This window comes from Salarias fasciatus, chromosome 2 (genome assembly GCF_902148845.1).
Source record: "Salarias fasciatus chromosome 2, fSalaFa1.1, whole genome shotgun sequence".
NCBI classification, from domain to species: domain Eukaryota; kingdom Metazoa; phylum Chordata; class Actinopteri; order Blenniiformes; family Blenniidae; genus Salarias; species Salarias fasciatus.
The window spans coordinates 17,332,814-17,399,206 of record NC_043746.1 but is presented as its reverse complement, the minus strand read 5'-3'; the positions used below and the strand labels follow the sequence as shown (position 1 = coordinate 17,399,206).

The 66,393-nt window shown below is 43.2% G+C and overlaps 4 protein-coding genes across 9 annotated transcripts; 1 reads left to right on the top strand and 3 right to left on the bottom strand.

The window, feature by feature from the left end:
- Positions 1 to 6,075: 6,075 nt before the first annotated feature.
- On the bottom strand, positions 6,076 to 7,918 carry sox3 (SRY-box transcription factor 3). The gene has a single exon (XM_030112378.1). It carries the CDS (start codon positions 7,693 to 7,695, stop codon positions 6,799 to 6,801), a length of 897 nt encoding a protein of 298 aa, XP_029968238.1. The 5' UTR covers positions 7,696 to 7,918; the 3' UTR covers positions 6,076 to 6,798.
- An 18,438-nt stretch (positions 7,919 to 26,356) lies between these two features.
- LOC115399731 (P2Y purinoceptor 4) lies at positions 26,357 to 29,517 on the bottom strand. 2 transcript variants are annotated; one of them, XM_030107275.1, is made up of 2 exons: positions 29,347 to 29,517; positions 26,357 to 28,078 (listed from the first exon to the last, which is right to left on the bottom strand). In XM_030107275.1, exon 2 carries the CDS (start codon positions 28,049 to 28,051, stop codon positions 26,948 to 26,950), a length of 1,104 nt encoding a protein of 367 aa, XP_029963135.1. In that variant the 5' UTR covers positions 28,052 to 28,078; positions 29,347 to 29,517; the 3' UTR covers positions 26,357 to 26,947. The 2 variants fall into 2 exon arrangements, with proteins under 2 accessions (XP_029963135.1, XP_029963140.1); XM_030107280.1 differs by lacking the exon at positions 29,347 to 29,517 and adding an exon at positions 28,145 to 28,325.
- Positions 29,518 to 34,656: 5,139 nt separating this feature from the next.
- Positions 34,657 to 55,892, bottom strand: inppl1b (inositol polyphosphate phosphatase-like 1b). 5 transcript variants are annotated; one of them, XM_030112283.1, is made up of 28 exons: positions 55,703 to 55,892; positions 54,674 to 55,198; positions 53,454 to 53,517; positions 51,514 to 51,652; positions 51,202 to 51,322; positions 50,833 to 50,976; positions 50,481 to 50,568; positions 47,522 to 47,599; positions 47,219 to 47,356; positions 46,974 to 47,088; positions 46,326 to 46,426; positions 46,145 to 46,247; positions 45,864 to 46,060; positions 45,524 to 45,641; positions 45,291 to 45,387; positions 45,054 to 45,192; positions 44,824 to 44,923; positions 44,593 to 44,681; positions 43,278 to 43,359; positions 42,168 to 42,257; positions 41,963 to 42,076; positions 41,790 to 41,878; positions 41,607 to 41,694; positions 41,142 to 41,294; positions 40,636 to 40,717; positions 39,396 to 40,194; positions 39,193 to 39,308; positions 34,657 to 35,206 (listed from the first exon to the last, which is right to left on the bottom strand). In XM_030112283.1, the coding sequence occupies exons 2-28, from the start codon at positions 54,808 to 54,810 to the stop codon at positions 35,113 to 35,115; spliced, it is 3,675 nt and encodes a 1,224-aa protein (XP_029968143.1). In that variant the 5' UTR covers positions 54,811 to 55,198; positions 55,703 to 55,892; the 3' UTR covers positions 34,657 to 35,112. The 5 variants fall into 5 exon arrangements, with proteins under 5 accessions (XP_029968143.1, XP_029968160.1, XP_029968132.1 ...); XM_030112300.1 differs by lacking the exon at positions 55,703 to 55,892 and having other exon boundaries at positions 50,833 to 50,893; positions 50,966 to 50,976; positions 54,674 to 55,423; XM_030112272.1 differs by lacking the exon at positions 55,703 to 55,892 and having other exon boundaries at positions 54,674 to 55,423.
- A 5,119-nt stretch (positions 55,893 to 61,011) lies between these two features.
- Positions 61,012 to 65,903, top strand: LOC115399477 (arrestin-C). The gene is given in 16 exon segments (XM_075410454.1): positions 61,012 to 61,137; positions 61,527 to 61,553; positions 62,491 to 62,521; positions 62,679 to 62,739; positions 62,825 to 62,869; positions 62,970 to 63,213; positions 63,308 to 63,374; positions 63,462 to 63,538; positions 63,638 to 63,773; positions 63,882 to 63,966; positions 64,091 to 64,163; positions 64,386 to 64,523; positions 64,688 to 64,765; positions 64,890 to 64,913; positions 65,020 to 65,069; positions 65,774 to 65,903. Coding segments are annotated over 15 exon segments (1,212 nt in total). The 5' UTR covers positions 61,012 to 61,137; positions 61,527 to 61,545; the 3' UTR covers positions 65,869 to 65,903.
- Positions 65,904 to 66,393: the final 490 nt, after the last annotated feature.

Genomic DNA, 66,393 nt, shown 5'->3' with positions numbered 1-66,393 from the left:
TGCATACTGTAAGATCCTTAGAAAAAGACCTGCAAATCTAAAAGACTGTTAACTTAAACTTAAAATCTTCGCTCTCTGGACTTGTACATCAGAGAAGGTGAAGCATCGATACTGACTAACGTATGAAGCAAATACAGGTAAATACAGTCCTGAGGATGAGGTTGCTAAATTTAGACACACGCACTGACACGTCACAGCAGCATGGTGTGGCGTACGTGTGTGAAAGCTGTATCATTCAAAATGTGGGTTTGTGCCAGTTGAATATTGTGTTTTGATGCTTGTGCAGTGTCTTTGTTTGCACTGGCAGGTAAAACACAAACTCCTCTCCACACACCTGGAGGTGAGCCCAGCAGAAATGAACTAGTAATTTATATAACTTTTTTTTATAAAGCAACATTTTATTGGCTTTATCGGTCCCATCCATCCAGTCTCTGACACAATCACACACACACACAAACACACACACACACACACACACACGCACCATTAGGGGTAAGTTGGGGTTACTTTTGGCACAGGGAAGTTGTGAAGAAGAAAACTGGTTCTATCAGTTGCCCCAAAGGTTGTAAATGAGTGTTATTTGTTCTCAGTGCAATAAAAGTTATTGTGGATCATCAAAGTGGAACCAGGGACAGTACGGGTAATTGTTTCCTATCACCCACATTACTTTACTTTTTTTTGGTTTGTTTGTTTTTGCAAAAGAGGTTTGTGCAATTAGGGGAGCTGCATGAACTTGTGTAAATTCTCCATGGTTTCTGATCACAGTTATTAACTTCTTCAAATGTCACAATGAGTACAAACTTTGCCAAATGACATTATACTGTCAGAAAGAAGGACCTTGATATAAATCTTCCTGAAAATTATAAGACTGAATTCAGAGAAATATTTCACGCTGTACTCAAATTGTCATGAAAGGCATTTCTTTTACCTTGTTCTCACATCCATTCTCGAAGCGTTCCACTACAGGTGAGGCCCCACGAAGTCTTCATCATCCTTCCTCCATACATTCTGATATGAATGACAATACAACAAAAAACAGAGCCGAGAGGGGATCTTATGAGTGGGCAAGTTCGGGGGCCATGAAAAGGATTTCACAGCTCAATAAGTTTGGACAATTTGTTTACAATCCGCATTACAGCCGATCCCTTGGGAGTCGGCCTACGCATGAACATGGAAGTATTTTCTCTGAGAGTCGGTCCACACAGGAGAGTGATGCTGAAGTAAAGCGCAAGTAAAAACTACCGCAGGGGGTCAGTAAGGTGGGAGGGGGGGTGTGAAGAAGAAGGAAGCATGAGTGAGAGTTAGCACACACACAGGATGTACTCCCGCACACACGCACACACACACTAAACCCCCCGCAGACAAAGCCTCCACAGGCTCATCTGGGCAGTGCCGCTGGCCCTCGGGGACACACCTCCAAGAGAGATGGCCTGACTAACTCTCCATGGCAACTAATCAATAAGTGACAGAGTCAGTCAGGACTGACCCGGAGCTGAGTGTGCTCCACCTCCCCCCATGTTCCCAGGGTTACACTCCCATAAACCACACACACACACACACACACACACACACACACACACACATATATATAAATGGGGGTACACTAAAAGACACAGAGCCTTCAACCTGGCCCAAGCCCTGAGAAAAACCATCTCCTCTTCTATTTAGAGTGTATTGGATAGAACAACTTGTTTTTTGTGTTTTTTGGTTTTGTTTATGCTACGCTACGTGCATGTCTGTGGGAGGGGGGCGCACATGTGTACAGGTTGCTGAATGAACAGCTCCTGACAATAGCGATATGATCGGAGGGTTCTGACGGAGCAGAGTCACCACACCGCCTTTGTGTGTCTGTCAATCTGGGTTCCCTCTCACTGTCCTCCACAAACACTAATCAATATCTGTGGCCTAGATGAGCGGCCTAATCTTCCCCTTCGCCACCCCCTTAAGTCCTTTCCCCCCAACTCTGCATTGTCTTGCAGCAGTCTCGTCCTCACTTCACTGTCCCTAGGCATCGTGTATACATCTGCACATATACACTTGGCCCCATTTTTCCAAGGCTTCCAAGACAGGTCAGAAGTGGGGTCAGAACTCAAATTGGCAAATTAAAAAGCAACACTACATGCTCCAGTGTCCATAGACAAAGTGATGCGCCCTACAGAAAGCGACCATCTGCAGCAGGAAGATTTTTACACAACAGCGACTTGCCCGGCGTCTGAGCTTTCCAGAACGAACACTGGAGCCAACCGTTTGAATGTAATTGTCATTACAGGTTATTCAGGAAGAAACCTCTTAATCCAGTTTCTTCCTCGGCTGCGAGCTATGCGTGTGTGCGTGTGCGTGTGTGTGCATGCATGTGTGTGCATGCGTGTGTGTGGCTCTTCCAACTTCAATTACAAGCGAAAACAAGTTCAAGTAAAGCCCAGTAGCGCTTAAGCAGGACAAAATGTCAAAGGATCCTCGGCGGAAAAACCTCTTTAAACACACAACCCAGATGGAGGAGAAACAGATTCCTCCCGTTTCAGCTGCTCGTGTGATTTGTATTTGTTTTGTTTAGGACAAAAGAGGCAATAATCCTGTCTTATATTTGACAAGTCTCATATTCACACACACCTGCTGGGACAAAGTAAACACAACTTCAGAGTCAAACACCTTAATGGATGACCCTCGCATTAAAACCTAAGTCAGGATAAACCCTAAAGCAGGCATGTTGACATGATACGGTACAGAGACGTGCCCGTTCTGGACGTGATTGATGAGACGCAGTCACATCACAGGTGACTTCGGCACGCCAAGTTCAGTGTGTTCACAGGTCACACAACATGATGGTGCTTGGCAGTCTTCCATTCTCCCCCCCAAAACCACATGTTTTGACACAGATTGTCGGTTTTATTCCTCATGTGACATAAAAAAAAGTGGTTAAGAAATCAGGTTGTGTAACGCTTTTTGACAGAGATCTAGAAAATCACTGACATAACGTCGAGCGTAATTTTTGTTTTAAAAGTAATTTTACACCAACTTATGTACAGTCCCTACTCTGCAGCATCTTGGGCGCCTGAAAGTCTATAAGGCCCTAATTGATCTAATTTACTCTCCTCTGACATAAACACGAGTAACTCGCTGCTGGGCGGAGGCTGTTTCTCGAGTAGCGGCATACTTGTCTTTGAAGCGTTTCCCATTCAGCATTCCTTGCGGTGGTGTAAGGCACGCCGATCCAACCACAGCTATCATTAATGAGACATTTGCATCACGCAACAAGTCTGCCGGCGCTCACGCCGACTCAGGCGACGACCTGAGCGTTTGGGAACGTCCTCAAAGGATGAGAGGTATAAAAAAAACAAAAAATGGTCAAATGTGATTTTTCTAGTGTCTCTGGCGAGTGCTGTCAGCGCGTGAGTGAGTGAGAGTGTGGATGAATGGAGAGGGGCACGAAGGACGGCGCAGTGGAGAGGGATGGCTCTCAGTGGGTCAGCCCAAAAGCCCTGACCCCAGGAGGATTTGATGCCATTTTCCCACGCAGGGAGCCGACCTGAGAGCAGCTCGTTAACAACATCTGCCCCAGTTCAGGGAGATTAACCCCCCCATCCCCAACCCCCGCACCTCTACACACACACTCAGCCCTCTTCTGTCAGTCTCAATACCTCATACAGGTCCGACCGCTGCGGACGGGGCCTGCCCAAGCTGGACAGGCCACCCCACATTTTTCTAGAGGCTAATCAAAAGAGGCTCCTGGAGATCCCAACAAGTCAAGATCTATAGTCTCGATCTCTCACAGGTGCGATCCCGACCGGCACCCATCCGTTCATCCATTGCACCAGAACTATGCTGTTGGGTGATGTCTCATCTGCACTTCAGAGGCGGCTTCAGATTTGAGCGTGAGATTTTCAAACAGAGTCTAGCGTGTGTTCCGAAGGTGTGTTCCTGCCGCCAAACCAGTCGAGCAGGAGAGGCGGTGATGTCACGGACGTCAGCCCGTCAGACGGACTCGTGTAATGAGTTTTTCCACTGACGTAAAAGGAGACACTTAAAAGCGCACTCCTCTCGCTCTCTGCCACCTCGCTCATATAAGCTCTCCCGAGATGTGCAACTGGCAGGGCACGTTCTGACATAACATGAGGGGGGAAATCATGTGAAAAACGAGGGCCGACAAGGGCGGCCTTTGCGTGCGCCGCCCGCGCTGATAGGTGCGCACAGACGCACAGCGGCAGAATCCACTGGGAATCCGCTGAATCCATGTTCTACAGGGCTATAATTAGGTTAGTTTTTGGAGAGGGGGTTAAACAAACAGGGGCTGTGAGGTCATAGGCAGATGGAAGTGGGATATGCCTGCACTTGCTGAGTGGGCACAGAGCTCCACATGACAGGGGAGAGAGAGGCCCTCCGGGCACTCAGCAGGGAGAGAGCGAGGGGGGTGGGGGGGGGCGAAGGGGTGCCGGGGCTGCCGGGGAGCCCAACTCTGAGAGCCGAACTGTCAGAGCTCTTAAACAACACAAAGTTGAGACGCACATCTCTCCCGAAGCAGATTTTGAGTCACAAATCATTAAAGGGAACCTTTCGTATCTGCGCCATTTGTCAGGATCGCATCCAAAGCTGCGCTCCACTGCACGGTTTTGGAAAACTTCTCCCTCCACAGACCTGAATTAACATCAGCATCGGTTTTTCACCGACTTAAATTGTTTCCTAAAGTTAACCTGTAATGTGTTTAGTTTTTCAAGAGAGATGGGCAGGTGGAAGGACGCCCCGGGGTAAATGTCACAGTGTGACGAACGGCCGCTCAAACCCCTGACACCCAGGACCAGGAAGAGAGAAAAGCTGCTTAATTACAAAAAAATGAGTTGGGGAGTGTGATTAGGTGACGGGTGGCTGCTGGCACGCTAGAGTGACTTAAACCCTGTCAGTGAATGCAGGGAGGTCTGGATAATCTTTCCCTCCACAAAGGTGTGTGAGGCTAATCCAGGCTGCTGTGCTGAGCTGTGGATCAAGTCCTACAGGGAGTGTGGGAAGGCCAGCAGGACCGCCACTGCTCCGGCCCTCTTGGTGGCCGCAGCTCATTCATGCTAAGGTACGCTGCAGCAGCAGGCCGGCCGATTCTTCTAAACACCTTTGTATTAGCGTCAGTCACAGCAAGCGCCATCAGTAAAGGGGATGTTTATGGGTGTCCAGTAATTTGTCGCAAAATAAAAATTTGTGATGCTGATCAGTGGACTTTTTTTTTTCTTAAATGACAGAATAAAGTCTCAGATTGAAGGACTGTCTCAGCCACGAACCGCTTCAACATGCTTCAAGTGTACATGAGCACAACAGAGGCTTTTTATAAATATCAGGAATCTTCAGAGATGAGACAGACAAGGCGTCTTCTCTATTTTAAGCCTAATGTTAAGGGTTTTCAACAGAGAGAAAATTTACAGATGGATTTTAATGTAGAGTGCCTCTGGATTTAAGAAAACGACTATCCCAAATAATTAACTTGTTTCAATATTAGTCTAATTCACATTGCTTGAGATTTTAACTTTGGGAAAATAAGAATAAGTAAATTCGCATAATTATATTTTTAAACAGTTCAGTGTCATTGGTGTAATTTGACTTCAAGGAAGTACTGTGGGGAATAAAATCTATCATCTGAACTAGTTTACAAGAGAAAATGTCTTGAGAGAATATGGAGATTTCAGCAGCTGTTTCACCAAAGTGAAAGGTGTTATAGAGCACATCTTTATTTTAAAAAAAACAAAAGACAATTTGAGGAAATGTCCGATATGTTAAAGTCTATGAGAACCACACTGTTCATTTAAAGTTTACAAGATTTTAGTTTGTTCACCTCATACTTCTGGGATTTTCAATTTGATAAAGAGAATTTGGATTTTTTTTATGTAAAACACTTACTTTTTAGACTACATTCATAAAGTGTTTAGTTTGTATTAAATTTTCATTGAAGAAAATACTAATTTTCCTTTGTGTTCTTGCACTCTGAAACACTCACTTCAATTTGTTTGCCCCCAATTGTCAAGCGACTCTGAACGCATCAGCCCAAATCCAAACTTCCAAAGCACAGATTTGACACAAACAGACTGGAGTCACAAATCACGTTTCGTAGAAATTTATTCAGCATTTAAGAATAGAGGATGGTCTTAAAATATGTAGAAACGTCAGTTTAAATAAAACCTTTTTTCTTTCAAGATAATGAGTAAACGTGACACTGTCAAAAAAAAGCCATCACAGAACAGAACATTTTACAAAATAAACAAAAAACAAAATATGAACATTTTCACTTGACGAAACAGCGGGTTCACAAGCTAAATAAAAAGAAAAAAAAACTTACTATAAATAAAACTTGCGTTTGCGACCCGCACAGTCTTAAACATTTCTTTTAACCTATGGGGGGGGGGGAGGAGAAGAAAAAAAAAAAAGACTACAAAATTTTGGACACAGTCGAGACAACTGACATTCTACAAATTAGGTGTAAACATTTATGAACCAACTTCCCATCCAGCTTGTCTGAAATACACCGGCCCCTTGACGAGGCTTCTCATGTGCCTTTTCATAGAGAGAAAATATGGCATCGTTTAAAATATAGAAGTCCAATCCTTCTACATAGGTTGATTGCTTATACTTGTGATAAAAACGCCTCTTTGCAATGCAATTTACTCTGATGGGCTCAACGCTCAGCTTCCGTCCACTGAAAATGGATTTCAAATGGACAAAGATTTTTTTTTTTTTCTGAACGTCGTTTCTTAAGCAACCAAAAAAAAAAAAAAAAAAAAGTTCAAGTATCCGACGTACTTTTAAAAAGTTTGGAGTCTGTTCTCAGATGTGGGTGAGCGGTAGCGTGCCGTTGACGCCAGTCCCTGCGCTCTGATAGTGCGGATGGACGCTGTGTAACCGGCTGCTCTGCAGGGAGGAGTGCTCCGCGCTGTCCCCGCCGGGGGGCAGGTACATGCTGATCATATCCCGCAGGTCCCCCAAGCACGCCCGCTGGGAGTGGGACGTGATGGCCGGCGGAGGCGAGCTCGGCTCGGACTTGCACACGGACGCCATGGAGCTCAGGCCCATGGCGCTGGTGGTCTGCTGCGTGTACGCCGGGCTGTACGTGGACGCCGCGTTCATGTAGGTCTGCGCCGAGGACATCATCGGGTACTGCAGGCCCGCCATCTCGTACCGGTGCATCTGCTGGATCTGCGGGCTGTTCATGCTGTGGTGCTGGGGGTAGGCCAGCGGGTCCTGCATCAGGGAGTACGCGCTGTTCGTCCAGCCGTTCATGTGCGCGTAGCCGTCCATCCGCTGGCCCACCGACACCGGGTTGTTGACGGCGTTGGCTCCGGGCGCCAACAGTCCCCCGGGCAAAGAATACTTGTCTTTCTTGAGCAAGGTCTTGGTCTTCCTGCGGGGACGGTATTTATAATCCGGGTGCTCCTTCATGTGCATAGCCCGAAGACGCTTGGCCTCGTCGATGAACGGCCTCTTCTCGGCGTCGGTCAGAAGTTTCCAGTCAGCCCCGAGTCGCTTGCTGATTTCGGAGTTGTGCATCTTGGGGTTTTCTTGTGCCATCTTCCGCCGCTGCCCCCGGGACCACACCATGAAGGCGTTCATCGGCCGCTTGACGCGCTCTTGGTCGCTGACACTGTTGTTCTTCGCGCCCGGCGCCGAGCCCGAGTTGGACTGCGGGAGCGGGGTCTTGATCTCGGTTTCCATCATGTTATACATTCAGGCGGCTTTTAGTGGGCACTCTCAGGCGCGTAAAAAAAAAAGAAGGGAAAAGTTCATAAAACAACGCCAAAGCTCAAAGAGGTAGAAGAGCAAACTAAAGAGGAAAAAAAAATTAAAAATAAATAAAAAGTTTTGCCCTGAGAGGCAAAAGTGATTGTAGGTGCCCGGAGATTCCGCTCCACTCTGCTGGTCCGTCCTGCTCGGCTCTCAAACAGAAGTCTGCAAACTTGTTCCCCAAGCTCATGTGTTAATAGGCCTGCGGGCCGGATCATGTGACGCAGATTGACAGCGTGACAATGAGGCGCAGGCGACCAATCAGCGCGCAGCTCCCAGGTCGCCGCTGTGTTTTGGTCAGAGGAGGAGGGAGAGGGAAAGTTTTAAAATAGCAGCGGAGCTCCAAAAAACCGGAGCCAAAACATGACACGTTTATCAACAGTAATAATCTGGCAGTGGGCATAAGGAGGCACACGGTTTTATTTTTAACAAGTACCGCTTTTAACGCAGCAAAATGTTAAAATAAACGATTTAAAAAAAAGAAACTACTACAAGTTTCTTGAATTAAAATTATTTTAAAATGTCATGATGTGATGTAAAATACATAAAATTATACATATATAGGAACAGAAGAACTGGGGGAATTTGAGTTCTATTTTATCAACGACAGCACGAAGAAATAATTAGTGGAAACAAATACGCCAAATGTATTAAAACGGATGCAAACGCACCGTGTTGTTTGTGTTTTTTGTTACTGTCAAACTTTTTTGGGTTGCTTTTTTTATCAGATAATTCCAACATTTTGTTTTTGCCTAATTTAAAAGCTAAATCCTATTCTTTAATCCTGCACAAACGCAAACTTTTAACATCAGAACTTTTTTCCAACATAATGTCTTGTTGGTTTTTTTTACAGCGTTCTTTATCTGGAGTTTTGTAGGGTCTCTGAAAATATGAGAAAAAAGTCTACATCAGTGATCAGGATGATCAAAACTTTCAGATGCGTTTGGATAATGTTTCGAAGCTCAGTTTTTGAAGCCTTGGACTGTCATCATGCAGAAATCAAACATTTAAAAGAAACACATTTTAAAAAGCAAGCGAGGTCGGCCAATCGAGATACTTTATTCTGCTTGAATTTAATAATTTCCCCGTTTAATAATGTTCGCTTTTCTCAAAATAGGATCGTTTAACTGATTATTAATACACTGATGTGGAAATGTCTGCGGTTTGAAGCGCCCCACAAAGCAAAAAGTTTAATACATCAACGACCTCTTGTGGAGGAGACAGGTTATCTCTTTAGTCCACTGAGGAAAAAGTTTGAGCCTCATCGTGACAAATATCTCTTCATGTGATTGCTTCTTCACTCCCCCCACCCAAAAAAAAAGAAGAAGAAAGAAAAGAAAAGAAAATCTCGCCTGCTGTTTGTAAGTTGTTTTTGTCGTATTTGCATGTCTGCTTCCAAAACGACTCCGGTCATCGAAACCGATTGTTCCGCCGTGCAAATCTCACACCTGCTAATGACCCGCGGAGGGAAAACGGGGATTCCTGTTCACACCTCTGGATGTGCGGTATATATGCGCATGGCGCCCCGCGGCTTCCTGCGGCTCCTCTGCATGTTTCAGATGCGCGGCCGCGGCGCCAGCAGTCTGCAGGATCCTGCTCGGAAAAACCGGTTATTTCGGATTGAAGCACATTAGGACCGCTGTTTTCAGTGATCAGACGTGATTGCATTGATTGTTTAACTGATCACAAACCGATATTTTGTGATCATCACAAGCGGAACATTAAGCTTTCTCAAATATAATAATTTTCACATGAAAGCTTGAAGTTAACTTACTCGCCGAGCGTAAAACGTGCGACCTCTGTGATTTTCGCATGGATTGCAAATAAAATGTCAGTCCAATATTTACAGCTCCTTTCAATTTATGCACGTTTAAGTAAATCTGTTATGTTTAAGAGGAGCCTCCTGCAGGCGCGTTGGATAGTAAATCAGCTGAAAAAGAGACATCACTCCATGAATTTAATTTCCACCTCCAATGGGGCATGACAAACAGAGGCAGGAGCAATAAAACTAACGTCCAATTAGTAATCGTGTAATTCTCAGGGACCAGTTATTTGTTTATCTGGGCGAATCTCAATACTGATCCGCTTGTAATCTCCTTATGGAAATAGACCGGGGGGGGGGGGGGGGGGGGGGGGCAGGAGCAGGAGGAGGAGGGAGGGGAAGTAAAAAAAAAAAAAAACAGGAGTAACACAGAGTTTGATAATGAGGGCCTCTGTGCAGCTAATTTCCTAATTAAGGAACGGAGGACCACCAGCACAGTCTGCTCCGATTCAGCCTGCAGCGGCTCTCAGAGCGCACGGCCGGGAGGAAAGCCTCAAACCCTATATGCTTTAAATACAGTTCATTACTCAGGCGTCTCGCACGCACTCTTCAATCATAATTTCATCAAAATCACATTGATTTAATACTTTTCGTTACAATATAATACATTTAAGAGTAAATATTCAATATGGTTTATTTTAATTGTAAAAACATATATATGAAACGTTTCCGTTTGAGCTCATTAGAAGATAAAACGAGCACAAGCAAACGCTGGTTTATATTTGCTTAGAGGTTTAGAGGAATTAAAATCCATTCACACCCTAAACTACATTAATCCCACAACTGAAAAGCAGCCTTGTCCTCGTCCTTTCCAAACGCGCACTTAACTCTAATATTATAAGACGATGATGAACTTTTGTTGTCATTATGAGGACAAACGAAATTTCCAGACGCACGTGCACGAGGTTCATCTTCCGAACAGCCGACTGATCGCTTGTAATGTTCTGCTTTAAACTGTTATAGTTCACAACTACAAGTTTTTTTTAAACCATCAGTTTCGATAAAAGCCGCAGACATCAGATTTTTTTTTTAATAATCCAAAGTATCCTCTGAAACGCACAATAAACAATAACCGAACATTATTTCCACGTGTCCATTTTAAACCTCTGCGACCTTCAGAATCAGTAACTTTTTTTTGTTTCAGCCCAGTGACTGCGGACAAGGCCTTTGAGAAACAGTAATTAACAAAGAATGGGTTTTCAATTACAGCCACAATGGAGACTGTCTCATTAAGATTTGCATGATTTTTGGACCAGGAATGCAAATGAAGATGCAATTTACGCACGGTCTGCTGTCCCCATTGTGCGCCGTGAATAGTTGCGTCCTCCCCGGTTCAATACAGGTAAAATAATATTCATGGGTCATTTAAAGGCATAAAAGTGTTGCTATTATCACCTCTTTATGGCACAAAGCTGCCCTACGAGTCCTAATGGTAATTTAACTTATTTGACCATAAGAGATGTCGCTGGAAAATATGGGCCACTTGAAATTTGGTGAGAAATGTTCAGTCATGAATGTTTTTCTTCTGTGAGCTCATTACACTTTTTCCTCTGATTTTATTCTCTAAAAAAAAAAACAAGTTTTGGCAATATATTTACAGGAATTATATAATGTTTCTGCATTTTTTTTTCTTAATCCCACTTTGTTTTTTGTTCTTTTAATTGTAGCAACAGGTACTTTTTTTTATATTTCTTCCAATCTGGATTTGGGTTTTACAAGTTAGGAACACATCTGAATTCAATGTTTCTAATGAAATGATGATGATCCCTGCTCCAAACTTCTGTTGAGGAATTGGAAGCATGCTCTGAGAAGCAAACAACTAACAACTTAATGTAACTGAGAAAGATGGGAATATTTTATAATTCCGTGCTTTGCTTTTTTTATTATTTCCTTAAATTAGATACAAATATTTTACACACAAAAAAAAAAATCCTCCCACTTGATCCACATAAGGGATTGCCCAGATTCTTGAAATAAATAGGCAGAATATTTGGATGTGGTTTATATTGTGTTTGCTGGCTGCAGGCAGACAGGAGGAAGGAGAAGTATGTGCACCAGGACAGACAATAATTAGAGGCCAGGTATTAGTCTTGAGGAGATTTTTTTTTTCCTTTTTTCAGCACTGCTCTGTGTCATCACTTTTCTTGAATTGTTCCATTACAGAGCTGCTGCATGAGTACTTTTTTTTTCCTTTTTTAAGTTATCAAGAGAGGAACTGGAAATGCACGAAGCAGGAAAATGAGTAAACTCACCACATGTTCAGACGCAAGGCCGAGGATCATCCATGGATGTGGCCCCGCTGGAGGAAGTAAAAAAAAGCATCATTTAAAGAAGGGACTGCCAGTTAAACCTTGAAAAGAAGCAAAACACACACTCAGAGGACAGATGCATCGATTTTGAGGAGAGCTTTAGAGGAGTGTTGCAGGCACTAATGGAGACTCTGCATTCTTTCCTGCAGTGTCTCGGAGCATTTTGTGTTTTCATTGTTTGTGCCGGTCGGTGAATGAAGCCCAGGAGTGTTGTTCCTGCACTCAACAGCCACCTTGTGCGGCTCGGCGGTATGCGGCCGCCATGCATATTGACCTCTGCTTGTAAAACAACATGCGAAAAGCTGTTTGGCCTCCTTTAGCCGCCCGTGAAGACCGCTTCAAACTTGAGCCCCCTTTTTCTCCCCGACAGGCCAAGCATGTCCTTCCCCATTATGTTCCTGCGTGTGCAAGGCCAAGGCTGCTGACACACACCCGGTGTAATCTCTTTAACCTGCCACTGTCATGAGCAGACAAGGCGTGACCACCCAACACTCTGCTCCATCACACTTAGCCCGGGGAATAGTTTTTCACCTCATCACCTCACCCTCTTTGGCTTGTAGCCGCTTATCATTTGGGGATGCACGTTTGATCACATACACACACACACACACACACACCCGGGGGTTAATCACTGTTACAAGACCACTCAATATAATCACCCGCAGCAGTGTGCAGTTAAAAATTCATATACTCACTGACCCTTGGAGCTCCGGTAATTGACACAAGCAGTTTTGGCTGTGGTTATTGACTAATGAAGCTAAAAGCAAATGAAATTATATCACAGGGGAGGACATTGCTGGAGGCATTTTTAAATGAATATACAATGATTACTAGCTCCTCGATGTCATTTCTTAGACAAAGCCTCTTTACGTTTACTTAGCACATTAGGAGAAACATTCATATTAAGGCATTTGGTATATGATGCGTTAAATGAAAAATAAAATACTAAATTACTGTGAATTATAAGCTCCTATCCAATGAAAGCTAATTTCAATTCAGGTCAAATTAGGCAGAAAATTTCAATAAATATGGTTTTGCTTCTAAGCCACTGGATAAGGCTGTATTAAGTCATCTCGGGCGCAACATGACTTCTGTGTTTGCTCAGGAACAAAGTCGGCCGCCTCAACTTCTTCAGCTGCGGCTCAGCTCACACTCCACTCTCTAATCTCTGCAGCTTTCATTTATCCTAAACAGACACAAATTACATCTCATTTGCCATTTCTTAAAAATTACGCCATGCACTCTGAACAATATCAAATGTTGGGTGCAAGAAACAAAAGGGCAGACTTTAAATTAAGTCTCACAATGTGTGTGTGTTTCTTTTTTTTGTTGTTTCCATTTCCTTCACCATTAAAGTTCTGATGGTCTGCCGGTGAGCACATGCCTGCTGCTTAAAGCTGCTGCACGTGAATGGCATTATCAACACCTCATATATGATGATCATTTTAAGTACTGTTATTGCCTCAGTAGCTAATTACAGCACTCATTATTTTCCATGTATCTGTTGAATCATTGCCATGTTCAGTTTTTCCAAAAACAATGGAAACTTTCTCCGTTTTTTGTTTGGGAGAAAGTGCTGAATCGTCAGTTTTTGCTTTGCGCCATGCCCAAGCAAGCAGCCCTCTTTTGTTTTAGCCATAATTGAGATCCCACTAATCTAGCCTCTTTTAAAAAATGAAACAGTCTCTTTGTCAGGCCTTCATTAGCTTAAGATAATATTGTGAGGATGCACAATTAATTTGCAGTGTAACTTTAATTAATTAAATACAACCAATTTTGTAATGTGATTAATGCCACCAAGTTGTTATCTGTATTCTCCTCCAAAATGAATATGTAGCAGTGATACAGCAGCAAGCATTAATTGCAAAAAAAAAAAAAAAAAAAAAAAAAAAACTGGGGCTTTTAGGAGCCAAAAAAGTAGGTTAGGTAATTAAAAGAGGAAATTTATTAAAAAAACAAACAAGCATAAATTGATGTATAAATCATGAATACCATAAAGTGTAATCGGGATGTGATTTGGGACAAAATGACAAATCTTTGTTGCATGCCAAGCGCTTGATAAAGCAGATAGTGGTCATAAATTTAGTCCCAGTCAAGGTCTCATTAAAAGAGCCATAATTTAATTAAGAGTTAGCCATCGCCCTCTAAATATATTAATTACCTTGAGCATGACGAGATAAGTGCGGTGATTATTGCGTATTTCATTAGGGGATGTCTTCTGGGAGAAGAGCAAACTAAGGCGGGAAGCTGGCTGTGTTGACAAGATAATGGATGGGCTGGCCTGAGATGAATTTGGTCACCTTGCCTTTGGTTGAGCTCTGAGAGGTGAGACAGAGGACAGCAGCGCCGCTCCAGAAAAAGATCAGCTGCTTCAGCTTTGTTTGGGGAAACTCCTAAATTCAGAGGCCTTTTGCCGAACCTGCAATCACATTTATGTTAATTTCTTTTGTCACATTTAGTATTCCAAATCAATACTTTCCTAAAACTAATGCCCTGTTTTGAGTTGCTTGTGAAATGTGAAGCCCTCATCGCCTCACAGTCTGTGCTGATGCTGTTTTATTTAACCTGAGTCATAAGACAATGCTGTTCATAAATATCATAAACCGGACAAAATTATTACAAGAGAGTGACAATATATTTAAAAAGTCAACCAAACTGCATTATGGGGCTGAAGAGGTTTTGTATATAACATTTCGACACTAATATTAAATTTTCAGAGTGGCACTGGAGGTTGATTTTGAGAAATAAAGTTTAAATTCACCTCATGAGGAAGTGCATCCTATCTGTTGTGTCGGGTTTATTATCACTGTCTCATATCTATTTCATTTGCAGCTTTGAAAAAAATAACAAGAAAACCTATCTTTGAAAAAAGGTGAAGTGCTGAAAGTGAAAATAATTGCGATAACTCCTGAAGTTCTGTGACGTACTAAATGTCTTGTTTCTGAAAATCCGCTGTGATGGAATAACATACTTGACATTGCATTGTGCTCATTTCAATTTTTGTGTTTTCCCCTCACACAGCTAAGAGTTCCCCACCTATTTGCACGCACACATGCACATGAGCACACACACACACACACACACACACACACGCGTGAACCAGAAGTGTGCAGAGGGCTGCAGGGGAGACGGCTCATTGCCCCACAGACTGATATGTCAATGAAACATACAAGATGTTGCCGCTGCATTGGAGAGATTTCCAGCCCCACTCCTCTCCCGGCTGACAGCAGGACAAAGAGCCTAAGCTACTATTATCTGGAGGCAAGCTCTCATTCTTGCTTTCATCCTTCTCTTCACAAACACAGATGTATACAGGGCTCGGCATAAAGTCACTGATGCATCCAGTCTGCGTATCAGACAGGGCAAGGGCTTCAGAGTGGCAGAGTTTAGGCATTGTTACCATGTCAAAGTGATTGTAAAGTGCAATGTTTGTTTAGAAAAAAAAAAACTGTCCTTGGTTGTATTTTTACATTTGGAACTGCTTGAGTTACCATTTCTGGTATGTTCAGGTTTTTTTTTCTCATTTTAATTCCTATGTAGCTGATAAGAATGACAACTAGACCAACAGGTGATATGACGAGTCCTTGGGGGGAAAAAAAAAGTAATTTCTTTCAGTCTATGTTAGAAATAGCTTTAAAAATATACATAATTATGTCTATAAACCACAACATGACACTAAGCCCAATACACCATCTTCCTGAACACGCCCTCCCTCCTCTCTCCTCTCTCTACGACCAACCTCCTCCCACTCTGGCCAGAAAATTGAGGACACTCACCGGGCTTTCACTGGTCCCAAGGCTACTGCTGCTGCTGCTGCTGCTGCTGCTGCCGATGCTTCCCGTTCCCTCTGTTAGACACACCTTCAACAGCTGGCTGTCAGCAGGCCCAGGAGAAGGACCATGGGATGCAAGATAGCAGGGACGTCCACGTCTCAGCGCCTCAGCCCAGACTCTGACCACTCCACAGCCTTTCAGGCAGCAGCACCTCCACCCAAGGCGGCTCCCAGTGCAGAGCAGAAATAGAAAGCGTGAGAGAGCTGGCCAGTCGCTGGTACGGTAGTGCACGCTGCAGCTGAGCTCTCCCTGCTCTGGGACCCATCTCATTCAGCCAAGATTGCTTCATACAAAAGTTGACAATGCACCAGTGAAAGCCATTGTTGATATTCAACATTTTTTAAATAGCTGAGCAGAATAGACAACATGGCAGGCTGCAAAACTTGGCAAGGGAAACTGACCTGGAGCTTCCCATTTGAAAGGGTTGCCATGCTGGGTGAGAGGAGAGTGGGGTATTGTGTGTTTAAAAAAAAAAAAAAAAAAAAAAAAAAAAGGAGCTGGTGTGAAAACGCTCAAAAAACAAAACATCTCCCATCCCAGGAGAGAGCCAAGTACAATGCTTTCTGTGCAGCAGGAAGAGGACAATCACCCCGCAGAGCCGCAAGCATATAACCATCACCAGGGGAAAGCAGAACAATGGAATTAGTGCAATCAGATCCATTTTAAAATGGGAAGATGATGTTTCAGACTTCTAAACTAAATGAGGCAGTGCTCTGACAGGGAGAGACATTCTAAACAAATCTGACCATTCGTGAATCACAACTAACGCATTCAATATTTCCGCCAGTTTGAAACCAAGCATGCAGCCGTAACATCTTGGTGGCTATCATCCAGAGGAATGCCCTGCAGAGAGCCACCGGCTTCTCTTCTGCTGCGGCGCTGCGGACGGCGCTGCCTGGCGCCGCTAATGGTGTTCTGTTTCCGTCATTGTCAAGTTGACAGGCGTGCAGATTGATATGGATATTTAAGAAGCCTTTAACCTTCCATATGTCAAAGCTTCACAGAGCGGCTTGTGGCTGCGAAGCTATCAATGCATCTAATGTTGTGTGCACATGGATGTACAGGTGGGTGTGTGTGTGTGTGTGTGTGTCTGGTAGCCGTGAGGCCGGTCTCGGTGTTGTGTTTCGTGCATCCTCGTGTCCCGGGTCGCAGGACGGGTTGTTCAGATCCAGAGTGATTCATGTGGATTTTAAAACAGCCTCGAGGAAACAGGAGCGACACCTGAGACGCTTCAGGTCCAAAACCGAAATCCAGCCCCTCGCTGGACCTTTCTAAATGCTGTAAACTCAAAGTGAGACTGTAAACTGCTCACTGGGTATGTCTGGCTAACAGGCAAGAGAGGGAATTATCTTTAGAAGAGAAAAAGAGAGAAGTTTTTTTTAAAAGATAAATTGTAAATGTTGAGTCAATACTCAAAAAGTTTTTGTTTTTATTCGACAAATAAAATTAAACTCACACCAGCAGCCCACATCTGAATCATCTTCTGCTCAATCCCCTACTTTTTTTAATCATCTGGATGTTGTGTATTTTCCATATTTTATTTTAAAGAGTTCACCTTAAGGTGACTCTGTTATGATTAGCTCTGTATGAATAAAACTGAATTCCACAGCTGCATCTGTTGTTGCATTTTGTTTCTGTACACCACACAAATTCATTTCTTTCATTATTTTTTCATTACCTGCAACATGTGGTCAATCAGAGGTAAAAGCTTTGACCGAATTTAACCCCTTCTTTCTCCAGACTACGGACAAACGGCATCAGTTCAAGCTGCCCTTTACAAGAAACACCTTCAAATCAAGAAAACAGCGACAAAAAGAAAAACTTGAAACCAAACATGGATTGCTGCGATACTGTAGCGTCATTCACCGATGTTGGAGAGCAGGACTTCAGTAACAAAATCTGAGCCGGTTCACGTCTCACCTGGCCCTGGAATTCGAGAGGAAAGATTATGAGTCTCTTGCTCGACAGTTCGTCCCTCACTCAGAGACAGGCGTGCATTTTTCTAATCTGTGTGCATAAGTGTGTGAACGGCGAAACAGGACCTTTGGAAGCGGTAGACTTGGAGGTGGAAATGTATAATTATGCTGATCAGGAAGAAATCACAGCTTTGTGAAAGAAGGCAGAGCTCACCTAATCTTCTAGGAGAGAGAGAGAGAGAGAGAGAGAGCGAGGGAGAGAGAGAGAGGAAACCTGTGGCGTCTTTACTGGAAATCCACGTCAGTGCCACCCATCACACACTATTAGCTGCCATCAAAGCTCTAATTTTACTCTAGCATTACACCCCTCTCCCCGTGTCCCCCTCCCTCCCCTGCTGGTCTGGATGGTGCAGCCTGGTGGGAAAACGACATTCAATCCGCTGTCCGCCCCATTCAGGCCAAATTGGCAAATGACAGCTCTCCGCCTCTCAGATTGCGGGAAATGAAAGGTACCACTGCCCACCCCACCGCCCGAGCCTCCGAAAGCTGCTTGCTGTTCGGGGGGGTGGGTGGATGAAGAGGGGGGGGAGCGAGCGCAGAGGTGGGAGTGTGAACCAGCGAGGCCGGGGAGCGGACCGAGGTGGGTCAACAGCCTCCCTTGTCCTGCTCGGCGGTGACGGCGCTGGACACAGAACACAGAGAAAGGAGGGAAGAAATCCCACTCAGCAGATCAAAGAAAGTTCCCCGAGACCAACAGGAAAAAAAGTTGACCCCGATCCCTCCAACAGCCCACTTTAGCGGCCCGGAGCCGAGCAGAGGAATCAGCGTTTGCTCCTGCGGGGGTCAATGGCGGAGAGAGAGCAGCACACCAAGCGACATCCCACAGAGGTGAGGATTGGGGTGTGCTGACTCAGGAACACGGGCCTCCGGTGTGGCCAAACCAGCTTTTTCAGTTCTCCATTAAATACAATCAAATGTTTCAGAAAAAAAAAAAAAAAAAAATCGCCGTCCTTCAAGCCAGATGAGCTGTACAGACCAGCAAAACGAATCTCAAACAAATATAATGTGTATATGGAAGCAGAGCATATGCTCGGGCGAACAGCAGGGTCTTTCATCACTATTTTACCATGACACACAGGAAAAAAAAAAAAAAGACACAGAACATAATATGCTAGACGCTAACTGGCTGCCCGGCTGAATGGTACTCTTACCGCTAATTAAGTGCTAATGGCAGTTCCCCCTGCGGAGAATACTAATTAATGTTCCATTCTTCTGCGGGCTGAGCGCGTACTCCACCGCGGCCTAATGAGGGGAGGCAGGTACGTCTTCTCCCAGGCTGGGTTAATAAGCACAACACAGTGGGGTCTGAGTAGAGAGGGCCATACCGGGGGGCTGCTTCCTGTTCCCTTAATCTGAACAGACCCCCCTCAGAACTCCCACAATGGACGGCGGAGGTAATGAAAGGCTCGGTCCCACAAACTCTGAGAATAGGCCGGTCGATGTGCCTCAAAAAAGTTTTTGGTGTCTGCACTTGTGTGAATATATTACCGCGGAGGAGAGTTTGTATTGAAGGAATATTCAACAGAAAAATAAATCTGCACAGTAAGAGAAAATGAAATTATGTTTTTTTTTTTCCACCACTGGCATTTGAAGAAAAAAAAAAGTGTGTGTCCTTCACATTTCACACTGAAGTGCATATAACTCTTTATATTGTACAACTACATTATGTATACACTGCAAAAAAGAAAAAAAAAACTATTCTTGTATTTTTCTTTTTTTTTTTTAAAGAAAGAAGCTTCTTGACACTGAGCACTATTTCATACTGACTGTTTTTTCTGTGTCCTCCTACAGAATTACCACCTAGAAAGTGCTGATGTCCCTCGGAAAAACAACTTCTATTTTATATAGTTTCCAGCACCGGCAGAATATGCACCGCTGAGAAATAAATAAATACATTACCTGTTTGGATGCAGAAAGCCTGGGAATCAGATTCAAAGTGCTGAAGAATGAATGGATGTGCGAGTATGTGGGTGTGTGCCTGAGCGTAAACATAGATTGAGGATGGTATTGGAATTACCTGAGTGAGATAATGGTGGTGCATTAGATTAACTTTCAGTCCCTAAATGCAACACATTTAGGCAATCTTGTCCCCCAAAAACATGTCAATGTCTGAAAGGCCTCCCTCTCGCTATCAGGAGCCTCTGGTCCCCCACACTGATGCAGCTGGCAAGGCGCTACCGTCGACTGTCAAAACGCAGCGCCAGATCTAGTTATAAAATAATTGAATTTTCATATCAGAGGGGACCAGAGTCCCAGCAGACAATAGGACTGCTGAGTCCTCTCTGATATTGGCTCAGGCCCTTTGCCATGCGCATGAAATCAGTATGTTAATGTTCCAGGGTTTTCTTTTTTTAAGGGCACTTGTGCTCTCGCAATGTACTACCGATGCGGTTTCAAAAAATTGCAACTATTGATAAGTAGGCAGCCAGCAACCCCCTCGACCCCTCCTCCCACCCAGCGCGCCCACCCCCGCCTCCCCCCAACCCACCAAGGCTCTAGGCGTTCTCGCACCCCCATCCTCCCCCATTATTAAAATTGTAATTTATTTTTCTAAATCAGAATGACAGCTTGCTTTCTTTTCTCTGCAGCAGGCAGTGAATCACCGAGCTTTAATTACTTTCGTAACTTCGCTGACCCTGTGAGCGCGCTGCTCCGCCAGAGAAAATGGGACCTCCAACAAAGGCCCTCCACAGCCTCAGCCGCCTTCGGTTCATTCAAAATGCGAAAATTTATCAAACTACGGATTTCATAAGATTTTGTTAACATTTCACCTCCTATCTTTTTCACACTCCCTCAAAACACCCCCGCTTGGAACAGTTCTGCTCTCCCAATCTCATGGCCCACCTCCCGAAGAAACTCAACACACTAAACAACCTAATTCTAACTCTCCCTCCTCACTTCCCATCTCTTTCTGTGTGCGTGTGTGTGTCTGTGTGTGTGTGTGTGCTTGTGTTGACTCAACAAGGTCTCTTTAGGTCAAAACCGCCAGAGGTCACACCATTATCAGTCACCCCCTCATATCCAGGCCGTGGCCTCTGCAGACGGCGCGAGGTCCCGGGGCCACACGGCTCAGATCAACAGGGACCAACGCTAAATCTGATCACTTCACACATCTTTGGCCCGCAGACATCAGGGTCAAGCTTTGTTCCGGCGGAGCCGCCGGAGTCTATCGTGCAGCTATCAAAGGAGTTTCTCCATCACAGGTCACTGCCACAAAAAGAGTAGCCTCTGCGCTCAAAAACATTAAACACTCCGGGAAAACCTCTGCACGGATCGTGGCCATGACACTGGCGAGCGAGCGAGCGAGCGAGCGTCACGTGTGACTTTTTAATTGAACAGGAAAGAGGTTTGAGATACGGCCCTCATCTGCTTTGCTGCCGCAAAGTTCAGGCATGTTTCTTGTTCGCCAGCAGATCTTCCATTTGCGACACATTACTCCCGGTGCCTGGCTTATTAAAGGAGCTAATACGTTGTAATCCCTGCTATCGCTCTCACCTTCTCACTGGCACACCTCTGTTTTGGGCTGTGCCACCGAGTGAACCAGGGCTGCGCAGGCACGGTTGGTCTTTTGCTGACTGCCTGATAATTGAATGAGCGATTATCCCTCCCATTAATAGACAATGATACAGAAAGCAGTGCCATATGTACAGAATATTAATGAGTGGCTGCAGCGGCCTAGATAAGAGAAGCGCCATGCAGTTGCCGTAATAGGGGTTAAAACAATTTGCCCCCCCAACCACCGTGCCGATCCCCCCCCCACACACACACACACACGTGCACGCGCACACACGCCAGCTCCCATGCCTTCCTTTCCACAAAGCTAATCCTCCGTCCTCGAACCGACTGAGCAGACAGGCGCGGACACACCACCCCCCACGGCCTGGACTTCTGCTCCACGCCGACCCCACCGCCACCAAGGCCGGCCATTGTGTCAGCACGCCGAGCAGGGTCACTCCACAACAAAATGACACGCCAACGACGGGAAGCAGTGGCTGTTTAGTATTTATGCTATGAGGCATTCTGCAAAAAAAGAGGCAGCAGGAAAAAAAAACATGCAGCTATTCAAAGGTTTTCCTTGTGGTTCTATTTTTGCAGTTTTCTAACTTTGACTCACTGTTTTGCAGCTTTATCTGTCTCCATCACCGTCCTGCCGAGGGTGTGTGCGTGTGTGCGCGTGCACGTGTGTGTTAAAGTAAAGATGCAATAGTGACACAAAGACCCATCCAGCATCACCTCCATCAAATTTCATCAGAGGTTACGGACAGTCAGGCAGGTGAATCAGTCGGGGCACACTTCTATATGAATCGCCATGCCAATCAATATCTAACATCTATTAGCATTGGAAAGCAATATTTCCCCTTTTACCTTGCAATAATTGTGCTTAATGCTGTGAAGTACCTTATCATAGGTCTGGCGGCAAAAGAAAGGCCAGTTACCATGGCGACGATGAAAGCCATTGGTTTCCTTTTCAGCAGAATAATGAACTTCTCTCCTCTGTGTGTCACTCTTCCACTCCACTCTCAGCCTCTTCGATTAAATTGAAGTCCACGCGTCCTTGAAATCCCTCGTCTCTGCTTCATAATTTGCCAAACAAGAGAAAAACACGGGGAAAAAAAAATGTTCAAGGCTCAACAAATGCATCACTTTAGGACAAGGCGTGGGTGGATCTCACAATGAATATGCTGTGTATTTCTAAAAATGTGCTAACAGGAATGAGTCCTTTTAATTAAAAGAGTTTATTTTATCTTATTTACGTTCAGCAACCTTATGCTTTTACTCTCACCTATTTACACTGTTTAGGCATCATCTCATGTGATAAATAAGTGTGATACTGAGATTTCAACCTGTGGAAAATTTGCTTTCTATTCGATCGAAACCAAATGCACATAGAAATGACTTCTTTCCTCTAATACAAAAACTGTAAGTATTTAAACTGATCAATGGCTGAAAGCTGAAAGCACCTCTACCAATAATAACCAGTGTGTTGGCGCATACAGCCACAAATCGCATCATTTTCCTTTCAGGATTTCCACAAGCTTCTTATTTTAAAAACCTGGGAGGTAGTTTTTTGGCTGCAGGGGTTGAATTTAAAGTGCAGGAAAGTTTTCAAAGGTGTTTTAAAGTCAAACACAGACCAACTTCCTAAGGATGGAAGCACAGAGATGAATAGATTTCTCGAAGTGTTGCTCGACAGCTATGTTATTTTCCTATATTTATAAAGGGTAAAAAAAAAGAAGAAGAAGAAAGAAATTAAAAAATAAAAAGAAGAAAAAAGCGCGTTTCTCCTTAGTAAATGTCGTGAGTCTGATCATTGATTGCACTCGCTTTCCACCGTGTCCTTGAGCGCAGACATCCTTAGTGTCCGAGGACATCAGGTGCTTCATTCAGTGTCTGCATGATGGTCGATCAAAGAAAGGAGGGGGAAGAAAGACCACAGACGAGCTGAAGTAAAAACCTGGAGAACGGAGACACGCAGACTCAAATAAACCCCCAAAAAAATCCAATAATGAGGTCAATTAAACAACAGAAGCGGGTGGATCTGGCAAATTTACTCTGATCGCTGGATTGTATTTAAAACCTAAAAGAAATTTGTCTATTTGGTAAAAGAGACCCAAGAAATCATTATAAAGACCGAATTTAACACACCATAAACATTACGATTAAAGAAGTTTTCAGCCATTATAAACTGTCTCTGAAGTCCCTTTTAATCTGTTTTCTACTTAAATCAATCATGATGCTTCGTTTTGGTAAATGTGTGGATTAAAGTCATATCTGCCTCCAGCTGCGTAAACTCACCAATACCTGGATCTCCATTACGCACGCCTCGCGCAGACTTGAACTGTTTGAAATCAAGGCTATCAATTTAGGTTTGTTCTCGAAATATCACAAACTTTTCATTTCCTAACCTGTGGAGTCTCTGCTTCCCTGTGTCTGTGCGTGCGCGCGCGCCTGTGCGGTAAAAAGTGGCACAGCGCTTTTGGTTCGAAATGTGCACAAAGTAAAAAGAATGGCTTTTTTTTTTCTTTTTGCATTTAAAATCACAAAAAACGTAAATCTGTTATTGTAACTGTGATTTTGCTTATTGAAATGATTTATCTGTGTAAAAGCCAGACATGGTAATTTGAGGATCATGTCTGCTTTTCTCTCCTCTAGTTTGATGTGTTTTAACCTCTGGTTCTGCTTTTGCATGAGTGGAGATGATGGATCTGTGTGACATTTTAAGTTTACAGCCGACTTATTCATTGATTTCACAACACTTTCACCCCCACAACAATTATTACAGTTAATTTTATTAAATTATGAAATTACAACACTGCTCAAATTAACATGTAGGCTTGTATTTAATGAGATAGTAAACAAACATCTGACATATATTCACATCTATGATAGAGATAATGAGAGATGTGTGTCTGCATCCTGTCAGAAATTCAGATTAAATATGTAATTGTACATGAGAACGGTGCCACGCGAAGAGCAAAACAGAGACTTCAATACACTGAGCTGGCACTTCAACTGAGGCACAAAAGCTCAGTTTTTGTTGTCGCCTTTGTGCTATTGTGTAATTTTACTCGTATATTGCAGTATTCCTGTCATCCCAGTGGGTCATGCAAGCCTCGCGTTTCATTTGGCACAAGTTTTGCGCTGGATGCCCTTTCTAACACCACCTCAAATTAAGAGTTTTAGCAACACAATCGGAGATAATTTATGAAATTTTATAAGCAGACACTCAGTGAACCTTTCTTTTTCTCGTTTTGCAACTTCAAGGACACTGGCCGGGTGATTTCTTCGTGGGGGAGAGTCTTCACTCCTGACCTTGAGAGTTATGAAACCCTCACACCTCCCACACTTGGCATCTATGGCTGAATTACATTATTTTCGCCACTAACAACTAAAAGCATGTCAGGGTTTGTTTTCTAAATGAGGGCCATAAGGTCATCTCAAAGGTGGAAATGGGTGAATTTAAGCACACGGGTTCCTGTAGTGCACAAATCGAAAGTGAAACTGTGGACTGAACTGTAATTGCTTGAACCATTTACAATAATCTGTTTTGTGTGATCCATGTTTTATGAGGTCTGGCCCTCATTAAAACCTCATCTGCATCGACATCTGCTCTATAAGTGGCAGCTTTTGCAGACAAGTCGAGTTCGAAGTCAGATTCAGTTTGAATTCAACACAACCTTGACTTGACTAAATCCTATTTTCTGCCCAGCAGCTGAGGGTAAATGCATGTTTAAATTGAGGTGTTCTCCGTCCATTCTATTTCCTGGGTTGAAGTTATGATTGTACATGTTAGGTTTAAATGTAATATCCAGGGTGAAGGTGTTGACACGTGAAACAAGACGTGGCCATCTTACCTTGTTAAAGCTGCCTGATGTCTCCCCCTCGCTGCTTTATGACCAAGTCGCCACTGAGGGCAAAACTGCAACAAAACATGGAGCAATTTGTCCATTTCTGAACAAGGCGATGTGATTTCTTTCCAAACCAAAATGCTTTTGCATTTAATTGGCTGATTTGTCCAGTGAAAACACATCACGGTGTAATTAGGTTTGGCTGACCTGTTAAAAGACTCTTGACACAATCAGACCACAGGGAGGCGCTAGTAAGCTTCCCTCAAGGCTTTGGATTGACTTCATTTAAAATAGTAGTTTCAGATCAACATTCAGAGTGTTTGTAAGATGAGCATCTGTACAACATTCACTGTCTTTCATCCACAAGACATGTCAGATACTTAAAAACTGCATTATATCCGTTTAAAATTTCAAGCTTATGAAATGTCTTTTACTTTCATAACAATTATGGTGTTGTTTGACTTACACACACATTTAACATCACCGCTTAGCCTGAAATGCAGGTTTTTGAACCCAGAGCGTCACATGAATAAGGAGAAAGTGTAAACTCAAACAAACGACCTTCTCACTGTGATATGAGAGCGCCAGCCACTACAGCACTGCACGGCCCTGAAGCAAACAGAAACACCGTGTGGCTGCAGACACCATCACCCGGAGGGGAAGAAGTGAAGGTTTTTAGTTGAAAGGTGACTTTAAAGAATAATGTCAGTAGATGTGCTGCACTCAAACACTGTTAATCACATCCACACACACTGACACAACAACAGCTTCCATGCGAGATGTTTGGGAGAAATTTGCAGCTCCAAGTCTCAGCCTAAGAACAAAAGCACACATGGGAAAAGAAAAATATTTTCATTGGAAGATGCTTGTTCTAAAAACCATGGAAATCGACTATCTCCCTGTTACCATCACATCGTCTTTGTCTTATATCCACCAGCTTTCATTTTAAATTCCACCAAACTGTTTTTTTTGTTACGATATGAGTCACATCCTCTGCTTTCACTTCCCAAACATCACTTCTGTGTGAGGTCCTTAAAATATACTTGCATTACTTAAATTTTGAGCAGTAACACTTGACAAAGCATGCTTGACTAATGAAAGAAAATAGCCACAAATGGAGGTAATACTTCATGTGGCTCAGTGCTGTATGAATATTTATGCTGAATGTAAGATTAATACATCAATAGAGGGATTTGTGTTATTAGCTAAAACTTTAAACAACCAGTTACTGACAGCAAAAGCCGGCTCAATTAGAAAAACATGCATCTGAGAGGTAAAAAAGTGAAAAGGGAAATCCCTTCTTCCTCCCCTGAGGTGTGGGTGGATTTGATAGAGAGAGAGAGAGAGAGTCTGGAGCCGCCACCCTGCTTTTCCTGCAGAGCTGAGAGAAAGACAGCTGCTGATGCTGAAGGACAAAAACAGCTGGCCCTCAGAGCTGCGCGACGTCCAGCTGCAGTTTCTGAGAAACACACAAACACTGCTGATAAAACAGGAAGGATTGCCTCACATCTGTCTCATTTCTGAGATAAAACCCAGATTCTTTGCTATAATTTAGTTTGATAGAAACAGTGTGTGTTCAATCAGACTTTCTTAGAGGGCAAAGTTTCCCCGTCTGCATCGTCTTTAATTTGACCCATCTGAGACCTTGTGTGAAAATCTGTCATTCATATGAGGCGTTTTCTTGGAAAGAAACACTTTTTCAAAAAAAAACAAGAAGTCTGTAAACTCGGACATACTTTGTATTTACATGTTGAGCGAAGTCTTGTGTTCGGGACCTCGGGGTCATTGAGGAAGGAAACCGGACCACACAGCACCACATAAACCCAGACGATCAGTCAGCTTATTGTCCAAACTACTCATGGAAAATGTTAGTTTACTCCAGAGCAGAAATACTGCTCCACTGATACTATCGTTCAAGTTCTCCGCTAGATTGGAGCGCTGATTTCTTAAACGTCAGAGTTATGTCGCTGCCGTTGTTCGGCTGTGTCCGCGGCTGATCGGGTATTTGGCTGCTTGTGTTCGGCTTCCTCCCTGTGAGAGCAGACATGAGCTTGGAGCGGTAGTGATCCCCCGCCAGGAAGTACAGGATGGGGTCGATGCAGCTGTTGACGCTCGCCAGCGGCCGCGTGATTTTGTAGGTGAAGTTCACGATGTTGAGGAACTCGCAGTCGAGCTCCAGCAGGCGGGAGGCGTAGTAGAGGGTCCGCGTGACGTGGAACGGGACGAAGCTCACGGCGAACACCACCAGCACCACGATGATGAGCTTGATGGACTTCTTGCGCGAGGCGGCGGCGGCCTGCCGGCTGCCGGACAGGCCCTGCCTGGGCCGGCACAGGGCCCGCGCCATCAGGCAGTAGCACGCCACGATGACCGTGAAGGGGACGCCGAACAGAAGCACCATGACCACGGAGCTGTAGGTCACGTACTGGCCGAAGGCCCCCTGGCGGGTGGTGTCGTGGCAGAGCGTGTCGTTGTCCCTGCTGGACGTGGTGACGAAGACGAGGTTGGGGACGAGGCACACGGTCACCACGCCCCACACCATCCCGCACGCCAGGTGGGCGTGGCGGGGCTTCAGCAGCGTCAGCGCCTTGATGGGGTGGCAGATCCCGAAGTAGCGGTGCACGCTGATGCAGGTGAGGAAGAGGATGCTGCAGTAGAGGTTGGCGTAGAAGAGGAAGCGCACGATTTTGCAGGCAGCCACGCCGAAGGGCCAGTCGCTGCGGTTGGCGTAGTAGTAGATGAGCGTGGGCAGGGAGAGGACGTACAGGAAGTCCGACAGGGCCAGGTGGAACATGAACACCGTGCTCGGGTTCCACGGACGCATCTTGAGGAACAGCGTCAGAGCCGCCGCGTTGAGCACGAAGCCGACCACGAACACCAGGCTGTAGGACACCGGCAGCAGGATGTATTTGAACTCCTCATCGAAGCGACAGCTGGAGTTGAAGACGGAGGTGGAGGCGGACGCTGTCGACTGGTTGTACGTGCTCGGGTTGCTGATGAGCTTCTCCATACTTGCTTCACCTGCAGATATCAAAACCTACACAGGAAAGACAAACATTGTACGTTATTCAGGGGGATCAAACACTGCTGTCGGGGTCAGCACTCAGGGCTCACTGACCCCAGGTTAAATTTAGGGATCAGGGTTTCTCTGTTTGCCATTCATCCCTATAAAAGGCTGGGTTTTCATCAAGTACTCTGGTTTCCTACTGTCAAAGGAGGTGCTTTGTAAGTTATCTGGTGACTTTAATCTGCACACAGGTTTCATTGAGTTCAGTGCCTGCTGGGATCAGATCCAGCCCCCTGCCAGTAGGAGCTGGAGAGAATGAGTAAAAGGAAGGGTGCGTAAATAGCTGTAGAAAACAATCTGTGGCTCATTGAATATGTTAAACGGTTAGTAGTAAAACACTGTCAAACTGAATTATTACAGCTTGATCCTCCCCACCATTTGTCTTCAACGTTACAAGACTTCAATTTTATCATCACTTGCACCTGTTCCACCACTGCAAAAGAAGCATTTCAGTGTAATATCAGCAAACTGTGAAGGCTGATCTTAAAAAAAAAAAAAAAAAAAAAATGAGGTAAGAAATAATTCCAGGAGTTTTATGGATCATGGCTTTCCTGTGTTCAGACTTATTTGAAGAGGATGCGTGGCCTTTGTTGGTCTCTGAAAGAGTGAAATTGAAAATGATGGGTATGACAAGTTGCAACAGGAGAAACATGTCTAATCACGACTGGTTACATTGTGGCAAGGCATTTGATGATTATAGGTAGATCTTTTATAAAGACAAGACTTCAGCAGAGCGCCTGGCGGAGACAACCAGTGTGGACGGTGACTCAGAAGAAAGCACACAAACAGCACTTGTGGCTGGCTGTGTATTAACTATGATTATTTTACCATTTTCATTCCTCATCATTTTACTTTCCTACAAATACTGTATAAGTTCATGAAACCCGCATTTTAGGTTAAATTTTTGATAACTGTCAAAAAAATGAAAGGAAAAATGTTGGATGAAGCACCCCACTGAATTCCCCCTCTTCTGCACCCCCCACCGCGCCTCTGGTGTTGGTGATGGTGTGTGTATGTGTGTGTGTGAAAGATGGTGAAGTTGACAGTGTTTTAATCCCTCTGAGAGTATTGAGCGCAAACAGAAACTTGGGTGTATCTTGTTTGCCAAACTTCTGTGCTGAGCCCGGACTGAATGAGCTCCTATCTTTGGTCGATCTTTCACTTCAGTTTATTTTCAGAGCGGAGAAAAAAAGAAAAAAAAAAAAAAAAACGACCCCGCTGCTGCCGCCGCTACTCACCCCGCCACGGTCCAGCTCGTTGTGATCCAGGTCCCCGCAGATCCTGATCAGACCTTCAGTCTTCCTCGTTTCACTCGTCTTGATCCAGTCGGAGTTCTTCTCGTGTTGTTTGTTTCTCTCCCGTCCGGCTGGCGCGCATTACAGACACGCGCTCCGAGTTGTGTTGAGCGCGGCTGGAGTCCACGGCAGCGCAGCGCAGCACGCAGAGCGCAGGACGCACAGGACGCACAGCACCGCGCGCGCCGGAGCACTGAGAGGTGGAAAATGGGAAGTCACTCTGCTGAGTGGAGCAAAGTGCACTGCGAGTCCTAAGACACTTTCACTTCATTAACCTAAATGGAAACGTATGAAACACTCACTGACCTAAATAACGACCTGCACGGTGTAAAGAGAAATACTTTCATGTTGGTACATAAGAGGGTAATAACAGCAAATTGGACTTTCAAAGGTTTTTGAAATTACAAAATAAGGACTTTCCTAATACATATGTCTATTCCCACTATTGGTGTGGATCCCTGTGGTATGGGTGTAGTTGTCAAAGTGGTACATTTCTGGAACAAAATGAAATTGCACAGATCTTCTTGGTCATATTTGTTTGTTTGTTTGTCAAATAAAGGGTGAACTGCTACCAGTGACTATGTCCAGTACTTTTGGGTGATGGGAGCCATCAGCTGATTGTGCTGAGCAAATAATGGATCCTTACTAGGGCCTAGTGTTGGGGTTAGGGGGCATGCCATATTGAAGACTGTACAAGTACCTGTGTGACCACTAGACTGTGACCATTGCACATTTTCTTTTGTATTGATATAATTTGTAGCCTGATCGCACTTCGCAGGCTACAGATCTCGCTGAACATTAACTTTTATTGAGCAATTAAAGGTCAGTCTTTGGTAACTTCCTCATTTCTTCCAGTTTCCATAATGACAAAAAACATGTTTGACAGTTTCAGAAAACAAAAGTAAAAGTTGTTCTGAACACAAATGCAGACGTTGCTTGAGTCTTTTTTCTGAACATGATCATGGGTGGTACTTGAATTGAACATATGAAATTATATTCTTTGATATACTCTTTAGTGCAAGAGCAGTATCTTTCTTTTCAAAACACATGGATCTGAAAAACATTCAATTAGGCAACCTTTTGTTTTTGTAAATATATACTATAAAGTACATGGTTTGTTCAGGACTATGATGGTATACTCTACAAAACTCCATTTAACTCAGATTTACTGAGTTCACGATGTCAGAAATGGTGAAAGATGGAGTATTTTGGTGTATTGCATCATTGATATTTTCAATGAAGAGGATGCTATTTTCTCATTTCTGCTGAATTTTGTTTTTGACTGAGCAGTTTTGAAATATCCCTGAACAGTATATTGAGCAATTTATAAAAAAAAAAAACTTTGTTCTATTTATGTCCTATTTATCATTGCTTTAAATTGTAGGTTCTTATCTTCATTTTTATATCAGAGACTACCTTTATCTCTCCAATTTTATCATAGCTTTTTACTTATCCTTGCTTCAGTATTTGTGAATGGTGGAAAACTGAACACTTGTTTGTTTATCATCACTCGGTCAAGTACCTGTCTGTCACATTCACTGTGTGCTTTGTTTTGTTGTGGCACACCAAATGCAATTAAACTAACCTTGACCTGTTTTAACAACGTGGATTAACACAATAAACAGGTTGTTCTCTCAACACGTGTTTCTTTTTCCTGGTATGATATCAGCTTGATAAAGATATCAGCATTAATTTTGTATTCATTAACTTTCATGCACACCTTTTTTTCTGTTGTTTTTAAAATGGATTTTCAAAAAGTCTGTGTGGATCACTTGTAAAGTTGACAAAAGTCCAGTATACCTGCACCTGTAAAACTAGAAGGCTTTGATATTTGGAATAATTTCCTGGAAATTTTGAGGATTATATATTGTGCCCCTTCATTCTGTGTCACAGTATTCTTCCATTTTCCCTCTTTACACACTCACATTGTTTGGTCTTTGAGATGTATCTCATGTCCATGACAATGGTCAACACTGAAACGGTATAGATACTAATATTTGCTCAGCTGTACGGTCGTCTATATGTGGATGATGCAAAGCGACAGTCTGTCTGTGGAGTTGTGATGGACCGACCTGCGATCTTTGTCACCTGGCTACAGACGCTCAGATCATAACATCTGATCATAAATGAATTAAACAAGACGTGCAGCATGTAAAAGCAAACTGAGAGGAGTGTTTACTTAATGAGTAACTACGAACTACAGTTTGAATCAGGCATGTCCACAAATAGCATCATGACAGAAATCATTTGGACCCGTTAAAATCCACACAGATGCACATTAAGAAGGAAATTATTGCATCAAGCTGAGGTTGGAATCGCCATTACAACTCATGGAAGGAAACCAGATGCTCAGATTCTTACCCTAATTTGTTTTGCTGTGAGATTACTGCTGTAACCAGTGCAACAAACATCCTCTCACCACCATGGACAGATGAACTGAAAAACATCCCACCCTCCCTCCTGGCCTGTCCATACTCCAAATCCTACATGAGGAAATAAACCTCTTCACCTCATCCAAAGATACAAGAGTGTGTGTGTGTTAGTTTCTTGGTGATGTGTGTTTTTGTGTGAATGCGTCGGTACTCTTGGCGCCTCTGCGGTTTCGACTAATGTGGAATGTGAGTGGGCTCTGGACAAAGCATGTTCTTCATCAAAAAAAACCCACCGAGAGAGACGGGTGAAAGCATTTACACCAACACACACGGACTGCATGTTTACACACATGGCAAACTCTGATCAAGTTATTCATCCGTTTGTAAACTGACTCTTTACTGACTTCTTAAATAACATACACTGAAAGAGCATTAGATGAGAGGAGCGACAACAGTGTGTGAACAGTAAAGATAACCTCAGCCTTGAGGCGGGAAGCGAGGAAATAAAGCTTTCCTCAGGCCAAAGATAACAAAATTCCACAGGTTTTAAAAGGTCATTTATCAAAATCTTGAATCCGCATAGAATTAAAACAACTCATTGTTTCACGCTATATCACTGGGTGTAGTGTTTCCTGACGTCTCTCTGTTTCCTCATGAGGTTGACAGGCACACGCCTTAATAAAACACTGAGCGAGCAAGTAGTACATTTATTCTGCCTGCATTGACTGAGTAGATTAATGTACATGTTCTCTACTTTGAGCAAGAAACCCGATTCATGTGTCGGCCATTCCTCGTGTGATTTTATTCAACATAAATCGATGAAATCACATATTTTTGCACATCAAAGTGAACAAATTCAATGAATGTACTGTTGTGTGAAATATACCTTTAATAAATCTTGCGTCGGGATTCATTTGCTGCTCTCAGCTCTCGTCCACATGTTGTCGGGACTCAGTGACTCAGTGGTCATTGACACATCCTTGCTGTTTGCCTTAATAAGTAACTGAATACCACAAAACACAGTCACAGCCTGAGAGGAATATTTAGAAGCTGTTTTAGGATCAGCTCGATGGTGGCATCATTCCTCCCTGCCGCAGTCTCTTATTACACTCTGCAAAAACCAGCTGAAAATTACAACTCGCACGTCTGCAGGTGCGCCTGACATTTCTAACAAACTCCTGTATTTTGTAACATATTAAGAACTTTTTTTTTTTTGTACTATTAATGTTCTTATTCCTGCTGCAGGACATTATTAGGCTATGATGGGTCTATATAAGAAAAAACCAGAATGAAATGTGATGTCAATTTTCTGCAAACAGTGAAAATAAAGACAATAGAGATTTTTCACTGCAACAGTAAACAGTGACAGGATTCTGCGGATTAATCTTTAGTGATGACAGATCTCGAGTCAACTTGACATTCTGCCTCTTTTCATGTGACCTGATCACTACGGAATTCACCAGTGGATGTAAGGAGAGGCACAGATACGAATGTAGTGAGTACGTCCATCATGCACTTGTGCTTCTATATCTAAGTGTATTTTTCCAGGGGTGAATTTAGGTGGCATATAAAAAATAAGTTCCACAGTGATTCTGAAATAAGCTGACTTAATGAAAGCCTGTGAAAACAAGGTAATATGAGTGATCGTATTTTGTTCCTGTAGTCACTCCTGTCTGTTTATATTTTTTCCATCGGTATTTGCAATGTTTTCGGGAAGAAAAAAAAAGAAAAATAGAATAATGATGTAACGTCTTTACTCACAAACACATACAACTGTACAGCATATTGTATGAAATGTACATAAAGTTTACAAGTAAGAAGGGCGCTGTGTGAAGGCATCTCAAGTGATTTCTTAAAGTTTTTGAGACATGAACTTCAGACGTTCGTCCTAAATGACGCCATGGAAAGGTGGACAGCTGTAGATCACTCTCTGTATCGTGAGGTCAAGCCTCCTTCTCATTATGTAATTTTTGTCTTCTTAAAGCTTTCACACACAAAGATCCACAAAGTGATGAGCTTATCAGCAGGAATCACTTGATGCTGCATCTGTAGCAGTTTTACCCAGAAGGCTCTGGGCTGGTCTCTGCCAGAAGACTGAGTGGAAAGCGGAATGAACTATCACAGCAAATAATATTTAAGTTCCAAATTAAATGCTTTTTAGTAAATATTTAACACTTATGACAATAAAACTATGAAGTTATTCACACTGTGGTGGATCAGAAACAGAGCTACTCATGGTTAGTGAGAATGTCTCCAATTCACGTTTGGATTGGGTGTGGGAGCGTCTCTGTGTGGAGTTTGCATGTTCTCCTTGTGCGTGTTTCCTCCCATATTGCAAAAACTTGTGGTTGAGGTTGAATGATGACTTCAGCTGACTCCAATGATTGCTAGGTGGATGGAAGTCATTGCAATGTTTCTTTTTTAATTTAGATCTGATTCTAGTTTTCCCCACTAGAAACAGAAACTTCCAAGATCGCCAGCGTTCACGTGGCAGCGCTGGGCGACTGCATCGGCGAGACGGGCAGCGTGAAGCCGCGATGCGTGCTGTGAAACGAAAAACAGACACGTGAAGATGAGATTTCCCCCTCACGGCTCAACGGCATGGAATGACTTCACGGTCGCTCGGCGAGAGTCGGGATCCGCTTCATGCGCTACATAAACGTTGCGTAAAGCCGGCGAGGCGGTGAACGCAGGTGCTGATTAAGTGACACGATAGTCACAATATCAGACAGTAAACACGCTGACATATGGCAAGTTTTACTACACCAGCTTTCCAGACACTATTCCAGGAGATATGGATGGATTTTATGCGCTACAGGTTTAATGGAGTGCTTTTACAAGCTCGGGTCCAGGCTCATTGATAGCAGTGTAATGAAAGCACACAGTAGAAGGGATGAAGGTGGAAGGTAAACATTCACTGGAAACCAGAGGAAGATGTTTTTTTGTTTTTTTTTTACAGTCATTAATAAATCATTGAAAACCAAATCAGTGAGACATTCTGAACGTCAACGATGTTTGCTGACGCATCTGTAAGGCTCTCTGTTTTTTGGTGTCACTTAGGTCTTTCAGCATCTGTCAACATGGACTTGAAGATTAAAACAGACTGTGCCACGGCTGCTTCCATCGCATTATGTTCTCTCTGCTGTGTTCACACCCACAAACTCTTATTACCGCTCCGAAGGCGTGAATGAAAAGGTGGCAGAGTCTGCGGAAAAGCCCATCTGATGCGACTGGCAATCTGATCAGACTGTCCTCCTTTCAGTTCAAACTGTTCCTCCATTTCCAAAAAGGTGAGTTTCGAGGTTTTGTACCAATAATGATTTTTCATCTCTCGATGTCAGTTCCAGTTCCTGGGCAGGTTCTCCAGTATCCTGCGCCGGTGTGAAGGGTTTGTAACTCCTGCAGCACAGAGGCCCTCCTCAGTTATGCCACTGTGGATGAAGAACAGAGTTTGATTAAGTTTGATTAAAAATCCAGACATAGTTGAAACATTTCTTCTCAATGAAAACTTTGCAATGTGATATTTTTGCCAATGCATTGGTGAAAACTTCTCCATCTAGATATATAAAAAAAAGTCTAGTGCACTGAAGTGTAACTGAAAAATGACAAAGTTCTAACTTTCAAGAGGGAAAAGCATGTCAGGACACTGTCACAGTGGAAACTGGATTAGAGCTACTTATTTACGTTGTACAGTTTCATTGTAATGAACATCACAGCCCTTCTTCTGAAACTTACACATCTTTAATGTAAAATATGCGGTAAGCTTTTTAAATTGTTTCGTTGTAACAACTTTGAGAATGTGAGTTGAAAAATCTGTCAACTCTTTACCAGTGCTAAACAAAACAATGCTGTTGTATTGAGTAAAAATTAAATTTAGCAACCAGATAATCCCATATATTCCCAGTCTGGAATCATCCACACGATGCTTGCCCCCACAGAGTTTGTGTTATCAGGGACAAACTCCAGAATTTAGGCCTAGAGAAGAAATAGTGGCCTGCCAGCCGTCTTGACCTCAACCCCACTTCACACTCAGAGATCAGCAAGTCAACTGTCACACTGTTCACGCTGTGTGAGCAACACAACCACACAACACAACCACGAACAGGCTCACAGCAGCGTGTGACCGACAAGGTGTCGGGTTGTTGTGGCAGTGCATGGCTCATCCACACTCTGCTGACGCTCCTGTTTGGGCAAGGAATAAATTTGTCTTGTTTCTTCAGACATCAAGGGTCTCATTCGTTAAAAAAAAAACAAAAAAAAAACAAAAAAAACCCCAAAAACACACAAAAAAAGAGTAAAGCAAAGAAACGAGTTTTTCTATTGATTCACCCCACAAACTCAGTTCTCTTGCTTATATAACAAATGCATGTTGCTTACAAGAAACTGGCTGTCCAATAGCATAAGAAGCATTACCAAGAATCACTGTTAAAAGAAAGAAACAATCCTCCGAAGACAAATGACCCCAACAGACAAGAATGAATGTCACATGCACAGCAGTACAGTAATAAGATCAGATTTACTGCAACTGCCTTGTGTTTCCCATGTTTTCAACACAAGTTTTTACCAATGGCAGCGAAAAGAGAACGATTCGTCTGGGAGGTCTGCTTCACTCCCACCACTTCCAATTTTTTTCGGCTTCAAGAGCTGCTGACTGAGAAAATCAGCAGTTAGGTGGAAAGTCGGGGTCAGCTGATTTCAACAGAGCATATGGGTTACTTTTGATGAATTACAAAAAAAAAAAAAGAAGTATTTCTTCAAAACTTATTTTGGTTTCCGTGGAAACCAGCTAACATGATATATGCCATATTTTGACTTGTGCGGCTGGGAGCGGTCTGATCTGTTAATCTTCTCAGAAGTATAATGAGAAGAGTTTTTAAAGTTCCAACAAACTACATTTAAGACTGGTAAGGAGAACTATTTTGCCTTTTAGACTTTGGCTAATTAATATATATATACAGTATATATATATATATATATATATATATATATATATATATATATATATATATATATATATATATATATATATATATACAGTATATATATATATACAGTATATATATATATACAGTATATATATATGTATACAGTATGTATATATATATATATATATATATATATATATATGTATATATGTATAAAAAAAAATTCCTGAAAAAGCTATGAGGGGAGTTTTTCATCTGTTTAACCAAAATGAACCCACAACAAGCCAATGCCCATATATTGTGTTTAGAAAGGGACACCTTCACTCCAAACACAGTTAATAAAATTTGATTTCCTGCTGTGATATGCATCTTTGCCAATATCATGAGACTTTTGATATTTTCTATATTGCAAAAAAATGTCAAAAAAGGGCAATTCCACAGAAGTGCTGTTGTTATGCAACCGCTACTGAGCTACAGCCATACATGCTGTTTAGAGAGGGACACCTGTACTACAAATGTGGTTGATAAAATTTGAATTCCTCCTGTGATCAGAGCCAATGTCAACATAGCGGCATTTTTAATATTATTTATAGTTATTTCTATATTTTGAAAGGGATTCCTCTCATGGTCCCATGATTAATAAATTGTAAGTGTTTCACATAATTGGTGCATTTGATAAAGAAAATTGGCATTCCTTTTTTTTTTTTTTTTTTTTTTTTCAAAAGACCAATCTATAGTAATTTGTGGTTGTTTGTGGGAGTTAAACTAAATAAAATTGACCAAAATAGTGGTTGCTGGTCACGTTATATAGGTTGTTCACTTGTCCAGGTGATACTTGAGAAGAAAGACGTTTATACAGGTCAGTGGAGGCATAAAAAGGCACGGTCGTTCATCAGAGGCCCAGGCTGCTCTCGCAGGAACCGGCTACCAAACCACAAACTGCCGCTCTTTCTGTCTCTCCTCTAGTTGAAAGTCCCAGGAAATTTTACCTATTTCGTCGCAATTTAAAGTGTTTGTGGTAATATTTTTTATCGACAGTAAATCACAGAGTCGGGCGCTATCCTGACAGTTATGCTCTGTTCTGAGACTGATTTCCATTATTTTGCAGGAATGAAATTTTCAGTCAATTTTCATCAAAAAAAAAGTCTTATTATTGACATGAGGTGCTCAGGACAATATTTGGTAACACTTTACTTTAAGCAACTGGTATAACACATTATAAGTAGTTATAAACACTCATACATGATCACAGTGCTTTATAACTCACTATACAGCACTATACAGCTTAGGGTTAGGGTTAGGTCCTGGCACTGTGATCATCTATGAATGTTTATAACTATAGCTACATGTGTTATAATGGCATTATAATGCTTTATAAATTATTTATAATGTGTTATACAGGGGGGCTTCAAATACAGTGTTACCCAATATTTTTCATCAGAAGAAGCATAGTTATAAACATGTAAATAAAACTGTGTCCCACTATGTATACTTTATCTTTGCCACTTCCCAAAATGGGCTGATTTTTCAAAATGTTTGCTGTGTCAAGCTAGTGTCAGAAGCCTAAATATACAGCTGTTGTTATCATGACAACCACTTTATTATATGCCAAAATATTTCCTCTGAGTTTTCACTTGGGTAAATGCTGTCCACGCAAAATTCTGTTAAAATCTGAGAGATATCACTATCCACGTTTTGGGCCCTCAGAGCTGATTTTCTTGGTCAGCAGCTCTTAAATATAGGAGTTCAGCTCAATGTGAAGCTAAAACTGCAAACAACAAGTGCAGTGAGTGTTGTGGATTTACCACTGATGAACTGAAGAGATCAGAGTGGTCAAATAGGTGTTAGAGCTGATGTTCAGTTTTTATCATGCATTGGGCATTCTGTGTGTTTGTGTGTGTGTGTGCATGTGCGTGCATGTGCGTGAAAGTGCCGGCTGCCTTCAGCCTCGGTGTTGTGGGAACGAGATAACAAAGAAATGTTTGATATGTTATTGTACCAAAACAGCTTGGCCACTGTTTCACTCACACACAGTACTTCACACAGAAATGTACTGAGAGATAGAAGCACGACATCCTGAACATGGGGACAGTCAGTAGTGGAAAAGACTTGTGGTTTTGTTGCTTTTAGCATTGCAAATAAAACAGTGTTAAAGATTAAGCTTGCTTTTAATTTCCTAAATGTGACCAGAATATCTCAGTGATGACGTCAATGGAAAATACTTTTATAACACTGCATGTTGTTTTTTCTTAAGTCTCTGAAATACGTAATGTTTTTTCTCCTTACCTCTTTTACCTGTTTGATGTTCATCAAACAAACATCTTAGTCCAGAAATAGGACTAACTTTATATGCATTTGTTGAACCAGTGATTTCAGATTCAGATTTGCCATTTTTTTTCAACTCCAGCAGTGACAGTATTCACATTATCAATCTTGTTATATGAAATGAGGGGAACCAGTATTGGGAGTATTTCTTTTGAATTTCAATCTACCTGAAATAATCCAGATCATCCCAGCCGTTGAGGCGAAGCCCCAGGGTGTATTTCTGAAGCCCGAGAGAGCTGAGGAGTTCTCGCACTGTCTCCGGTGCGCCTTGCAGGACTGACACCTGTATTGAAGCAAATAAAAAGTCAAGTTTTACAAAGAATGACTAGAAATGTCTCTTAAAAAGCAATCAGTGAGGGCAGGCTCATACCTCTTTCTCCCACCTGTAGCCTCTATCTCCATGCACAGAGGGGCCGTTTCTGTAACCGGGCCTCTGGCTGGTTATGGACGGGCCCCTCGTCTCTGTGGGGAAGAAGTCCACTTCGCTGAGCGATTTTGCAATCTGCAAGGCAGTGAGCGAGTTGTCTCCTGTGGGCGGCGGGGGCTGCTGATCCACTAACCAGGGAACAGAGGCCTGACAGTGTGCTGCGTGAGTGGGGGTGTAAGGGAACGCTGACGGCGCCTTGGTGGTTTTTACAGGATTGGTCCTTTCTGGATGAAGCTGGTGTTGATTCCTTCTGCATTTCTCTCGGATTATTGCCGAATGATTCATGTACAGGTTCCTTACGTTGCTTTCCGGCTGTATGGCATCCAGAACAGTATTTTTACCTTGGAATTTATCTCTGGGCTTCGCAGTCTGTTCCTGATAATGTGAGATGACTTTACTAGAGGGCGGAGGTATGGGAGACGGCTTCTTCGCCGGAAAAAGCTGATAGGAGGAGCTGTTTTGTCCTGTCTGAAGGTCGTTGCTCGGTGTGCACTGCGGCAAGATGGCCGGAATTTCAATTTCTGTGAAGTCAGATCGGCGACAGGGTCTTCTGTCGAATCCCGGTCTTGCGGAGGAGACTTTGGGGAGCTGCAGGGCCTCGTTACCAGACCAGACCACCTGGGGGTCCCTTCGCTGGGGGAGAGCCTCCTCCACCTGGCGCGGCACAGACACGCCTTCAAAGATGAAGTAGGCGGGGTTGGTGTAGCTGCTCGTAGTTAGTTTGAGAGGGACCACAGTGGACCTGCAGGGAATAGCCGAGTTTTATCAAATTCTCAGTCACTTCAGGACTCACCGGGACACACTGTTCAGACTAGAAGGGACACTTCTGACAGTCTGCACTGATGATACATATAACTTTAATCTGCCACTTGTACATTAGCTCTTCATGAGGAGTGAAATGCGTTTCTGAGGTGCAGTACCTGACTAATGTAATGTGATTTTCGCAAACACAAATGTGAAAAGGTAAAGTCAAGTGGCATCAAGCACATTGATATAATAACAGCCCAAACTCCTGTGAAGTTAGAGTCAGCTGATTGTCAGCTTGGTTCCACTTTCGTTTGGCTCTTTGTGTCTCAACATCAAACCACCGTTAAGCACACATCTTCTACATCTGTTTCATTCTAAAAGGCAGACAGAAATCTGCAGTCTATCCCATCCAACGCTGGGGAAGGGAGGTTCTTACCTGTTGACTGGCACCCGCGTCACTGCGGGAGACACGCTTCCTCTGCCGGGACCTTTGTCGTCCTTCTCTAAATGGAACCACTCTGAAGAAGTCAAAGCACAGAAAATGAACAACCTACTTCTAAATGACCAAAGAAGTCTACAAAGTTTCTGTGGTGCATTTACTGTAGGTCAAAGGCTGGCAATGGCAATCACACAGCATGGAGGTGTACGTATGTGTGTGTGTGTCGTTCCTGACCTGCTCGTTTAATACCCATCAGTCCTGTTTCAGTGTCTCAGGATGCATCTGGTCAGGATCAGTCAGTCAGAAGCCAAAAGAGGAAGCGGTCGATAGATACCAGCAAGTGTAAAGCCAAGCCAGGGGTCATTGAGGAACCAAATAGAGGAAGCAATGTGAGACTCACAGGAGAGTGAAAGAATGCAGTAACAGTGGAGATGAAAGTTTAGTGGGAAGTGACAGTGCGAGCAGCGCAGAGATTCAGAAACGACCTGGTTGGGCTCACCCACCATAGATCTTCTCCCGGGTTCCTCTCTTGTCTTTGGGCACGTGGATCCGAACCCGCCCTCGTATGGAGCCCATCTCCTCTCCTCGGTGACTCAGGAACGTCTCAAACTGTTCTGATGCACCAGTGAGAGAGCGGAGAGCCACACAGCATTCACCTAGAATAAGGATGATCACATTATTGTAACACTCCACAAAGTAACATCTACTCAGCCTACAATGTTTCATTTGGTGTCTTCTTATAGTTAATGCCAGCTCAGGCACTTCAAAAATAAAACGATCGCCACAGGTTTTTGTATGAACATGTGCTTCACTGTACATGCACATTCACAAAAAAAGAGAATTGTTTGGTTTGCATTTTGCAAATATCTTCTCTCAATCTGCCAGATTCAAATGAACAAAATGCAACAATCTCTCCTGTTTCATCTAATTACAGTTTTTGCATGATAGAAATGAGTCACGTAACCAACCGTATGATTCGAATCCATCACAAGACTTGACAGACAGCAGCAGGTGTTGGTCCTGAAGATACTCCATGTGCGACATGATTGGGAGGAGCTAAGACCAAGAGAAACGATGAGTTACCAAAAAAAAAAGATTTAAAAAACAGATAACACCCAGCATCAATGTCTCAGCTGCACTGAGCTGCTGACCTTTGGCAGATGTTTGAAGGACCAGCCCAGTTTGAGAAACCCTGGAACATCACAGCCCTGTGCGTCATTCTCGCTGGAGCGTCGCGTCTCTGCTCAGAAAAGATATGAAAGAATCTCGGCTCTTGTGCTGCACAATGCTGCATGAAAATGTCTTTTTTGTTGTGATACCATACCTTCAAGGCACGAGGAATGAAATTCAATGAAGAACTTTGCTTTGCTCGCAGTCTTCACAATAGCTTCAATGCCTTCGAGCTCAATCCAGGCTCTCTCAATGCCAGAATTTGGATCTATTTAAATTGAAGAGACAATGATGTTTACAGAATGGATTCGGGCAGGTTTCACATGTTTGTGCTCGAAGGGGAAACACAATGGCTTCACCTGCTTTGGAGCTGGATTGAGACATCACGCCCACTTGGAAGGTAGCGAAAACAGGCGAGTGATCACTTGTGAAGATGTCATCTGTGCAACCTGGTACAACAACAATCATTTAATATTGTAAAAGCAACTCTAAATATCCCATATCGGCTATTCCTTATATTCATGAGTCAGTTACACTAAGGCACATTTTTAGTAATCGTTCAACATTACTATTGAAACTTTACAGGGCCAAAAGAAAGAAAAGTTGGTTTGGTTGTTGACTGAAGTTAGTCACATACAGAAGTCATGGTTAAAACAGAGGAAATGACCTTGTTTTTTTGTTTTTTTTAATTAACCACAGGCCAGGGTGTTGGGGTTTACTGTTCTCCGGGTTGCTCTTAAAACCAGTGATACCACTGAAAGCAGAGTCATCTAGGTTGGGAGGCTTGCCAATGGTCTGAATTTACTGCTGTTATATATTTAGTTTAGGCATAATTATTATACTTGCTTATAGACTGTTTGCATTACTGTCACTGCATTAGGTTTAAAAATTTAGAAATTGAAGAAATTCGTCAGACTGTCCATGGGGTTGGTGGGTTCATTTTTTCAGGTTTTATTTTTCTGTGGGGAGAGTGAGACTCCATCATGCTGGCAGGCGTTGATGAGTTCAGTCGATGAGTTGTGCAAACTGTAGTGCAGGATGGGAGTTAGTACTTTCACTTCACAAAGAATGAACTCTGGTTTGATTCCAGGTCAAAGATTTCCTGTGTGGAGCTTGCTTGTTCTCTCTGTGCCACATTAAGTCGGCTCCTGAAATCCAAAGACCCGCTTGTCGAATGTTTTAAAATGAGAATGTATTTGCCCTCTGCTGTCTGGTGAGTGCTCTGGTTCCCTGTAACTCTAATGTTAGATGGATGATCGCAGTGTATATTTGGCACACATCTTCTCAACATTGCTAAGCCTTCATTGGTTTTACCTCTGCTCCACTTCCTGTCCTTTAATGACCGCTCTCCCTTTCAAACTTGTTTCATAGAAGTGGGAGGTTGATGTTGGTGGGGGAGCTTGAGTGTTTGAATAAACAGTGCAACGCAAATAGAGTTCCACTGAGCATTTAAAAGCATCAAATCTTACCATATGCAGTGCAGATGATGTGTGTCTCAGGGTAAGACTTCCACAGGATCCTGTCACACCAGGAGGGAACATTGACTCGCACCTACAGACACAGAATTCATCAGCAATGCAAGTCTGCTTCCTAATATGCAGTACCTCCGCATGCACACACACACATATATATTGTGTGCTGAAGTGTGCCATCATTCCTCTTATGCCAGACATTCCTGCTTTAGACTCAAGGTTAATTTGTGACCTTCTATTTTTAGTGGCGAGGCCTGCAGCTGTCGCAATCCCGACAGACGCCGTCAATAGGATTCTGTTACAAATGAATGATCCCATAAGAGGTGCATGCATAGGAAAGTCCCTGGATATTTTCTATGTAGTTTTACTACATGTAGCAGCACAGCATCTATATATTGTTGTGCATTTAAACTGACTGTGAAACATGAGGCCACAAGCCGAAACAGACTCACTTGAATATGCAAATTTGCACACAGGGTGACATTTAAAAATGTAGAAACTGCAGAGGGGAAATTATTGGAGTTTTTACTGGAATTAAAAAATATCTGCAGTTTCTAATTTTCCTTATGTACAACTGTTTCAGTCATAATGTAACACAGAGACGCAGACCGGCACGGCAGATGGCAGCAATGTTTGCAGCAATGCATGAGATTCAACAGTGAAAGCTCGCAACCTTGGTTCCCGCAAAATCGCATCAACATCAAAACCATCGCATGACGGGAAATGCGGATATAGAAACAAGCTAAATGCTGCAGCAGGACTGAGTTTTGAGATGCTTTAGAAATGGTTCGAGGAGAAATACAGTCAGAGTTTTAGAGATTATTCAAAAAGTGGAATGAATGCTTTATCTATTAACATTTTCCAACAAAAGGAAAACCGGGGAGCTGGATTATATTTGTAGAGTTATTTTACTGATCTGGTATGAGAATAAATTTGGCTAAATATGACCTGAATTTGACTCTTGAACATCAAATCTTCTAGTGGAAAGTGATGGAAGATACCATTTATAATAATCACGGTTGTATAAATAAATTTTACGTTAAAATAACAACACATTTTGGACCCTATAGGTAAAATTCCAGGTTGGATTCACAAAATGTAACACGCCATAAGAAAGTAAAGCATTTTATGAGTGTGGACGAAAACCTTGATGAAGTTCAGGAATTTGAACAGCCTCCAATAGCAGCTCTATAGATGCCAGCATTGCTTTCATTGTGTTACCCTGCATCCTCTCTACTGCGCTCTTAACGATCTGTTACAGGGCATTGTCCTGTTTTCCCGGCATGCGCTGGTGGTACAAGAAATGACTCACTCCTGAGGTCTTGTACTTCTGCCACAGGTAGCAGTCTCTGGATCCCCTCTCATAGCGATAAGTGGGTGGAAATGTTATCTTCTCTTCCGCTTAAACGTGATAATACACAGGAGAAAAAAAAGCAGAGAAAAACAAACAAACAAGCAAACAAACAAAAAAAGTTAGATTTGACTATTAAACCACATCTGAATGACAGTGTTTTGCACAGTGCAACGGCAAACCGGAACTCACTGAAATTGAGAAAGGCCTTCCTCTTGTGCCTCTCTCGGGTCAGCTGGTCTGCACACATGAGCTCCTCAAATTCCCTCTTTGACACATGTTTCAGGATGTCCTGTGGAGTGAGGGGGGCCAGAGAGAACCACGAGTGTGAGCGCCTAGGAATTTCTTAAGTAACTATTATCCCGCATACAATATCGTGAAAGTAAAACAATGAGAGGGAAGGTGAAACCCTCCGGCCTGACCTGAACGTCCAGGTCCAGCCTGTAGTTGAGGTCGCCGCACCAGAAGAGATGAGTGAAGCGGAGGCTGATGTCGAACGCACCGAGCTGTTTGTCACCCAGAGAGAGCAACCGGAGGACGTCCACAAAGTTCTGGTTCCTCCTGAACCGCAAACGTGACGCCAAACAGAAAAAACATCTTCAAATAAAGCTGAGAAATGACATTTGAGGACACACACATATTTCTTGCACACACTGCACCTGAGGACTTTGTCACTTCCAGAGGTCAGGTGGCAGTTCACAAACCCAAAAGAAGTGCCATTGAACAGGAAGGAGACCCCTACAGCGCCTTTGTTTCCTGAAACAACAGAAATCAGACTTTAATCTTGAGGTCAATCATACAGGAACACATCAGCGATGATGTTCTCCACTTCCTGTACTTGTGTGTGTGTGTGTGTCTGTCTGTGATGATGAGATAGTGAAGGGCAGTGTACCCAGTGTGTTCCCCAGACCAGTCTTCACACTGGCTGTGTTCACATGGCTGATGCGACTCTCATGCTCCGGCTTGACAAACACAGCCAGCCTCATGTTCCAGAGGGACTGCACTGCCACCTACAGGGCAAATTCAGACATTACAACTGTCGTCGAGCCTTGCACGGAGACATTTATTTTCCTGAAGTTTATCAATCAGGAAAGTAATCAAGTTTTTTTTTTTTTTTTTTACTCAAACTTATTAGATACAACTGACTCAAAGATTGTGCAGGTGTACAGAAGATACGCTTGAACAAGCGTGACATGAAATTTGAGTCAAAATGCTGAGAGGACAAGACTCGCCTGTTTGAAGTCGATCTGAGTGTAGCTGCGGAGAGTTGCTTTGATATGTTCGGTCCACTCTTTCTCCCCCTGAGGGTTTTCCTGGCTTCCTAAGGCGTATATATCATGGGGCAGACAGGAGATGGACTCATCAGGTGTGTGTCCCAAACCACAACTAGTCACCCACGACTGCAGACTTCGAGGAGGAGGGGAGCCACCTGCAAAGACAAGTCAGGATATGAGAATAAGGCCTCTTTTATTTTATTTGAGGAGTAAAAAGCTGTCATCGCATCACCGCTCACCCATATTCCAGGTGCCAACAAACACAGAGACCATGTCAGGTTCACTCCGCTGACAGTGCCGAGTTCTCATTAGCTGGAGGAGGTGACAGAAGGAGTCACATTTCTGCAAGAGATGACAGTAAATCAGGTTTAGGGAAATTACAGACTGCAAGGAAGAGCGGATCTTCTTCTTCTGCCTCACCCGTGCACTCTCAAAGGTCATTTCTCGAGGTGTGTTGTGATGACTGCCGACCACCATGCGAACTTTGGCTGGACTGCTCTGAAACTTGACAATCTGAAGGACTGAAAGGCACAAAATTACATCATGCATAAACAGCAGTGTACACACCTTCTGTCCTGGTGGATTTTAACAAAGTTGTAAGTAGGAGCCTCAAAATCCAAAGAGGGGAAACAGGAGAGGACCCAAGTAAACAGGAAAAGTCAACTCAAACAGTCTGCCAGCTTGTCGAATGTTTACAGCCTTAAAAAGTCTCATTTTATTTGCAAAAATATGGCTTTCCTGAAATTCTACATCAAACACTGTTGTGACTCTAAAAAGATTTGGAATGTGGGAGCTGCATAAGCTCTCTCTTCATAGCTGAAAATCAGATATAACAGTCATTTTAAAGATACTGACAGCTGACAGTTCTGACAGCATTGATTCAGTTTCACCTTTTTGTGCTTGAACCTCTAATCAGCTGATGATCGGCCTGCGTGGGTTCAAATTCAGTTTTTTTTTTTTTTTTAATAAAATTTTCTCCTAATCTTATAATTTAACGAGTGTATTTCTAATTATAAAATTTTTGTAAGAGAAGACAGTGCCAAAGCATCTCAACAGTGTTTTTCTCACTTCTGTCATGTGGCACCCTCTCTATACCAAAGGAGCCGGCCTTCCTGTCAAACAGCAGCACTCCTGTGTCCACATCCACGGAAACAGTCTGCCTGCCGTACCTCACCATCTTCACCTGCACACACAAAGAGATCACAAAGCATTAGAGGTCAACTAATTTTATTGATTATCTCAAAAATAATCTCTGATTAAGATCACAGCTTTGCATGTCGCAAGATGAGGTCTGTCTTTCAACACTGACTCACCTGAAAGGAGTGGACCGGCAGCGGCCTGTCGTTGTTCTTCACAGGCGGTACGCTGGGTGGAGTTGGTTCAGGAGGGGGTGGGTTCGGTTGCACTGCCAGATTGTGATTGGTCACAGCGTCTTGTAACGCTTTTAATACCTTTATGGGGAAAACGTCATTGCAGTGTTACAATTTATACTCAATTTTCCATGACAAGAACAATCTGTGTTTTATTTGTCACAGTGGAAATCCACTTGATCAAACCACTTCTGGTGTTTCCTTTCTTCAGCTCCGTAGAAACACTTCAACTGAACATGAACACACCTTTTTCTCCAGCGAAGACAGGAGGCTGACCAAAGCTGAGATTTTACACAGTAAGGTGTCCATCTCCATCTCTGGACCCTTTTGTCCACAACACAAGACAAAATACACAATAAGTTACCAACAGATTGTTTTCACGGTGTTTCATCACTTCATCATGTTCTTTTTTTTTTTTTTGTATAAAAACAACAACAAAAAATATTACATTGGAAAGCATTTTCATTTCTCTTTAAAATAGTTTCACATTTGTAAGGAACATGTATTTGTGAAATGAGCAGTAAAGTTGAGTGGATTACACTTCTCTTTTGGAGCCAAACAGTTAAACTTCCATCCATCCATCCATCCATTTTCTACCGCTTATCCGGGGCCGGGTCGCGGGGGCAGCAGTCTCAGCAGGGATGCCCAGACTTCCCTGTCCCCAGACACTTCCTCCAGCTCCTCTGGGAGGATCCCGAGGCGTTCCCAGGCCAGCCGAGAGACATAGTCTCTCCAGCGTGTCCTGGGTCTTCCCCGGGGTCTCCTCCCAGTGGGACATGCCCGGAACACCTCCCTAGGGAGGCGTCCAGGAGGCATCCTAAACAGATGTCCGAGCCACCTCAGCTGGTTCCTCTCGATGTGGAGGAGTAGCGGCTCTACTCCGAGCTCCTCCCTGGTGACTGAGCTCCTCACCCTATCTCTAAGGGAGCGCCCAGCCACCCTACGGAGGAAGCTCATTTCGGCCGCTTGTATCCGGGATCTTGTCCTTTCGGTCATGACCCAAAGCTCATGACCATAGGTGAGGGTGGGAACGTAGATTGACCGGTAAATCGAGAGCTTCGCCTTTCGGCTCAGCTCCTTCTTCACCACGACGGACCGATACAACGACCGCATCACTGCAGCCGCTGCACCGATCCGCCTGTCAATCTCACGCTCCATCCGTCCCCCACTCGTGAACAAGACCCCAAGATACTTGAACTCCTCCACTTGGGCTAGGGTCTCTCCACCAACCTGGAGGGGGCAAGCCACCTTCCTCCGGTCGAGGACCATGGCCTCGGATTTGGAGGTGCTAATCCTCATCCCTGCCGCTTCACACTCGGCTGCGAACCGCCCCAGTGCATGCTGTAGGTCCGGGTTCGATGAAGCCAACAGGACAACATCATCTGCAAAAAGCAGAGATGAAATCCTGTGGTTCCCGAACCGGAACCCCTCCGGCCCCTGGCTGCACCTAGAAATTCTGTCCATGAAGATTATGAACAGAACCGGTGACAAAGGGCAGCCCTGCCGGAGTCCAACATGCACCGGGAACAGGTCCGACTTACTACCGGCAATGCGGACCAGACTCCTACTCCGGTCATACAAAGACCGGACGGCCCTTAACAAGGGGCCCCGGACTCCGTATTCCCGGAGCACCCCCCACAAGACACCACGAGGGACACGGTCGAATGCCTTCTCCAAATCCACAAAACACATGTGGACTGGTTGGGCAAACTCCCACGAACCCTCGAGCACCCTATGGAGGGTATAGAGCTGGTCCACTGTTCCACGGCCAGGACGAAAACCGCATTGTTCCTCCTGGATCCGAGGTTCGACTATCGGTCGGATCCTCCTCTCCAGTACCCTGGAATAGACTTTCCCGGGGAGGCTGAGGAGTGTAATCCCCCTATAGTTGGAGCACACCCTCCGGTCCCCCTTTTTAAACAGGGGGACCACCACCCCGGTCTGCCAATCCAGAGGCACCGTCCCCGACAGCCACGCGATGTTGCAGAGACGTGTCAACCAAGACAGTCCCTGCACATCCAGAGACTTAAGGTACTCAGGCCGAATCTCGTCCACCCCCGGTGCCTTGCCACCGAGGAGCTTGCCAACCACCTCAGTGACTTCAGCTTGGGTGATGGACGAGTCCACCTCTGAGACCTCAGCCTCTGCTTCCTCCACGGAAGACGTGGCGACGGGATTGAGTAGGTCCTCGAAGTATTCCTTCCACCGTCCAACAATATCCCCAGTTGAGGTCAGCAGCTCCCCACCTCCACTGTAAACAGTGTTGGCGGAGACCTGCTTTCCCCTCCTGAGGCGCCGGACGGTTTGCCAGAATTTCTTCGAGGCCGACCGATAGTCCTCCTCCATGGCCTCCCCGAACTCCTCCCAGACCCGAGTTTTTGCCTCCACAACTGCTCGGGCTGCAGTTCGCTTGGCCTGCCGGTACCCGTCAGCTGCTTCGGGAGTCCCATGAGCCAGCAAGGCTCGATAGGACTCCTTCTTCAGCTTGACGGCAGCCCTTACTTCCGGTGTCCACCACCGGGTTCGGGGGTTGCCGCCACGACAGGCACCGGAGACCTTACGACCACAGCTCCGAGCAGCTGCTTCGACAATGGAGGTGGAGAACATGGTCCACTCGGACTCAATGTCCCCAGCCTCCCTCGGGACATGAGAGAAGCTCTCCCGGAGGTGGGAGTTGAAAGCCATGCTGACAGAGGGTTCCGCCAGACGTTCCCAGCAGACCCTCACAACACGTTTGGGTCTGCCAAGTCTGTCCAGTTAAACTTTGCTGTGATTATTGACGAAACGATGTGGCTGATGGTTCTCTGTCCAGACAATTATGAAAGTGGCTTCATGCAGCCTGGAAATGAAGTGAATGAATAGTTATATTGCCAAAGTGTTGTTTCTCCAAAATTTCGCTATCTAAACAAAAGTCTATAGCGACAGCAAAAGAACAGTTGCTTTTCTGAGGCAAAGAAGAGTTTTTCAGAGTAGTTTGCTCTGCTGTTCATCCCACAAATGCATGTTACTTGATAAATGTGGCACTGGTTATGAAGTGAAATAACCAGAGTGTCTAATTGTGCATGATCTATTGGCAGGAAGTTTGCTATAAATAATAAATAATCTACCAAATATAAATCTCCTTACTTTTTTGTGTGCATTTTAGACCCAATTTTATAATTTTACTGATTATTACTAAACGCATGCTGAAAGGTGAGTACTTTACCTGTGCCTTGGTGGTTGTTAAAGTGCAGCTGGGATGGTCAAAGACTTTGGCGAGGGTTTCCAGACTTGAGAGAGTCAGATCGATCTCACTGTGGAACAATTGGATGCACAGCTTCATAATCATACACACTGACTCGTATTGATTTGATTTCGCCAAACTAAAATGAAACCCACTGTTTTACACAGAGATATTAGATACCGAAATTATAATGAACAAGAGAAAAGACCAACTTTTCCCTTGTAAGTCGCACAGAAGGAAAAAGACATTTTAACATTAAGAAAGAGATCAGTGGTGAGAAAATCAGCTCATAACTTAAGTTTATCATCAACATCCAGTGAAGAATGACGCTTACCTGTTCAGACCTTGGCAGGCTGCACCGAGAGTACGCTTGAGGTGACAGAGAGTCGTGGCCCCTTTGTGCACATTCTCAATGTCAAGAGGAAGCTCACTGAAGAGGTAGTCATTGAGCAGGCCAATCACCTCACCTGCAGTGCTGCTGACAGACACAACAGACAGAAAAGGATACCAATACTGAAAATGTTCTCTTATAATGACATTGCTGGTGTTTCAGTTTGATTACTGAGCTGTTTTAAAGATTAGGAGTGATGACAGAAGCACTACTGAGAACAGCTTTGCATGAGCTCTAAGTATGGGAAATGATGAAATCCTTTCTTCAATTAAAAAATTTTTTCCGTTAAACTTTCACATTAAATAGTTTTACCTGGATGTGTTCAGGTCTTGCAACTTATCCAGGAATACAGTATGAGGGGCTGGTTTTGCCGGGAGTCCGGTGAAAGGCGTCGTGTTGACGGAGGCTGGAACAGGAGGCGGTTTCTCATCATCTGTGCAAACACACCACAGCGAAGGTTCAGCAGGGGGAAAAAAAAAAAAAACACTGCAACACATATTGCAGCTCTCAGTCGAGGGACTTTAAGTGGTCCTTGTTTCGAGCATATACAGTATGTTCAATGGTGCAGTGCATATAAAGAACAAACATCTCATATAGGTGTGGTAATTCCAGCTGGCGGCCCACCTGAGCTCTCATCTCCCGTGTCTGTATCACGGGGAACGGGGTAGAGCAGAGGGGTGACCAGACCTTTGTGTGGATGCTGGTAGCCCAACACCAAGTCCTCCAGTGTCCGGAAACAATTCACCTGCACCCCCTGTGTCGTCTGTGAGACACACAAACACAGCAGCAGACACATTCACAAACCGAGATTAGATATGATAAAATGTGTCAGACGTCAAGAAAAAAAGCTTGCGTGTGAGCTTCAAACAGAACGGAGTGGGTTGAAACACCGAGGCTTCGGTCAATTCTGCAAAGACTGAAGGAAACCCACTGCTGTCTACGGCCATTGTGGTCATCTGCCCTCTTGAGAAACAGCAGATAAAAACTCTAGAACATATATTCTTCCAAAACATTTTATTCAGTATCTAAAAATACACATCATGTATAACTCATCTGGTTGTGAATAGGTGTCTCTCATGGGACTATTACCCCCACCGGTCCCATAATCAAATTTTTCTTGGTAGCACAAAGCGGAACAGTTTGTTTGCATGAGAGAAAAAGCCACACGCAGATGATGTGCTGTGATAACAAAAAGCCTCCCATAGGGTGTTCAGAAAGCCGCAGCCTACAAGATCAATAACCTAGATCTCCTGGCTGTGTGACAGCACTTCGCTGTCATGATTCACAGTCAGACAGAAGAAATAAAGAAACCATACCCCCGTTAAACTAGTATCTACTAGCACTGATCATTTTTCAAACAGATATTCATTAATTTAAAACACAAAAATCAGGTAAAGCTTCACTAAAAAATCCTGCACAACAAAGAAATGCAAGACACACGCCGAAACCAAGATGGCACACATTAGACCACAACACTGAATGAACTCTTTTCCTGTCGTCTATTTTTAGAAGCTTTTGTTTTCATTTCTCGGTGAAGGAAACCATTTTTTGGCTTAAGCTACCTGTCCTATTTCGCCAGAAACTCTTCAAATAGCATTCCTGTACCACAAGGATCTCTTGAAAAGCAATTAAAAAGAAATGAAAGCGAATGAGAGACAGTGAAAGACAAAATTGGCCCTAAAATACCTCCTCAGCCCTCTTGGAAAAACAAAAAGGCAAGCATGCGACTAGCGAGTTAGTGGAGCAAATCCAGTGAGGGAAAATACGAAGTGGAGGTTTATACTGATGGCAGTGGAAAAACAACTAAAATAGCAACCAAGTTTAAGGTCTTTATTGGAGGAGGAAAGGATTTTTCCAAGCTAAAGGCTTAAAAACAACTTCCAGACAATGAGACTCGTCGTTGAACTTTAATATACAGACACTGTTATGAAAAAAAAAAGGTCTGGTTATTTGTGGTTAATGCAAAAAAATATATATAGTGTATACATATTCCTCTCACTTTCTCTCTTGCTGTGAATGTATGTGTGCGCTTGTGTGATCACAAGCTGTGCATATTTGTGATTTTATAGTCTAATAATTAAGTAGTTGCCCACCCCCTAAGCTCAAACTATCAAAAACAGACATATAACATCTACGGCTTAGAAAGAGAAACATCCAGCAGACTCATTATGCCTAATACAAACAGCCTCTTACACACACATAACAAATAAGCACACCCATTGGTCAATGACCGAGTGTGTGGGTTGAGTAGGAATCTCTGAGACATAAAAAACAATTTCTCCTCTGTGCTGTTGAGCTCACGCAGCAAACACGCAGCCACATGGCGGAGATGCCATTTAAACAACAAAGTTACAGCAGTGCTAATAGAGCTCTTACAGAGAGAAAACACAAACATGCCCCTGTTCTCCCTTCAACAAGCAATAACTAACCATTGTTTCATCCCGCCGGCTTCTGTCTGGGGGTACAGTCTGTGCCAAGGATTCTGACTTCTATTATGGTTTCCTTTGTTCGGCTTATTCTCTTTCAGTCACAGCGTTCAGTGTGGTGTAATGACAGACACTCACCTGAACTGCCAGAAGACCCTCAGTGTCAGGGAGAATACGATAGGTGTGAACATGGCGCTGAAACCTTGGGAGGGACAGAATAACATGTATTAGTGGCACTACAGACGAACACAAAAGCAAGCATCCACGGGGAAAATGGATTTTCATTCAGTGATTTAAAAAGGGCCCCATCTCCGGACTTAAGGATGCTGCAACCGTCCTAACAAGAAGTCATTTGTTTTGCAGGCCGTTATTGATGATAGCCGGGTTTAGTGACACTAGTGTGGAAGACACTCAGATCATCATCTGTGTCCTTTCACAAAAATTGGTTTCATTGAAGGGTGAGCCGCAGTTTTAATCGATCGGCTACTGTGCCGCAGCATGGACAAAGTGTGACTGTTGTTGCAGATCAACCAAGGACAAATAACGACTGTGTAGAAGAGACTGAAACTAAACCAGGGGAGTGAGATACTGAGGAAAAGCTGAAGGGAAAGAGGGAGCCGCTGTGAGCAGCCAGGCTCAGCTTTCAGGAATGTATCTGGCTTGGGCTGATGAGCAGTCAGCGTAGTGCGGTCACTGGAGCTCCCGCCCACTTTCAGGGGCCCCGGGGAAGAAACAGGGGTAAGTGGGGAAACAGGGAGTCATAAGCTTGAGTTTAACTGGCGGAGATGAGCTTTATTTTAACAGGACAGTCTCGTCTACAGAGGGCGTACGTGTGAAATTGGCCCAGCCAGTACGCGCCACTTTTAGCCATAGTAGTTCTTTTGCTGCCTGTTGGCAGATGATGGTGAACGTGATGGATACGACAGGGCGAAGCTGCTGAATCAATTTAGAAAAGAGGACATGAAGCAGAGATGAATTTGTGAATACTTAACCATTCTTTAGGCCAATTTCAAAACATCTCACAAGCTAAGACAATTCTGAACGGTTGCTCATAAGGTGTCACTTTTTAAATTATGGGACAAATAATAAACAGAGAATCAATAATGTATGCAGCACTGCTGGATTTGGAATGCAAAGAAAGTCCCTTGCATTGATCGTCTGTGTTCGATCAGTGTCATCACGAACAAGAGCTGTTCATCAACAGCGACAGGTGCTCCAAAGACGTGTACTGTCTCAACAGTAAACATCTGAATCTGCATTAAAAAAATACATCCTGAAGGTAAATGTGCTGAATCATCCGGTCTACGTGTAGAAGAACATGTGCGTGCATGTTTGTGTGTGTGTGTGTGTGTACTCACAGCAGGCACAATGCATAGGCTCCTGGCACAGACTCACTGTCTCTCACAAGGTAGCTGCCATCCCTTCCTGCCCGTGCCAGCAAGTCCTCGGCGTGCACACGGCTGATATCTCGATGATACCATGCAGCCGTCGCCATGGCGACGAATACTGAGAGGCAGATTCTCAAAGACAGTCCGCATGAGGTGACGAACTTGACCTAGCACGAATTCGCCGCATGCTCGGTGTGACGGACGTGCTCAGGGGACGGCGTCTCGTTGGTGGTCTGTCACTCCAGTCATCAGCGGCGCAGGGCGGTGGGTGATCTAATGTGGCGTCTCAAAATTTCCCATGATCCTTTTCTTCACTGTCAAACAGACAAGCCTATCGGCTCGCACTTCCTGGGTCCTTGGCTGGTTTCTTCTGGGTCGCACATCCTGCAACGATGAAGGAAGAACGAAGAAGCGTCCAGCTGATGGGGAGGTTCGATCACTCCATCTACGGCCTGCTCCTCAGCAGAGGCTCCAGTCCACCTCTCTGCATATACCCTTGTGGAGAGAGACTCAGTTTCAGTTTTTAGTTGGAAGTGGGTGTTGCCCAGGTGGGTGTGTGTTGCTCCAACAAACACATCACAGCAGTGTGAGGAAGGGAAGGAGACGGAGGCAGAGGGGAAGGTACTGAGATGAGCAGAGTCTGAATGGAGCGGCCACCCCTGAGGCGATGACGGTGCCTCTAGCTTAACCACAAACACAAGCCCTCCTCCTGTCCCAAAACAAAAACCCACATGCAAAGAAACAGAAAAGAAGAACCAAGAATGGCAAAACAAGCAAGTCAAGCGGCATCTGAGAAACACAGTCAGCGCTAAAACCAGACAGGCATGCAACAGAAACCAGACTAATTCAAATGATTTCCCAGCTCTGTGGCCATATAAGGGAAAGGAAACACCCTCTAGAAAAGTTCAGCTGATGACTGCAGTTGTTTTTTGCTTCTTCAAAGAGCGGATCCCATTCAAGGCGCGTGTGTTTGGATGGAGGTGACGCCGGGGGTCTTACTTTCACGCTGGATGTTTGTGTGCCGCTGCGCGTCTTGTCAGAGGAGTCCCGTCCGCTCTGGCGTGGTCTCCAGCGGTTCTTCAGAGTGCTGTCAGAGCGGAGGGAGGGGGCAGCGAGGCAGAGGACAACCCCGTCAGAGCAGACAGAGGAAGTGACTCGACATTCCAGATGGCGGACACGGCCAGGAGAATTCTTGTGAGGGGCTCAACTTCACCACCACTGTGTCAAACAGCAGACTACTTCCTTTTTCTCTCTCCCTCTCTATTTTTGTCTTCCCCCCTCTGCCGTGGATCTTTACTCACACAGAAAACAGCTTTTCACTCACAGGGCAGCTTACTCTATCTTTTATGTTAGAAATGTGTTTCTTTCCCTCACATTTTTCACTCTCTGGCAGGCATGTTTACCAATCCTTTTCTTTTTGTCACCCTCCCCTCTCTTTCTCATTTCTTCCCTCTCAGCAAAACAGAGCCTCCATATGGTTATGATCATCCTTAACTTTCTTCGTTTTGCCCTCCTAGAACATCACCCATTATTCAGCCCTCCTACGTCCCTCCCACTCCATTAGCTGGAGCATATAACCCTGTGGGAAGCTGTTTGCTCCCACATTTGCTGTTCTGCCTCTCACTACTCAGCAGAAATGCACCGACCACCGACCGCAGAACCCATAAAACAAATAGACGCAAGTCTATCCCAGTTTGATGCTGCTTCTTGTTAACCCTTCTTCTATAATCACTTCTTCTTCAGACTGATTCAGTCCCCTCTAAGGAACAGCTAAAGGTTTTGTCGTAGGCTTACAACGACTGCTCTTCCTAAAGTGAAATTTGTGTTTTAAGTGCATTATTTAAAATATTTTTTACCATAAATTCAGAATATTGCCCATGACGAAGATGCCGTCCATCCGATCACAGTCACACACAATCTAAGAGCCACTTGATTCTGAGGGAGGAAGCTGTAGTGCCCCAAGAAACTCACATATGCACAAGAAGAACATGCAAACTACACACAGGAGGAAATGATTTCCAAAAAGCAAACAGCAGCAGCAGGAGTTTGGGGGTCGGGGGGATGTCTACTTTCTGAAGGATTTTTTTTTTTTTTATTCACTTAAACTGTTTACAAGGAATAGTAAAAATATTCTTCAAAACCAAAACTTTAACAACTATCATACCATTATGTGTCCACCAGCTTTCACCAGTACAATATGATTATGTTAACTCTTTAGTAGCTCTGGATCTCAACAATCTTAAAGATTTCAAAGAAACTGAGGATCCACAATGTGTTTTAAACCCTGGACAGAAGGCTTATCCCTCTCACACCTCCAGAACCCCTCATTTAGTCACTTTACTTCAAAATCATAAAGACTGCATAGGACAAAATTTGTTAACATTTACTGAATTATAATCAAATTCTACCCAAGATGAAAATGCAATCACCAAAGTTACAATAATTTAAGAAGAGCATGAATGTGTCACGTTTTATGTAATCTCACCACGTGATTCACTCTAGACAACTATTTCCAAACTCCTCTGAATGGAAGATGAGAGTTTAACTTGTCAATGACATCGACAGCATTCGATATCTGCAAATCCTTAATGTCTATGTTCAAATAAGCCACACGACAAGACAGTTCACTGCTAAAAATTCTAAAGCGCTACACCCTCTCTGGATAACAGATACGAGCGAAGAAGCTGTGAGGGCATTGGTGAGGACCTAAAAATATCAACATCATGTTTTTGCCAGAGTAAGACGCAGACCATCACATAAAACAGTGGGATTCACTGTTCTGACACCATGAACCTCTGTGTGAAATGTTGGAACCCGCTTGACTGGTTGCATAAACCATTCCACAGAACAAACAGAACAGAAATTTAAAAAGGAAAAAAAAAAAAAAAACAGAACACTAATGTGTCACCTTTAGTAGGAAGCGGGGACATTTCGTGACATGTGGTGCGAGCAACTGACAAGGTCAAATAGTGGTTTCTGATATGCAGCAAACCCCTCCACCCCCCCCAAAAAAACCACAACTAAAACCGCACCATTTCCATATCTAAATACTCCTTTCTGAGGAGATAGGCTTCCTTTCACCACAGTTATCGTTCTCAGAAACAGCAGTTGTTATGTGACGCTGACTCGGTTCCTGTCGTGTCTGATACTCTCTCCAGATCTACCAAATGTTCTGCTTATGCAACAAATGAATGGGAGAGGACACAGAGACAGCCACAGAGATGTTCTCTCAGAATCTGCTCCCCGCTTTCAGTTTCCAAGCCAGCAGTCAGATCAGCCTTTGCATTTAATTAACATTGTTTTGTTTAAGTTGAGTCAGATCCCCCTGCTATGAAGGACAGAGATGCTGAAAGAGCTTTACTCTGGCTTATAACACACCATCTCGTCCCGTTTCTTCATGAAAATATTACCCTGTGTTATATAATCAAAGTGAGGCTGCACGCCAGCTCATGATTATATAAGAAACAAAAGTTCCTATTTCAAATAGCAATCTGCCTGTAGGTGAGCTCTTTTTACCTAAACACAAAGGTATGAATAGTAAAGAAGGCTTTGTGTGAGTGTGTGTATATACTTGCCTTTTTACTCGATATTTTCATCACTGTTTGTCAGCAGTTCGTAAACAGCTTACAGTTTCTGCTGAAAAATTAAGACATAATAAGATCCACCAATCTGTAAAACAATGAAGGTGGCAAATTGTTGTTTACTTCTTGAAAGAATTGTTAGACTCAAAAGTGTTTCTTTGCTCAGAAGCAATACTGTGTGCCTGCTTGTCAGATTTTGTTCTTAAAAATAACCATACAGTCCTCACAAAAGCCACATCATCAATTAGAAATGGGGGGTGAGTAAGTGCTCTCTGGATGATGTGGGTAACCATGTGCTCATAACCTCCCTTTCCAAGTGATGGCAGCAGCAGCACCAACAACAGCATCAGCGGAGTTAAGCCGGCGTGCGGCAGATGCTAAAAATACCACCGGGCAAAGGTCACAAGGGAGCCGCAGAGCATAAATGATAGAAGGCAATTAGGTAACATAGCTGCAGCTGCTTAACATTTAGCCTGGGTTCATGCACACTGTGTTTTAACTGCATTCATAATTGCTGTCGGCGATGTCGGCCCTGGCACTGTACGCCAATAAATCGCTGTTGAAGGTTACGCTGACAACACTTCGCACTGTTCACTATTGGCTAGAGGCGACGCTAATAGGCTCAGCATCTGCAGTCATGCTCTACATCACTGCCTCAAATTAGCAACACACAGACGAAGACCATGCTGTTAAGAAGTGGTAGACTAATTCCACAGGGACAATATTGACTTCCTATATAAAGCACTTGCTTTTAACAGCACCAGCTTAACAGTAAGGGGCTTATGTGACTGTTTGGAGGCTCTGACAGCGAAGACTGGAGAAAAAAAAAAAAACTCAAGACAGAGTTCATCATACAGAGACTATTATGTAAGATTAGCGAGTTCATACAAAAACAAGTGAAAATCTCAGGTGTGTATACAGTGCGACAACACATGTAGTATAGCTTAAATAGGTTTAAACTGGCGAGGTAGTGAATTATATGACATGTAAGGTTTATAAGACAGTGGCATTTTCTTCAAAATGTCTGGTAAAAAAAGAGCAGCCATTTATGAAAAAGGTTTGTTAGTTATCAGGCATTACATAAGAGCCTCAAAATGCACATTGCGAAGCCACTGCTTCCGCATAAAGCTACCTTTCCAGAAAAAACAATAGTTTTATCACACCTGCTTGTTTGCAAAAGAAATCTGGAGTGTGTTTTCCACACCTCAAGGAGTCTGTCATGATTTCATTGCATGAACATAATCATGTCATAGAATAATGATGTAATTTAGAACATTTGTCAAACTTTCTGTTTTATGTGGAGCAGGTATGTGGATTGATCAGGCAAGCTTTAACCACATCAGAGAGCTTAAACACCTGACAGATGATCGGGTGGAAAAGGGGACACCTGCAAGTGCAGCTTTAAGAAGATCTCAAACCTTGGCACTGTATGCCAGGTGAAGGGAGGCCAAGTAACACGTCCAGAGATCTCTTTCAATATAGTAGCCTGCTAAGGTGTGGAAATCCCTCCATAAAACCAATCATCCAGCTCCCTCATTAATCAATCAATTACTCTTGGCTGAGCAAGTGAGAAAATCCTCTATGACACCTTTACCACTTACGCTTAAGTTCATTTCAGCTTTAAATGTCCCCAAAGGGCTATAAATGATCATGAATCATCCGTGATGACAGACTCTCGTGACCATAAACAGCACAACTAATTGGGAAAAATGAGTTTGTAGTCACTCTGGTGCTAATTATAAAACCTTGTTGCTTCCACAGCGGTAAGTCAGCAGGTTGCTGAGCTCTTTGTAAACCTTCCATGTGCACAGATTGTGGAGGCTTGGTAGAGGAGCCATCTGTCGCACACAGCTACCCAAACAACTAAAATCCAGCTAATGCCACTCCACTCAAGTCTAAGCTATAAGAAAGGAAATCCTTGAACATTCAAGGAGTCCATCCATAAGAAGATCTTCTGAACGTGGCCAGGGTTGAATGCATCCAACTATTTCAAACTTTCCAATGAGCGGGTTGTCAAAAGAGACACAAGCCGCACCGCTAAAATCAATACTGAACCGGTGTTTTGTGACGATGAACTCTGAAATATCCAATGCCAGACAGGAGCATTGTGAACGTTTTCTGTGAAGGTCTCAAGGCCAGAGTGTCTTTTTCATGTGACTGTTAAGAAAAATGGAAGCACATTCCCATCACGTTGCTGCTTCTCATTCTTTATGTTCAGTCTCAATTAGACGCTGTTTAATAGACGGTTGTTTGGAGCACTGACGTCTTCAGGATAACTTCAAATGAAACATTTAAGTCTCTTGGTAGCATGGATATACAAGCCAATAAATATGAAGACTTTCAAAAGAAAATCTGGCTTCGGGCAGTCGTTTATATCCATACAGAAAGTTAAAATATTCTATAAAATCCATCTTTAAGAATTTGTTTTATAAAGGAAAATAAAGAGGCGTGAATATGTAACCTGTCGATACAGTACGTGCTCATGGATGAAATGTGACGGCGATCTGAAACAGATGTCAAAGTCACAAAAATAGTTCTGAACATGGCTTTGTTTTTGAAGTCCATATCTGTCTCATCCCTTGAACTGTAGCCGCCTACATTTCTGAGCTTATTATTTTGAAGTCGCAGACACAGCGCCGGTGCCAAAAACAGTCGTGTTGAATAATGAATTAATCAGATTTTCTGGGGAAAAAATACCCTTCCCTTCAGGATGGGTAAGCTGGAGGGAGGTTCTGCAGGTTGGTAGGTCAAGGTATAAAAGCCACCAGGAGGCACCGACTGGCACTCACTCTGACCATCAGCAGTGATTAGAGCGACGGCAGAGACGACTCACCGACACCACTGAGGAGAACGGTGAGTGAGGCCATTCTCTTACTGACCAACTTTTTGAAATGATAACACAGATGAACCAGCGTTTAATGGCAGCGATTTTTCTATATTACGACATTTACGTTTTAAAATTCATTTTTCATCACTACTAATAAGATGCACTTTAATTATCCCAAGTTTGAGAAATTGTGTTCATTTCTATTTCAATAAATCCATCAGGTACTCCTCAGAAGTTATTCAGAATAAAGCAATGGCTTAGCTTTCATGGTGAACCAGTGGAATGGATAATAAGAAATACAGTTAAACACTGAATGACAGCAGCAGCCAATAATTCCAGGTTTTGTTTGCATGAGTGTGTGTGTGTGTTTTTTTTTCTTTAATAATTCGGTATTTTCGTCTTGTTTTATTTGCAGACTCTAACACAACATCAACATGTCCAAGTGAGTATAGTATACCGACTGTTTCCCACCTCATTCAGTGACAGTCATGGTGACAATCCTGAGTCACTCAATGGTTCAGATTGAAACTAATGAAATGAGTCATTCCATCAATGTGATGGAAAAACACAACATTTTATTTAGCTAATGTGTCTACTTTGGCTGCAGCAATGATTCACTCCTGTGTCAGACTTTGTTGGGTGCAAAACCTTAAAGTCTCATGGTTTTAAAAGAACAAAAACAAAACGTTCATTGTTCTGTTGTTCTTACCAGACTTATTTAACAGAAATAAAAGTATCTCAAAGGGATCATCTACTCACAAGAATCTACTTACAACTGGACATCTCAGTGAAGTCTTCAGTCTTCAGTCCTCCACTGTTTACACACTGTGTCCAAGAGATAAAGCAAATCCCCCATGGATTGTGTGGATCTGATCTCAACAGACAGGTTTAAACGATTAAGGAAAAGTTTTAACAGGATTACTTGGTAAACTTCATTGAGGATTACTTGTTTGTGCTTGCCTTTTGCACAGAACGCTTGACACATAAAAACCACAAGGTACATTTAAGACATGTTTCATTTAATTTATACATGGTTATTTAGATATATAAATTTACTAAATAATGCTTATACACTAGTGGCAGCAGGTATTCATCCATTTGAGAACTAATCCATGTTCGCAGGAGAGGAAAGAGGAGGTGGGTGGGGAGTGGGGGGTGATCTGGTAATTACAAATGACAACCATGCTTTATAGTAGGTGTGCACAAACATAACATAAAACAACCGTGGGCGCTAAAATGATATTTAAAAGCAAATACATTATGGGGCAAGGCTGTTCAGACAGAATTACAGACTTCAAATACTTAGTAAGATACTGTTATTTGAAGTGTGTGGTATAACAGTCTGATTAACTGAGCTTTCCTCTTTTCTGTCTTTTCAGAGTATTTAAGAAGACCAGTGGGAACGGACATGTAAGTGGCCTCTACAATATGCTCATTATAGGGCTCCCCTTTGGCTTAGGGAGGAGTGCAATTTGTATGTTAGCGTTCCAACTCCTCAAAATAGCTTCCAACTTATAACCTTAGTGGAGGAGTAACCGTTTTCCTCTTTTTTTTTCTTTCCCTTCAGATTGCCCTCTACTTGGGGAAGAGAGACTTTGTGGACAATGTGGATTCAGTGGAAGTAGTTGGTGCGTGGTTCAGCTAACGTGCATGTATGTGAGTTTAAGAGGTATATGAGATTATTTATTGATTAACTTTTGTGATTACTTGCAGATGGGGTTGTGAAAGTGGACCCGTCTGGCCTGAATGGCAGAAACGGTAGTGTTGCTTTATACACTGTCAGCCAAAAACAACATCAAATCCAAAGTTTAGGCAATATAAACTGACACGTAATTGTATTTTTTTTCCCCCCATGTAGTGTATGTCTACCTTGCTTGTGCCTTCCGCTACGGAAGTGATGACCTGGATGTTATCGGGCTGTCCTTCAGGAGAGACATTTGGATAAAGCGCATTCAGGTGTATCCGCCAACAGGAGAAACTCCAACTAAAACACCAATGCTAGAATCTCTCATGAAGAAAGTTGGAGACCAAGGAGCCCCCTTCTCCTTCCAGGTGAGCAAATTTAATCTCAGTGCTTATGTAACATCAGACCAGCTCTGTTGTTCAGTCTGAGTATTCCAATTAACCACAGTTTATCTTACAATCATCACTTCATTTCTCATAAATATGCTTGTTGTTTTGTTGTTTTTTTTTTATGTTTTAGATGCCAACAAATCTCCCATGCTCAGTCTCCTTACAGCCAGGCTCAAATGACTCTGGCAAGGTAGTTCAAAAATACTTTTCTCCTTAACATTTAACTTTAATAAACGGTTGACAAATACTCACTTCGCTGCATGTTTCTGTGCTGCAGGCTTGTGGTGTGGACTTTGAGGTGAAAGCATACATTGCCAACAACAAGGACAGTGCAGATGAAGTCATTGACAAGAAGTATGTGTGCCTGATCCCAAGCCTCTTTGTTATTATCTTCCTTACATTTCAATTTCCTTGATTCTTTAATCATGTGGTTTTTCCTTTTCCTGTTTTTAGGGATACATGTCGTCTGATAATCCGAAAAATACAGTTTGCGCCTGCAACCAACAACCCCGGACCCAAGGCTGAGGTGTCCAAGCAGTTCATGATGACCGACAAGCCAGTTCATCTCGAGGCCTCGCTGGAAAAGGAGGTAAACAGATGTCTCCAAAGACTCCAAAGAGTATTATTATTATTATTATTATTATTATTATTACTTATTACCACCAAATCATCTCAAATTCATTAATTGTATTTTTAGATTTATTACCATGGAGATCCCATCAAAATGAATGTAAAAATCAACAACGAAACCAACAAGACTGTAAAGAAAATCAAAGTTTCAGGTAAACAAAAGTATGATTTATATTTGTGTGGTTTAAAAAAAATGTATTAACATGAAAAGACTGTGATTGATGCTGGACAGCTGGACGTTGCAGCCGACTCTAACGAGTGATTTTCTGCTTTTAGTTGAACAGGTAACGAATGTGGCGCTCTACTCATCTGACACCTACGCCAAGGACGTCTTCACTGCAGAATATGGGTAAAGCTTCTACTGCTTCAGACCAAATTCAATTCACTTGATGTAGAAATTTCACTTTATGGCAAAATAAATCCTGCAAATGCAAACCTTAAAAATATATCCACATGCCTCAATTTACATTTTATTTAAAGGAATATTGATGCAACAAAAAAAAAAAGAGTTCCCTTCAATTTGACAGTGCATTATGATTTATTCGTATGTTTTTTTCACTGCTTTGCGCAGAGAGACAGTGAACGCCAACTCTACATTCGACAAGACCTATGACTTCACCCCACTGCTGTCCAACAACAAGGAGAAGCGCGGCATCTCTGTGGACGGACGGCTAAAAGACGAGGACACCTGCCTCGCGTCCACGACTCTGTAAGACATCCTCCGTCAGTCACTGAGGGGCTTACCGCTCGGCTGCGGCGGGGTTTCATCCTCTTATTGAGTGGCGGTGATGCAACTACGCATTGTGTCATCCACTTATGGGATCTTAAAACAAATCCGCACGTATGAAAGGTAAACTATTCTTGTCCTTACAGGAGCCAAGGAGATAAGGAGATGCAGGGAATCATTGTCTCCTACAAAGTAAAGGTCAATCTGTTTGTGGCCAGTGGCGGGTAAGCCTTCACTGAAATGAAAAAGAAAAAAAAAAAAAAGAAAAAAGAAAATTAATGTCTAAATGTTTGATGGCAAAATATGTTGACTAAAGAAGTTTTTTTTTTTTTTTTCCCCACACCAAAGCCTGCTGGGTGGACTCACAGGAAGGTAAATATTAATTTTGATATGGTGTGATTTTTATGAGAATAATAAAAAGATTTCTAATTCTGATCTACAAAGATTTTAATTAATAATTTAATTTTCTTTGTTCCAGCGATGTCACTGTGGAGCTTCCTCTGACTCTGATGTGCCCAAAACCTGCAGGTGAGTGCAATGTTTCACGTAACTGTGCAAGAAATGTCTCCTGTGATTTTTCACTTTTTCTTGTGCATGATCGATAATTGATGATATTTTGATGATCTTCCTTTTTGCTTCACATGGAGCAGCAGTGTGAGTATTATTTAATGATAGTAACTATAGAAAGCCTTATAATTTTCTTTGTGAGTGTGTGTGAGAGCGAGATAATCCTGACATGCTGCGTATATTTCTCTCCTGTGCAATTGTGGCTTTTATGAAACCTCAGCCAATTGGATTAAATGCCTCATATTCAGGTGAGGTCAAGTCACTTTCAGAGATTTTTTTTTTCCTCAGGTTCACTCCTTCAAGGGTCTCTATAGTTAAAGGAACAACAATATTTGAACAAATCCCAATCTATGTGATCAAAAATAATACAGACAAATAAATATCATTTGAAATTACACACAATAAAGTCATGGCCCTAGAATGAGTGCACCGCTTGTTTTGCTCCCCAGTAGCATCCAAAAGCAGCATGCATGCCAATATGGGAAGTTGTGCAATATTACCCATATTGTGGAAAAAAAAACATGTAGTCACTGTCATGTCTTTTTTTTTTTTTAATCCCAATTTACCCTTTTTAAATGTTTGTTGAAAAGAGATTTAAACAAAATGATGAATTGCGTTACCTCTACTGGATCACAATCTCGGCTGTTTTCCGCTTCCACGCGCAGGAGCGACATCAAACTTGAGGCCAAGGAGGGATGAGACAACCAGGACGACCCATGACCTCTCTGGGGAAAATCACAGAACATTAAGGAACTCATGAGGAAAAGCACAACGTGTCATAGAGTTACAACAGTGGACTTATTTCCTCAATATGTGTGCATGTTTATTCTAAATCACTACAAGAACTCTGGCATTGCAGGGGTTCAAACTCTTTGTGACATTTGTCAAAAAGGCATTATAACATTATATAGAATAAAACATGTACTGTGCATGTGTCAAAGGAACTGTAGAGAAGAAGTTTCTGCACATGTGATTAATGGTGAAAATGCAAAGTTTTAATTCATTCTTAATTTGTGTTGTTGTGTCATTAGAGCAATGAGGAATCACAGTGCAACAATGAACTGAATGTCTCCAAAATACTGGATTTGTGTCATTCTGTGTAGACAAGAGGGATGAATAAACACCAATTTCCTTCGATTACTCGTCTGTCTTTTTCTTTCGGTATTTTCATGTTGTATCTTTTAGCTTTGTCTGAACTGTGTTTGATGCTACATCGCATAAACAAACCAGTGAACCAATCACACTTTTTAAAAAGTCCCATTTCATACTTTCTAGTGTATTTGTC

Excerpts from the sequence above, each read along its gene's own strand:
- LOC115399731 (XM_030107275.1), bottom strand. The coding sequence starts at position 28,051 with ATGGAGAAGCTCATCAGCAACCCGAGCACGTACAACCAGTCGACAGCG.
- sox3 (XM_030112378.1), bottom strand. The coding sequence starts at position 7,695 with ATGTATAACATGATGGAAACCGAGATCAAGACCCCGCTCCCGCAGTCC.
- inppl1b (XM_030112283.1), bottom strand. The coding sequence starts at position 54,810 with ATGGCGACGGCTGCATGGTATCATCGAGATATCAGCCGTGTGCACGCC. Across the intron at positions 50,569-50,832 it reads GCCTGCCAAGGTCTGAACAG|TGAGATCGATCTGACTCTCT; the intron begins GTAAGCGTCATT and ends ATTGTTCCACAG. Across the intron at positions 45,193-45,290 it reads GGAAGTGACAAAGTCCTCAG|GAGGAACCAGAACTTTGTGG; the intron begins GTGCAGTGTGTG and ends TTTGCGGTTCAG.